General features: G+C 38.8%; 1 protein-coding gene across 1 annotated transcript; it reads right to left on the reverse strand.

Annotated features, from left to right (window-relative positions):
• Positions 1-26608: 26608 nt before the first annotated feature.
• LOC128638098 (cyclin-dependent kinase inhibitor 1B) lies at positions 26609-29417 on the reverse strand. The gene is made up of 3 exons (XM_053689958.1): positions 28823-29417; positions 28235-28360; positions 26609-27304 (listed from the first exon to the last, which is right to left on the reverse strand). The coding sequence occupies exons 1-2, from the start codon at positions 29328-29330 to the stop codon at positions 28242-28244; spliced, it is 627 nt and encodes a 208-aa protein (XP_053545933.1). The 5' UTR covers positions 29331-29417; the 3' UTR covers positions 26609-27304; positions 28235-28241.
• Positions 29418-72089: the final 42672 nt, after the last annotated feature.

Consider the following 72089-nt stretch of genomic DNA (forward strand, 5'->3'; position numbering starts at 1 on the left):
TAAACATTTTAGTTTTTGTTTGTTTAAAGCATTCTTGTAAGGGGAAAAAAAAATGTGTGCGCTGTTTTACCACAATATAAGAGCTAAATGTATGGTTATCATGCACAGCCAAAGAATACACAATATGGGGATAATTGACAGAAGCATGCTTTAAAGAGTAACTGAAAGTACCAGCACAAGCAGTGACTTTGGAGCTTTAAAATTGATCAAGACCACATTTTTAAGACAGTATTGTATATAACAATTAAAACTTTCTTTTAAAGGAAATTTAAATGCAGAAGAGCTGCATAAATACCAACGCATAATAAAAAGACAATGGAATAACACTTATTATAAATTTAAAATGAGCAGTAGATTTTTTCCTTCCATTTCCCTGTGCCTTATATCATGTGACAATCATCAGCCAATCACAGACTTATTTATGTAAACTGGACTGTTTTTAAAAATGCATACTCATGAAAGTTTAATTTTGACTTTAATGTCCCTTTCCAAGTATCTAACAGCATATTTTAATGTCCCTTTAACTTAAAGGGACAGAAAACGCTAAACATTTATATTATGCATGTGAAAGAGCACTATTTAACAATGTTAAAAAATGTATATTAAAGCTGTTTGTATTGATTTTAAAGCTAACAGGAAGTACAACCGGACCTAAAGGACTCATTGTGGACTGTCTGACTACTGCTTTATTTATAGACAGTGATATTCTTTACAAGCAAAAGCAGTACAGAGCCATTAACTTGAAGGGAAAAAAAAGGAAATTTATGCTTACATGATAAATGTATTTCTTTTACGATACGACAAGTCCACGGATTTCATCCTTACTTGTGGGATTTATCCTCCTGCTAACAGGAAGTGGCAAAGAGCACCACAGCAGAGCTGTATATATAGCTCCTCCCTTCCCTCCACCTCCAGTCATTCGACCGAAGTTAGGAAGAGAAAGGAAAAGCCAAAGGTGCAGAGGTGACTGAAGTTTAACAAAAAATAAAAACCTGTCGTAGAAAACAGGGAGGGCCGTGGACTCGTCGTATCATAAAAGAAATAAATTTATCAGGTAAGCATAAATTTCCTTTTCTTTTACAAAGATACGACGAGTCCACGGATTTCATCCTTACTTGGGGGATACAATACCAAAGCTATAGGACACGGATGAAAGGGAGGGACAAGACAGGAACCTAAAGGGAAGGCACCACTGCTTGAAGAACCTTTCTCCCAAAAACAGCCTCAGAAGAAGCAAAAGTATCAAATTTGTAAAATTTGGAAAAAGTGTGAAGAGACGACCAAGTTGCAGCCTTGCAAATCTGTTCAACAGAAGCATTGTTTTTAAATGCCCATGAGGAAGCCACAGCCCTAGTAGAATGAGCCGTAATTCTTTCAGGAGGCTGCTGTCCAGCAGTCTCATACGCCAGACGGATGATACTTTTCAGCCACAAAGAAAGAGAGGTAGCCGTAGCTTTCTGACCCCTACGCTTTCCAGAAAAAACAATGAATAAAGAAGAAGATTGAAGAAATCTTTAGTCACCTGTAAGTAAAACTCCAGGGCACGGACAACGTCCAAGTTATGCAACTTACGCTCCTTCTTAAAAGAAGGGTTAGGACATAATGAAGGAACAACAATTTCCTGATTAATATTCTTGTTAGAAACAACATTAGGAAGGAAACCAGGATTAGTACGTAAAACCACCTTATCAGAATGGAAGATAAGATAAGGCGAGTCACATTGCAATGCCGAAAGCTCAGAAACTCTATGAGCAGAAGAAATAGCAACCAAAAACAAAACATTCAAAGATAACAACTTAATATCTATGGAATGCATGGGTTCAAACGGAACCTCTTGAAGAACATTAAGAACTAAATTCAAACTCCAGGGTGGAGCAATAGGTTTAAACACAGGCTTGATCATGGTCAAAGCCTGACAAAAAGACTGAACATCTGGAACATCTGCCAAACGTTTGTAAAGTAAAATTGACAAAGCAGAGATCTGTCCCTTTAAGGAACTTGCTGATAACCCTTTCTCCAAACCTTCTTGGAGAAAAGACAGAATCCTGGGAATTCTAACTCTATTCCATGAGTAGTTTTTGGATTTGCACCAATAAAGATATTTACGCCATATCTTATGGTAAATCTTTCTAGTAACAGGCTTACGTGCCTGAATCAGAGTATCAATGACCGAATCAGAGAACCCCCGCTTAGATAAAATCAAGCGTTCAATCTCCAAGCAGTCAGCTGCAGAGAAATCAGATTTGGATGTTGGAAAGGACCTTGAATGAGAAGGTCCTGTCTCAGTGGAAGTTTCCACAGAGGCAGAGAGGACATGTCCACTAGATCTCCATACCATGTCCTGCGTGGCCACACAGACGCGATTAGAATTACTGAAGCTCTCTCCTGCTTGATCTGAGCAATCACCCGGGGAAGGAGAGGAAATGGTGGAAACACATAAGCTAGGTTGAATGACCAAAGCACTGCCAAGGCATCTATCAGTTTGGCCTGGGGATCCCTTGACCTGGATCCGTATCTTGGGAGCTTGGCATTCTGTCGAGACGCCATCAGATCCAATTCCAGGCTGCCCCATCGGAGAATCAGAGAGGCAAATACCTCCGGATGGAGTTCCCACTCCCTCGGATGAAAAGTCTGTCTGCTTAAAAAGTCCGCTTCCCAGTTGTCCACTCCTGGGATGTAGATTACTGACAGATAACAAGAGTGGGCCTCTGCCCATCAAATTATCTTGGATACTTCTGTCATCGCTAAGGAACTCCTCGTTCCTCCCTGATGATTGATGTAAGCCACAGTCGTGATGTTGTCCAACTGGAATCAGATGAATTTGGCCGAATCCAACTGAGGCAACGTCTGAAGCGCATTGAATCTCAATTCCAGGATATTGATTGGAAGTAGAGACTCCACCCAAGTCCATACACCCTGAGCCTTCAGGGAATTCCAGACCGCACCCCAGCCTAGAAGACTGGCATCCGTCACTATCACCCACGAGGGTCTGCGGAAACACGTCCCTTGGGACAGATGATCCGGCGACAACCACCAAAGAAGAGAGTCTATGGTCTCCTGGTCCAGATTTATCTGTTATGTAAGATTTACTGTGGCTTTAAGGAACACAACCGCAGATTAAAATGTTAGATTGTTTTCACAGATGTTGTAGATTCCACTATGGTGAGAGGGGAACCTGTTTATCAGTGATATTACTATATTCTTTCGTGCTGTGCAAATTTAGACAGATTATGGTTTAGGAAATGAAATATATTCTACAATTTCATTTGCTTGTGAGAACTATCTCTGGTAACAGCTCATGTGAGAAGCAGTGACAAAGTAGTGACTTATTTTCAGCATATGCTAATAGTTGTGACAAGTATTTACAGTGTTTAATCCTAACCCAGCTTTATAGAGTTCTCGGTAACAGAGGAGTGAATAAAGTACCTTTCTTTAGTCGGGGGAAACCCCTCTTACTTTCAGATGTGGCTGCTGTGTAGATCCTTTTAATTCCTCTCCAGTAAACTTGACCGCTGCAACCGATTAGTTTCTCTGAGTCTGGGCAGCGTTGCAAGTGCTGTATGCGGAAGACCGGATGTGACGTATCGCCAGTCCTAAGCAGATCGTCACGGAGGATTCTGGTGAAAGAAAAAGTTAAATATATATTAAACAGTTCTTGCCAAACTTGATAAATCACGGTTACCTCAAAGTGACAAGCTGAGTAATCCTTTTGGATCTCTTAAAGTACAAAGTAGATATTTGTAGATCGCTAGAGGAAACACTGTAATCCAAATCTCTTCTGAGTGCTGAGCTGAAATAAAGCAGGAAAGTAATCAACAGGCTAGAATACAAAGGCGAGAATCACAGGGCTTGTATTACACCTAACTTAGGCTAGGTTCCAGAATACTGAGCAAGGTGTGTTCTGAGAACAGGTGTTTTAAAGAAGGTGTGACCAATCAGTCTCCATGATGATGTCATCTTAAAGAGGCAGCACAGCTTAACATGCTGCAGAGACAGGAATCCCTGACATGACCCCCCACTCAGGATCGCTGTTCCACAGCGAGAGGACGCAGACGGTCAGGGTATCTGCGATGAAACAAAGATATCAGACGAGGAGCATTCAAGTTGGACATCGGTTCCCAGGAATCCTCGTCCGCCGAATAGTTTTTCCACCTAACCAGATACTGAAAACTCCTGTTGAACAATCTAGAGTCTACAATGGACTCGACTTCATATTCATCCAGAGCAAGTTCGGGGGCCGTAGGTGGTAACAATAACCGGTCATCTCTAGTCCGTATGTAAGGTTTAACCAAGGACACATGTACGGTAGGGTGTATTTTCATGGTTGAAGGTAACTGCAATCTTATGGTATTTTCATTTATAACTCTCTGTACGGGAAAAGGTCCAATGAAGAGCGTAGCTAACTTTTTAGAAGGGATCTGAAGCTTTAGATTCTTGGTGGAAAGCCACACTAAGTCACCTACAGCGTATGTTGGTGGTTTCCTTCTGCGGAGGTCATAGTAGCGTTTCTGTATGTTTTGGGCTGTTAAGATGTTTTCTTTAATAAATCTAAAGTTTTCTTGTAAGGTATTGCATAAGTCATCTACTATTGGTGAATCAGGAGATCCACCCGTTGATAAAGGGAAGTCCGGGTGGTAAGCATAGTTCGCAAAAAATGGAGTGAACTTGGTTGAGGAGTTTTCCGAGTTGTTATATGCATACTTGGCCATTGAGAGATACTTGAGCCAGTCAGTTTGATGATATGAACAATAACATCTGAGGTAATGGTCAAGCCATTGGTTTAATCTTTCAGCTTGACCATTAGTCTCTGGGTGGAAAGCAGTAGTGTATCGGTGGTCCATTTGAGTCAACTCACAAAGTTTAGTCCAGAATTTCGAAGTAAATTGACAACCTCTATCTGTTGTTAAGATGGGAGGTATGCCATGAAGCTTCACTATGTGGTCGATAAAAAGATGGGCTGTTTCAGAGGAATTGGGGACCTTGTGAAAAGGTATAAAATGAGCCATCTTAGATAACAGATCAATGACCACGAATATCGTTGTTTTTTTGTTGGAAACTGGGAGGTCTACTATGAAGTCCATTGAGACATGCTCCCAAGGTCTCTGTGGAACAGGAATGGGCATCAAGAGACCATATGGAGCTTTCCTCTCTGGCTTAGAGGTGACACAAACCTTGCAAGTTTTAATGTAATCTTGTACAGTTCTTTTCATTCCAGGCCACCAGAAACTGCGTTTTATTCGTTCTAAGGTACATTGAACACCTGGATGTCCAGCAAGAGGGGAGTCATGTGTGGTTTGTAACAGTTGTGTTCTCATATGAGAAGGTAAATAAATTTTATTCCCAAAATAATATATCCCGGAAGATTTCTGAAGGTTGGGTTCTGGAGGGAGTGGAACTTCTAAACAGTAATCCTTGAGTTCAGTAAGCATAGGAACTGATAACCCAATGAAAGATTCTGGTGATATGATAGAAGTCCTGGGGAATGAGTTTGCAGGTTTTTCCGGAATGCGAGATAGGGCATCTGCCTTGCCATTTTTCTCTGCAGGCCTGTAAATAATGTTAAGATTGAAACGATCAAAGTAGAGGCTCCACCGTACTTGCCGAGCAGACAAGGTTTTATTCTTTTGAAGGTACTGCAAATTTTTGTGATCGGTGAAGATATTGATGGGTAGTTTGGTGCCTTCTAGGAGGTGGCGCCAATGTTCTAAAGAGCGGCGAATTGCAAGCAACTCCTTATCGCCGATTGCATAATTACGTTCGGCAGCAGTCATGGTCTTGGAGTAAAAAGATATCGGATGTAGGGGTTCTTTTAAGGAACGCTGTTCAGATAGGACCGCTCCAATTGCAAAGTCAGAGGAATCAACTTCCACTGTGTATTGGAGTAGGGGATTAGGGAATTGAAGAATAGGAGCAGTTGTGAACCTGGTTTTCAATAGATTGAATGTGGATATGGCTTCGGAATTCCACTTAAACACTGAGTTGGAGCCAGTTAACCTAGTTAAGGGCTTTACCAGAGAAAATAATTTTTTTATGAATTTTCTATAATAGTTAGAAAAGCCTAGAAACCTCTGTAAGTCCTTCTTTGTTTTTGGTTCTGGCCAATTTTGTACAGAGTCAACTTTTTCAGTCTGCATTTGGATACCTTGGGGAGAAATGTTATACCCAAGGAAAGAGACCTGGTCAGTATGGAATTTACATTTTTCAGGTTTAGCATAAAGTTTATGGACTCTGGAGAGAACCCATCGTACGTGTTTTATGTGTTCATCCTTAGTTCTTGAATAGATGAGAATGTCATCTAAATAGACAACAACACATCCAACAAGTCACGGAACACGTCATTTATGAAGTGTTGGAAGGTGGCAGGGGCGTTACATAGGCCGAACGGCATTACCAGGTACTCGAAAAGACCATACCTGGTCCTAAATGCCGTCAGCCACTCATGACCTTCCTTAATTCGAATAAGGTTGTAAGCCCCTCGTAGATCTAATTTGGAGAAGATGGTTGCTTCAGAGAGTCTTTCGATCATCTCTGGTATGAGAGGTAGTGGGTATCGATTTTTTATCGTGCACTTGTTGAGTTCACGATAGTCAATAATGGGTCTTAAACTAGAGTCTTTGTTACGAACGAAAAATATTCCCGCACCGGCAGGAGAGGTGGAACTTCTGATGAAGCCTTTCCACAAATTCTCTTCCAAATAGGGCTTTAAATGTTCCAGTTCAGGATGGCTTAAGGGATACAAGTGACCAAAAGGTATCCTAGCACCAGGTTGGAGGTCTATGGGGCAATCATAAGCCCTATGGGGAGGAAGATTCTCAGCCTCAATTTTACTAAAGACATCTAAGAAGTCTTTGTACTCATTAGGTAAATCTTCCATATGAGGGTTAGTGTGTAGTAATAAGAGGTCATGGAAACATGTTTCTTTGCAATAATCTGAATTAAATTTTATTTTGAATGGGGACCAAACAATAGTAGGGTTATGGAGTTTTAGCCACTCCAGGCCAAGGACTAAAGTAAAGTGAGGAGAGGGTAAAACATCAAAGGAAATTATTTCTATATGTCCAGATATGACAGTGAATATCGGAACAGTCTCATGAGTAACAGGTCCAGAGGTCATAGGTGAACCATCTATGACTTTGATAGGAATCGGGACTTTCTTTGTTATCAATGGAATCTTTTTGGATAGACAGTAGGCTTCATCTATGTAATTGCCGGAAGCTCCTGAGTCAATTATGGCGTCGTCAATCGTCAGACGGTGTTGATCCAACTGTAGGAAGAGAGATAGAGTACAGTAAGGAGATGTTGCTTTAGGCAGGGAGAGTATTGAGGTGTCTAATAAAAGTGACTTACTTTTTTGTTTTTCAAAAGGACTGGACAGTCTTGTACAGAATGTGAGGCACTTGCACAATACATACATAAATTTTTTATCTTGCGTCGTAATTTCTCCTCAGGACTAAGGGGTCCCCTTAAAAAGCCAATCTCCAAGGCTTCCGGTTGGGGTTTTGGATGGCTATAGGAGCTGGTGACCGTATGTGTGGGGTTAGCCTTAACTTTGGTATCTGAAGTGAAGCGTTCTGCCTTCCTCTCCCGTATGCGACGATCAATCTGTGTGGCAACCCGCATGAAGTCATCCAGAGTTCTAGGTAGCTCTATCCTTGCGAATTCATCCTTTAATGCCTCTGAAAGGCCTAAACGGAACTGATTGCGCAATGCAATAGGACTCCAGAGTGAATCAGATGCATACTGTTTGAAGTCCGTTATATACTCCTCCACAGGCCTTTTGCCTTGTCTGAGGCTCCTCATGGAGGTCTCTGCGGTTAGCTGGATGTCAGTGTCTTGGAACAATTCATCCATAGCAGAGAAGAAATCATTTAGGGAGCCTAGTATTGAGTCATCCGTCTCAAAAAAATGGTCAGCCCAGTTCCTGGGTTCCCCTCTGAGGAATGAAATTGTCGTTAAGACCTTCACTCTCTCAGTGGAGTAAGTGCGCAGTTTCATAGAGAAAAGCAAGTGACATGCGTTTTTGAATTGTCTATAGCCTTTTCGATTCCCTGAAAAGGTATCTGGCAAAGAGACTTGGGGTTCAGCCAATATTTCCAACTGAGTAGATCTAACTGCAATAGAGTCTCTTATGACACTTTTTAAAGAGGTATTCTCTATTTGAAGATCATGATAAATTGAAAACAATCTGTGGTAACTCTGCTGGTTCCATTTTTTTTTTGGGCTCAGTATTATGTTATGTAAGATTTACTGTGGCTTTAAGGAACACAATCGCAGGTTAAAATGTTAGATTGTTTTCACAGATGTTGTAGATTCCACTATGGTGAGAGGGGAACCTGTTTATCAGTGATATTACTATATTCTTTCGTGCTGTGCAAATTTACACAGATTATGGTTTAGGAAATGAAATAAATTCTACGATTTCATTTGCTTGTGAGAACTATCTCTGGTAACAGCTCATGTGAGAAGCAGTGACAAAGTAGTGACTTATTTTCAGCATATGCTTATAGTTGTGACAAGTATTTACAGTGTTTAATCCTAACCCAGCTTTATAGAGTTCTCGGTAACAGAGGAGTGAATAAAGTACCTTTCTTTAGTCGGGGGAAACCCCTCTTACTTTCAGATGTGGCTGCTGTGTAGATCCTTTTAATTCCTCACCAGTAAACTTGACCGCTGCAACCGATTAGTTTCTCTGAGTCTGGGCAGCGTTGCAAGTGCTGTATGCGGAAGACCGGATGTGACGTATCGCCAGTCCTAAGCAGATCGTCACGGAGGATTCCGGTGAAAGAAAAAGTTAAATATATATTAAACAGTTCTTGCCAAACTTGATAAATCACGGTTACCTCAAAGTGACAAGCTGAGTAATCCTTTTGGGTCTCTTAAAGTACAAAGTAGATATTTGTAGATCGCTAGAGGAAACACTGTAATCCAAATCTCTTCTGAGTGCTGAGCTGAAATAAAGCAGGAAAGTAATCAACAGGCTAGAATACAAAGGCGAGAATCACAGGGCTTGTATTACACCTAACTTAGGCTAGGTTCCAGAATACTGAGCAAGGTGTGTTCTGAAAACAGGTGTTTTAAAGAAGGTGTGACCAATCAGTCTCCATGATGATGTCACCTTAAAGAGGCAGCACAGCTTAACATGCTGCAGAGACAGGAATCCCTGACATTATCAGAGGAGATAAATTTGCATTAAAACCCATTCCACTGTCCGAGCATGCACAGTTGCAGTGGTCTGAGATGAAATCGAGCAAACAGAATGATGTCCATTGCCGCCACCATCAATCCAAGTACCTCCATGCACTGAGCCACTGATGGCCGAGGATTGGACTGAAGGGCTTGGCATGTATTTAGAATCTTTGACTTTCTGACCTCCGTCAGAAAAATCTTCATGGATATAGAATCTATCAGAGTTCCCAAGAAGGGGACCTTTGTCTGTGGAATTAGTGAACTCTTTTCTAGATTCACCTTCCATCCGTGCGTTCTCAGAAAGGACAACACAGTGTCTGTATGAGATTTTGTTAGATGATAAGTTGACGCCTGAATCAGAATATTGTCAAGATAAGGCGCCACTGCTATGCCCCGCGGCCTGAGAACCGCCAGAAGGGACCCTAGAACCTTTGTGAAGATCCTGGGTGGTGTGGCCAACCCGAATGGAAGAGCCACGAACTGAAAATGTTTGTCCAGGAAGGTAAACCTTAGATACTGATGATGATCCTTGTGGATAGGAATATGAAGGTATGCATCCTTCAAGTCCACGGTAGTCATATATTGACCCTCCTGGATCATTGGCAAAATTGTTCGAATGGTCTCCATCTTGAAAGATGAGACTCTGAGAAACTTGTTTAGACTCTTGAGATCTAAAATGGGTCTGAATGTTCCCTCTTTTTTCTGAACCATGAAAAGATTTGAGTAAAAACCCCTGCCCCTGTTCCAGTCTTGTAAACGGGATGAATTACTCCCATGGTATAGAGGTCTTTTACACAACGTAAGAACGCCTCTCTTTTTATCTGGTCTACAGACAATCGTGAAAGAAGAAATTTCCCCCTTGGAAGAAAACTTTTGAATTCCAGTTGATACCAGTGGGTCACAATTTCCAGTGCCCAGGGGTCCTGAATATCTCTTGCCCAAGCCTGAGAAAAGAGAGAAAGTCTGCCCCCTACTAGATCCGGTCCCGGATCGGGGGCCGCCCCTTCATGCTGTCTTGGTAGTAGCAGCGGGCTTCTTGGGTTGTTTACCGTTGTTCCAAGCCTGATTGGGTCTCCAGAAGGGCTTGGCCTGAGCAAAATTCCCTTCTGGTTTAGTGGAAGAGGAAGAAGGGACTCCTTTGAAATTCTGAAAGGAACGAAAATTACTCTGTCTCCTCTGTTTGGACGTCTTATCCTGAGGGAGGAGATGACCCTTACCTCCTGTAATGTAAGAAATTATTTCTTTCAATTCCGGCCCAAATAGAGTCTTTCCTTTGAAAGGGATAGCTAAGAGTTTGGATTTAGAAGATACATCCGCAGACCAGGACTTTAACCATAAGGCTCTGCGTGCCACAATGGCCAAACCTGTATTCTTGGCCACCAATTTGGAAATTTGAAAGGCGGCGCCTGTAAGAAAGGAATTGGCCAGCTTAAGGGCCATAATTCTATCCAATATCTCATCCAAAGGAGTCTCAGTCTTAAGAGACTCTTCTAGGGCATCAAACCAAAAGGCAGCCGCAGTTGTGACTGGTACAATGCAGGCCATTGGTCACCCTTGATGAACAAATAGCTTCTTCAGGAGACCCTCCAATTTCTTATCCATAGGGTCCTTGAAAGCACAACTGTCTTCAATAGGAATAGTCGTATGTTTAGCTAGAGTAGAAATAGCCCCCTCCACCTTAGGATTTGTTTGCCAAACATCCCTAACAGTGTCAGGTAAAGGATACATCTTCTTAAATATAGGGGAAGAAGAGAACGGAATACCTGGCCTTTCCTATTCCTTGTTAATAATTTCCGAAATTCTTTTAGGAATCGGAAAAACATCAGCATAAGTAGGGACCTCCAAATATCTGTCCATCTTACACAATTTCTCTGGAGGGACAACAATAGAGTCACAGTCATCTAGGGTTAACAAAACCTCTCACAACAACAGGCGAAGGTGTTCAAGCTTAAATCTGAAAGACAGCACGTCCGAATCTGTCTTGGGAAATGCACTACCTGAGTCAGACAGTTCTCCTTCTGATAAAACCTCCCTACTTCCTCTTTCAGAGTCCTGGGAGGGAAGATCAGAGATCACCATCAAGGCATCAGAATTTGCATGGACTACCTGGGTTTCTATTCTATTACGCTTACCCTGTAGTACAGGCAACTTAGATAACACCTCTGTAAGGGTAGAGGACATAACTGTAGCCATATCCTGTAGAGTGAATGATGCAGACACTGATGAAAAACATGGCGTTGTTTGTGTGGGCGTTATGGGCTGAGACACAAGTTGAGAAGTACCCTGAACCTCATCATCCTGAGAACAATCATTAGTATCATCAGATACAAAAATTTTATCCTTACACTGTAATGCCCTAGATATACATGAGGGACAAAGTGTAACAGGGGGTTCCACAATGGCATGTAAACACATGAGGCATGTACTAGGGTCATCCATTAGAATAAAGTATTGAGTACTGTATCTTTAAGATTCAAAGTACTATAAAACCCTTTTTTTTTTTTTTTTTTTTTTTTTTTTTTTGTTAAACGATTCTTATATTGCACAGGAGAAGTTTCTTAGAGACAAACGTTCCCTCAACACAGAGTATCTATGATTTGGTATCCACAATAATAAGGCATAGGCTATTAAGACACTTATAAAAAATAAAAATGTCTTTCCGATTTTTATTTTCCAAAAACCTCGTCACCCCTGCCGCAGCTCTGCTGCGACTCCTACCTGCACCTGAGACCGGAACAGAAAATTGTCACATACGTATCCGGAAGAGCAGGCTATAGGCATTAGACTATTACGCTACACAAACTGACTGCGCTGTGAAAACGCGTGAAGACTAGCTCTGCCCCCCGTGGGCGTAAAATAATGTGCATCCTCAACCCGGCAACCCCGTATGCACTCTGGAGTAAACAAAACAATATAAAAACTTGTCTATCCGGTTTTCCTATGTACCTTTTACAGAGTGTCTCAACATATAGCCCCCACAAAAGTCCCTGGCGCTTCAAAGGCAAACACGCCTGAATGTCCAGCATGCCCATACACAAATTCCCCAGACACTCCTCTAATAAACTTTATGCAAAGCACTAGGTCTTATGATATTTTGCGTATGTATACCAGCACTTCTAGATCAACATTTCTAGAATGTCTGGTTCTGTCATTGCTGTATTTACATACCATTCCTCAGAAGAAGTAAAATACAGTCCATCTGATTCTGTCTTCTTTCCCCAGAATAAAAGAACTGTCTTACCTGTATGCTGAGTCTTCACAGTGTCAAGAGGTGCCTTTTCATATCCTCCTGAGGTCCTGTGAAGTAGAAAAAAGTCTTAGTTAAGTGTTTCTAAGACTTTGTACAGAAATGCAGCACCCTTCTGGGAGGCACAGTGGAAACAAAAATCCACCAGTTACCACAGTCTAAAAGGCTACTTGAAGCTGCTCTGTAAGAAAATAGTACACATCGGCACCATTTAAAACAAAAAATTCTTAATTGAAGAATCTAAACTAAACACCTCACTTTACCTCTTCCTATCACTAACACAGGCAAAGAGAATGACTAGAGGTGGAGGGAAGGGAGGAGCTATATATACAGCTCTGCTGTGGTGCTCTTTGCCACTTCCTGTTAGCAGGAGGATAAATCCCACAAGTAAGGATGAAATCCATGGACTCGTCGTATCTTTGTAAAAGAAAACTGTAATACATTTTAAGATGGAAATAAATAGTTCAATATCATTTTAAAGGGACACTGAACCGACATGATTTTCTTTCATGATTCAGCATGGAATTTTAAGCAACTTTCTAATTTACTCCTATTATCAATTTTTCTTTGTTCTCTTCCTATCTTTATTGTAAAAGCAGGAATGTAAATCTTAGCAGCCAGCCCATTTTAGGTTCAGCACCACGGACAGCGCTTGCTTATTGGAGGCTTACACATTTACCCATCAATAAGCAAGCATAACCCAGGTTCTCAACCAAAAATGGGCCGGCTCCTATGCATCACATTACTGCTTTTTAAATAAAGATAGCAAGAGAACGAAGAAAAAATTATAATAGTAGTAAATTAGGAAGTTGCTTAAAAGTGCATGCTCTATCTCGATCATGAAAGAAAAAATTTGGGTTTAGTGTCCCTTGGCAGGCTTTACAAGACAAATCTTGCCACAAATCTGTCCCTCAGCATAAATGTGAAACAATGGTAATTTTGCTAACAAAATGATAGCGACTACTGCAGTAATAAGCCTTGATTTCAGTGAACAAGGTACTGGTGCATTTAAAAACAATTTATACTTATCTATTATTTTAATTTATGACAAGACTGCAGAAAAACATGTTTTATATCCCCTAAAGGTATGAAAACAGAGACTTTTCAGTTTTAGGCAAATCAACACAAACTACAGTTCCAATAGTTATGAAATGTGTAATGGAGATATACAGTATCTCACAAAAGTGAGTACACCCCTCACATTTTTGTAAATATTTTATTATATCTTTTCATGTGACAACACCACTGAAATAAATGACACTTTGCTACAATGTAAAGTAGTGAGTGTACAGCCTGTATAACAGTGTAAATTTGCTGTCCCCTCAAAATAACTCAACACACAGCCATTAATGTCTAAACCGTTCGCAACAAAAGTGAGTACACCCCTTAGTGGAAATGTCCAAATTGGCCCAAAGTGTCAATATTTTGTGTAGCCAGGCCACCATTATTTTCCAGCACTGCCTTGAGCCTCTTGGTCATGGAGTTCACCAGAGCTTCACAGGTTGCCACTGGAGTCCTCTTCCACTCCTCCATGATGACATCATGGAGCTGGTGGATGTTAGAGACCTTGTGCTTCCCCCACCTTCTGTTTGAGGATGCTCCACAGATGCTCAATAGGGTTTAGGTCTGGAGACCTGCTTGGCCAGTCCATTACCTTTACCCTTTAGCTTCTTTAGCAAGGCAGTGATCGTCTTGGAGGTGTGTGTTGGTACATTATCATGTTTGAATACTGCCCTGTGGCCCAGTCTCCGAAGGGAGGGGATCATGCTCTGCTTCAGTATGTCACAGTACATGTTGGCATTCATGGTTCCCTCAATGAACTGTAGCTCCCCAGTGCCGGCAGCACTCATGCAGGCCCAGACCATGACACTCCCACCACCATGCTTGACTGAAGGCAAGACACATTTGTCTTTGTACTCCTCACCTGGTTGCCGCCACACACGCTTGACACCACCTGAACCAAATAAGTTTATCTTGGTCTCATCAGGCCACAGGACATGGTTCCAGTAATCCATGTCCTTAGTCTGCTTGTCTTCAGAAAACTGTTTGTGGGCTTTCTTGTGCATTATCTTTAGAAGAGGCTTCCTTCTGGGAAGACAGCCATGCAGACAAATTTGATGCACTGTACGGCGTATGGTCTGAGCACTGACAAGCTGACCCCCCACCCCTTCATCCTCTGCAGCAATGCTGGCAGCACTCATACGTCTATTTTCCAAATACAACCTCTGGATATGATGCTGAGCATGTGCACTCAACTTCTTTGGTCGACCATGGCGAGGCCTGTTCTGAGTGGAACTTGTCCTGTGAAACCGCTGTATGGTCTTGCCCACCATGATGCAGCTCAGTTTCAGGGTCTTAGCAATCTTCTTATAGCCTAGGCCATCTTTATGTAGAGCAACAATTCTTTTTTTAGATCCTCAAAGAGTTCTTTGCCATGAGGTGTCATTTTGAACTTCCAGTGACCAGTATGAGAGAGTGTGAGAGCTATAACACCAAATTTAACACACCTGCTCCCCATTCACACCTGAGACATTGTAACACTAACAAATCACATGACACCGGGGAGGGAAAATGGCTAATTGGGCCCAATTTGGACATTTCCATTTAGGGGTGTACTCACTTTTGTTGCCAATGGTTTAGACATTAATGGCTGTGTGTTGAGTTATTTTGAGGAGACAGCACATTTACACTGTTATACAGGCTGTACACTCACTACTTTACATAGTAGCAAAGTGTCATTTCTTCGGTGTTGTCACATGAAAAGATATAATAAAATATTTACAAAAATGTGAGGGGTGTACTCACTTTTGTGAGATACTGTATCTTTTGAGGTGAAGTTTTAAAGTCCCTGCAGGACTTGATGCTATTAATAACACTTCAGTGTATCCCAACCCAATTTATGTTTTAATACTAATTTAGCATGCGTTGTAGTATGCGGTGCAGGTAAGAGCACTTTGTAAAAAAGACTGTCGGAAACCCCCCCAAAGAAACAGCGTCTTGAATGTGGAGAGCCTGGCTGCAGAGATTAACCCCTAAAGACCGGGCATTTCAGACTAACACTTCCCCAAAAGACCAGAGCATTTTTAGCACTTTTTACATCACTACATTTAAACAGAAATAGAACTTTGTTTTTTTTTTTATTTACCTATCAAAACTATATATATTTTTAGTAGACAACCCAAAGTATTGATCTAGGCCCATTTGGTATATTTCATGCCACCATTTCACCACCAAATGCCATCAAATAAAAAAAAACACGTTAACTTTTTCACAAACTTTAGGTTTCTCACTGAAATTATTTACAAACAGCTTGTGCATTAATGGCACAAATGAATGTAAAAGCTTCTTTGGGATCCCCTTTGTTCAGAAATAGCAGACATATATGGCTTTGCCATTGCTGTTTGGTAATTAGAAAGCCGCTAACTGCAGCTGTGCACCACATTTTTATTATTCCCAGCAGTGAAGGGGTAAATTAGGTAGCTTGTAAGGTTAATTTTAGCTTTAGTGTAATGGTTAGCCTCCCACCTGACGCTTACCACCCCCTGATCCCTCTCTAACAGTTCTCTTCCCTCCCCCATCCCCTACCCCCACTGGTCACCCCCATCTTAGGTAATGATAGACAGTCTGCAAGTATGAAAAATGAAGGCATTTTATTTTTATATTTTCTGCAGTGTAGGATCCCCCCATACCCCTAAACAGCTCTCTAAACCTCCTCCTCTAACTATTAGCCTGCATCTTAGGTACTGGCAGTACCCAGTTATATATCCATTTTCTTTTACTTTAATAATAATAATACAAAAACTCTTTTCTGTAGTGTAGCTGACCCCCCTCATTACCCTACCCCCTCCCCAATCGATTTCCTATCCTCTAATCCTCCTTTCCTCTCCCTACCGCACTTTAAGCATTTTTTTTTCTGTAGCGTAGTGGTCCCACCCGATCTCGCCCCCTCCAGAGATGGGCCGCTCACCCGCCTCCATCCTAACCCTCCCACACCACCAGCGATCAGCACCACTGCTGCACGATGCAAGTCTATTTCTGCACTGCCCCACTCTACTAAAAGTAGCAAGATCGCGGCTGAGAGAGGCCCAGGACAGCAGCGTCGTACAGGGAAAGTATAGAGCCGATGCTGGGAAAGTAAAGAGCAGTCCCAAGAGTCCTTCATGGCCTTACACTATCTAACAGCAGATAGTGGATCTTGTTATCTCTCACACAGCAATGATAAGAAATTGAAAAATTATATTTTCCTTTGTCTTTTTTATCTCAAAGGTCCTTTAAATATGGATCTTATTTGCTTCTACTTTTGAATGTTCAAATGAAACATTTTTACAGTTGAGGGCCAGATTCCGAAGCTCAAGCTGAGGATACATTTCGCCAAACATGGACATATCTGGGTGCTTAAACTTTTCCTCATTTTCCTATGATACTTAAGGAACATTGCATATTTGAGAAAATCAGATTTCTCTTCTCCGTATCTCTCCACTTTGGCACTCCAACTATGGGAACCGGCAAATCAAGAGATATCTTTTCTTGTTCACATCCTAATACAATCTCCTCTACATTCCTTTAAGATCATGAAGGCAATTATTTTGGTACTAAAACTTTGGTTACTAAAACTATCCAAAGCAAAAATGAATTGCATAATTTAACATAAATTGATTAAATGATAATTTGTTCAACAAACATTGAAAAAATTGAATTAGCCAATATTGGCTTACTTTTTAGCAGGATGGTCAGTAAAATCAGTCGGGTAGTGTGCCCATTAAATAGATCCAGGGAAGAACATGTTAGGATATCTTTCCACCCTTTCAGGTGTTTCATATATTTCTTCAAAACCTTTAAAATCAAAGAAACAATGCCAGACATCTGTAGAAGAAAGCAGGAGTGTCAGCTCACATAAAAAGGCAGGTATAATTTTAGTATCAACTCTATCAGAATTACCTTGTCATGTTTAGCCAATATATAACCTAGTGTAGTACATGCTGTCGAAGGAGGGATTTTAAGGTGTAGTAATATGGGTTAGTCAGGTGCCAACTCACTGTTGTTGTCTAGGGATTATTAAAATAATAGACAAGCTTGCTTAATGGGACATTCTACAACTTAGTCCTCTTAAAGTCTTGCTTTCGATTAAGCTGCAAATATCCTCCTGCAACCCTTTCTATATCATGCAGCAGTAACAGTAAAAAAAGTTATTTTAAAATGACTATTGTTTCTGGCCAGTTTGAAATGGCTGCCAAGATCCACCCACTGATGACAGCACGATCTGGGCTTCATCTATGCACTCTGCTGAATAGCATTGACAGTCTATTGAATCCAATTAGTGAGTTTTTTGTAAATAGTGAGGCTTTAATGCAGCCCAGATCATGAGGTCATCAGTGGGCGGAACATGGCAGCCATTTTAAAGTGACCAGAAAAAATATTCTTTTAAAATAACTTTTTTGCTACTACTGCTGCATGATATAGAAAGGGGTGAAAAGGGATATTTGCAGCTTAACCTAAAGAAAGATTTTAAGATGACTAAGGTGTAGACTGTCACTTTTACTGTGAAAACAAAGTGTTTATTTCAGTGAAACAGCAGTACAGGCTGTTTCTTTGAGTTGCACTTATAATCAACCACTTTATACCATTGCTCTTTATCCTATACATGCAACCTTCTCTGGAGTGTCATTGACTTTTAATGTTGTATATTATATTTGTTTGGTCTGATTTATGTTTTTTTGGTGATCAGTATATAATTCTGCACCTAGACTGGAAGAGCCTTTGGCTTGATCATGCTGAATGGAGTTATTATTTTAATAAAATGAATGTTATGATGTTTAATCTGGAAACTGTTTTATGTTATTGTAATTGTTCACCATGGTTCCATGTTTTCCCTATGATATATGTATCCCATGGATCTGCATGTATAGATTTCAAACATGTTGTATTTCACATTACCACTTTACCTGGGGTTATTGTCTAACTCTAATCATAAAAGTATCATTAGAACGATATTAAAGGGACAGTTCACCCAAAAATGTTCTCCCCTTTAAATTCTTCCCAATGATCCATTTTACCTGCTAGAGTGTATAAATTGTTTACAAGTAGCTCCTTTACTCCTATTTCAGCATTTGACATAGCTGATTGAGCCTGTGGTATAGCCACCTATACTGAAAGTTTTGATACTGGAGTCTCAGTTATTGAAAAGCCTAAGTATACACCGCCAGCAGAAGAAGTTACACGCTTAGTGGGCTGCAGGATAGTTAAAGGGACAGTCTAGTCCAAAATAAACTTTCATGATTCAGATAGGGCATATTATTTTAAACAACTTTCTAATTTACCATTATCACCAATTTTGCTTTGTTCTTTTGGTATTCTTAGTTGAAAGCTAAACCTAGGAGGTTCATATGCTAATTTCTTGGACCTTGAAGGCCGCCTCTAAACTGAATGCATTTTGACAGTTTTTCACCACTAGAGGGTGTTAGTTCATGTGAGTCATATAGATAACACTGTGCCCATGCACGTGGAGTTACCTAGCTGTAAGCACTGATTGGCTAAAATGTGAGTCTGTCAAAAGAACTGAAATAAGGGGGCAGTCTGCAGAGGCTTAGGTACAAGGTAATCACAGAGGTAAAAAATCTATTATTATAACTGTGTTAGTTATGCCCAACTGGGAAATGGGTAATAAAGGGATTATCTATCTTTTAAAACAATAAAAAATTCTGGTGTAGACTGCCCCTTTAAGTAATAAAATGATAATTTCTCATACATTTTATACTCTGCAGCTGGTATAACAAGTCATTTAAAATACATTTATGGAAAAACAAATTTACAGTGTACTGTCCCTTTAACTCAACTATGTTCTACCATGCCTGTGAAAGAGCATCAATTTAGCATGTTAACCTTTTCTTCTGAATGATTTAAAATTAAAGGGCCTTTATACACCAATTTCCATATGACTGCATGTAGTAGACACTACTATAAAGAAGAATATGCACAGATACTGATCTAACAATCCAGCATAAAACATTTTCTAAACTTACTAAGAAGCTTCCAAATTTGCACTGTTGATGAGGTTAGGCTGGGACACCCACTGAAAAGGGCAGAGCAAGTAGGAAGAGCAGACCCCCTCCCCTGCATATGAGATGACCCATTACACAAACAGGAGCAAGCAGGAATCTGTAGACTTCAGTCTACATCTGATACTTTGGGGCTTGGTTAAGAGCCTGGAAATCAGCACAATGTAAGCAAAACTATACATTGTTACAAAAATACACCCAGATGGGCTATATAAATGGATCATCTACAAAATATTTATGCAAAGAAAAATCTAGTCTACAATGTCCCTTTAAATGTAAAATAAAAAGAAATGAATGCTTGTGCAAAGCTTACCTCTAGAGACAGATTACTCACTGGCTGATATTAGACATGTGCATGGCGAAAAAATTCGGTTCGGTTCGGATCGATTCAGATTTTTTTTAATTTCGGTTCGGAGCGATTCGAATTCGGAAAAATTTGAATCAATTCGTTTCAGATTTGTTTCGGATTCATTCGGATTCGAATAAATTCGGTTCGGTTTTGTTTCGGATTCATTCGGATTCGAATAAATTCGGCTGGATTCGGTTCAATTCGGTTCGGAAATTCGGAATTTCAGTAAGTGTTAGGTGGGATTAGACTAGTATTATGTACTAAATTCGGCTGGATTCGGTTCGGTTTGGAATTTCGGTGTTAGGTGGGATTAGGCCATCCGAATTTACCGAATAAATCCGAAGTAATTCGGATTTATTCGGTAATTCGGCAGTATTTTAATTCGGAAATTCAGTTCGATTCGAATCGCCTAATTTGCCGAATTTTCCGAATTTCCGAATCGATCCGAAACGAATCGCACATATCTAGCTGATATGGGTACAGCTATATTATTGCAGGGGCACACTTCTACAAGATCAGTTTTATTGAGGATCGAAAGATTTGTTTTAAAATACTATTGGATACTACAAAGAAAATAGCAGCTTTAACAATCTTTTAATAAAAATTTTTACTATAGTGACTATAATTTATTATGTACTGTTTACACTTGTATTATAAAGCAGTGACAGAAAACCAAAGAGTTCAAGGCTGCCCCTTTCTCAACCATCACAATATCTTTACAATCTCAATTCAAAAGAGTTCAAATATGTGAGTGCAGAAGATGGGATTAAAGGGACAGTCTAGGCCAAAAAAAACTTTCATGATTCAGATAGGGCATGTAATTTTAAACAATTTTCCAATTTACTTTTATCACCAATTTTGCTTTGTTCTCTTGGTATTCTTAGTTGAAAGCTTAACCTAGGAGGTTCATATGCTAATTTCATAGACCTTGAAGGCCACCTCTTTTCAGAATGCATTTTAACAGTTTTTCGCCACTAGAGGGTGTTAGTTCATGTATTTCATATAGATAACACTGTGCTCGTGCACGTGAAGTTATCTGGGAGCAGGCACTGATTGGCTAAACCGCAAGTCTGTCAAAAGAACTGAAATAAAGGGGCAGTTTGCAGAGACTTAGATACAAGATAATCACAGAGGTTAAAAGTATATTAATATAACTGTGTTAATTATGCAAAACTGGGGAATGGGTAATAAAGGGATTATCTATCTTTTAAAACAATAACATTTCTGGAGTAGATTGTCCCTTTAAATGGCAAAAGGTAAAAAAAGGAAAAAAAGCACAAAATGTAAGGCTATATTTTGCTGGTTAAAGGATCCTTCCACATGACACATTCAGCCCTGCCACGGACATGTTTTTTTTTTATTTTAGAACAAACTTTTTTAAAAAAGGAAGCAAACTTAATTTAGCTTATCCACCACTGTTCTCTAGCAGTATTTTACTAGATTAGAAGCTGTTTATTAGAATCTTTGAAGACATGCTACAGTTATTTATGTATTTATTTTTGTCATACTGTAAAGAGATTGAAGAAATTTGAATCTAGTTAATAGGAGCACACACTAACACAGTAAATTTCTGTTGGGTTGTTACTTTTGAGCATATTTATGTGTTGCTCCATTACAATGTATCCCCTACAATATGCAGTAAGTTATAAAATTACATCTATTTATCAAATAGAATGGTTTTAAAAGGTTTGTTTTTTTACTCTTTATAATGACCGTTTAATTTAGAAAAAAAATCTTATGACTATATAAACATTATCTGATTGCTGCTTTTTTTAACCCCTTCCTGCTGGGACTCATTTCTCTACATCGGTACAAAGATCCAATGCAAACAAATGAGTAAAAATTTAAATCACGCAATCCTTCATGCAATCGTGTGATTTCAATGATGGGATCGGGTCGGGGGTGCATATGACGCTAGGCACGCCCTCCAGTCCGCGTTCACATATATGAGGCAGCTAAGGTCTCAGGACAGCCAAATGGGTAGAATGTTCCATGCCGCCCTAACGACGCTTAAATCCAGCACCGTTAGGATGACATAGAACATCCCAACAGCGGGTAGGGGTTTATTAAAGGGACATTAAACACTAAAAAAAATGTATAAGCATAGTACTGAAGTTATGCCCAGCCTCAATCTAGTCATGGGTGCTGCCATGTTGAAATCTGTCTTTCACTACATTCCAGTGCTGACCAGTTTGCACATATGCAGCAACTCTCCTTCAGATCCTGCAATAACACCCCTTGGCCATCCAATGCAGAGAGAGCCACTCTGTGGCCCTCTCTGCACCGGACATCGATGGCCGGTATCGTTGGTGGGTGGGAGCCGACTTGGGAGGCGGGTGGGCGGCCATCGATGGGCCAGGTAATGTAGAGGGGGGCGGGATCGGGTGCGGGGCCGATGTGGGCGCGTGCACGGAGCGGGAGCGGGTGGGAACCGCTACACTACAGAAAACAGGCTTTTTGGGGGTTTCTTTTAAAAAAAAAAAAAAATCGAAGGTATCTAGGAGGGGGTGGGGGGTTGGTCTTTGGTGGGGGGGAGCTACACTACAGAAAAGGGGAATTTTTTTAAAAAAGCAACAATTTTATTCTAAACTGGGTACTGGCAGACAGCTGCCAGTACCCAAGATAGCGCCCATTAAGGCAGAGGGGGAGGGTTAGAGAGCTATTTGGTGGGGGATCAATCAGATTGGGGGCTAAGGGGGGGCCCTACACAGCAGCATAGATAAATATGCTTAAAAGAAACCCCCAAAAAGCCTAAATATACCTTTTATTTTAGTACTTAAGATGGCGGGGCCAATTGTGCGGTGGGGATGGAAGAGAGCTGTTTGGGAGGGATCAGGGGGTCTGATGTTTCAGGTGGGAGGTTGAGCTCTACACTAAAGCTAAAATTAACCCTACAAGCTACCTAATTAACCCCTTCACTGCTAGCCATAATACACGTGTGATGCGCAGCGGCATTTAGCGGCCTTCTAAGTACCAAAAAAGCAATGCCAAAGCCATATATGTCTGCCATTTCTGAACAAAGGGGATCCCAGGGAAGCATTTACAACCATTTGTGCCATAATTGCACAAGCTGTTTGTAAATGATTTCAGTGAGAAACCTAAAATTGTGATAAATGTAACGTTTTTTTTATTTGATCGCATTTCGCTTTGAAATGGTGGCATGAAATATACCAAAATGGGCCTAGATCAATACTTGGGGTTGTCTACTACACTACACTAAAGCTAAAATTAGCCCAAAAAGCTCCCTACATGCTGCCTAATTAACCCCTTCACTGCTGGGCATAATACACGTGTGGTGCACAGTGGCATTTAGCAGCCTTCTAATTACCAAAAAGCAACGCCAAAGCCATATATGTCTGCTATTTCTGAACAAAGGGGATCCCAGATAAAAAATTACAACCATTTATGCCATAATTGCACAAGCTGTTTATAAATAATTTCAGTGAGAAACTGAAAGTTTGTGAAAAAGTGAACTATTTTTTGTATTTGATCGCATTTGGCGGTGAAATGGTGGCATGAAATATACCAAAATTGGCCTAGATCAATACTTTGGGATGTCTACTAAAAAAAATATATATACATGTCAATGGATATTCAGGGATTCCTGACATATATCAGTGTTCCAATGTAACTAGCGCTAATTTTGAAAAAAAAAAATGGTTTGGAAATAGCAAAGTGCTACTTGTATTTATGGCCCTATAACTTGGAAAAAAAAGCAAAGAACATGTAAACATTGTGTATTTCTAAACTCAGGACAAAATTTAGAAACTATTTAGCATGGGAGTATTTTGATGGTTGTAGATGTGTAACAGATTTTGGGGGTCAGTTAGAAAAAGTGTGTTTTTTTCCCATTTTTTTCCTCATATTTTATAATTTTTTTATAGTAAATTATAAGATATGATGAAAATAATTGTATCTTTAGAAAGTCCATTTAATGGCGAGAAAAACGGTGTATGTGTGGGTACAGTAAATGAGTAAGAGGAAAATAAATTACAGCTAAACACAAACACCGCAAAAATGTAAAAATAGCCTTGGTCCCAAACGGACAGAAAATGGAAAAGTGCTGCCTGCGGTCATTAAGGGGTTAATGTATTAAAAAAAAGTAAATGTTTAATAATCCTAAATGCCTTTGAAGTGTTGCTGTGTTAGGAACCTGTTTGCATAAAATGTATTCAGCGTTTAGTGTCTCTTTAATAATATAATAAAAGGCTTTAGCAACCACTACTTAATGGTCCTTTAAATACAGGGAAAATTTTACAATTGTTTTCTTATATTTTGTGTTCATTCATAGATGTATATGTTTATCGTTAACATGTCTGCATTATTAAAATATCAGGTGAAGGAAGGTTTGCATGTCTGCTTTTTTGAACACCCCATATAAGTCTAATTTGTTTAATCCATTTTTTCTGACCACAGCACTTATTCCCATTTTCCACTGTCTGATTCAGTGAATTAACTGAAGTCTGTTTCTCTCTATAGCGCAGGTCTGGTCTGTATCATCTGAGCATCTAAAATAAGGCACATTTAATTTGTGCAGCCACCAATCAGCACCCAGCTGCTGAGCCTACCTAGGTAGGCATTTCAGCAAAGTTTATCTAAATAATGAAGCAAATTAGACAATAGAAGTAAAATGCAAAGTTGTTCAAAATCACAAACTCAATCTGAATCATGAACACAAAAAATGGATTTACAGTCCCTTTAAATAAATATATAAATGAAAACGAAGGTACAGGCTGGCAAGACTATGGACTTACAGGGAAAATAGTAAATTGTAATAACTATTTTTAAAATATATATTAATGAAAAAAAAATATCAGGCTTTTTTTTTTTTTTTTTTAAATAATCATGGATTATAGAAATAAAAACAGAAAAAAAAAAAAGGGGGGGGGGGTAAAATACAGCCACACACTCCATGGCTTTATATGTGTTTCATCCATTTAAATAGAATTTTCTAACAAATTAAAACATTTTATTAGAAATTTTCTTTAGATATTACTGTACCTATATGACTGATATTCAGAGTGATAACAGGGTCTTTACCATTTTAAACACTTTGCATCATGTGGAATATTAGATTTAATTACTAAAATGTTGTGAAAATTACTGATTTTGCACCCCAAAAAATTAGTAGGAAAGCTGTTAAATGAACATGTGAAAGGACACAGGTGTTACTTATATGTGACTTGCATCCTAATTACTTTTCCCTGCCCTAATAAACCTTTTTTGTTATCACTCCCACAGACGTTATCTATATAGCCAGCTGGCCTGAAGACCTCTCTGCTTTTACGATCCTTTTGCATGAAGCTGTAAAATTGAATAGCAATGGTGGGATATGTTCAGGGGTAAGGGATAGATAGGAGTGACTGGCTGAAGGATAAGAGGCAGGTTCCAAAAAAAGGATAACACAATAGCTGCCACAGCAAGCCAGCTGTCTGATTGATTTGATCCATTCACAAATGCTACAATTATATGCCCCCCAGCCTATTGAAATACTGACAGTGCAGTCAAAGGGAAGCTAAGCACATATGTGGCTTTACTGAAATGGTGAAGACAAAGCCCTTTAAAAGAACTATGTCTTGATGCAGCCTTTAGAAATTCATTTGCTATATAAATGTTTCCAAATAACAGGACTATATTCCAATGAGACAATTACACTTAATTGTTAAGCCAATGGGCTGAGAAAATGTAAATTAATCTATGTATCTACCTTTTTGTGTTGCAACCACAGATATTCAAACTTAATTTTCATCATATTCCATTATATATAAATTTATAGCTGGGGGGGGGGGAATGCATAAAATGAATAGGCCTTGGCAAAATATTCAGTTACGTGTGGTGGACTTCATAGTTTGTATCTTTGATTCAGCATTAGGAAAGATGACATTTCTGTAATTCACTGATTCTCCACACAAGTTATCAGTGTTTAACAAGGAGAAAGGAAGAAAGAAGCCTAAATTACTTAGGGTATATTTATGTGAGCATACTCTCAGAAACCTCAAAAGATTTTAGGAACACAAATTTTGTAACATGGCTCTATATACAGGTATACCCCACTTTACAGCGCTTCGCTAATACAGCGCTTTGTGGAGCTGAAGTTCAACCTCCAAGGATTTTGAAACCGTGCTGTAATCATCGTGAGATTGCGAGAAAAGTGACAGACACCGTTTTGTTATGCTAAGTTCACTCTGTTTACAGCATTACAGCACAATCTGTGTCTCAGTGCTAGTCTGGCAAATTTTACTACAGTAATTGTCACTATTTTACAGGTACAGTATTTATTGAATACTAATTGAATACTGTGCTATGCTAGTGTTAAACTAAACATAGCATTATTGTACCCTTATATATGTTAGGTCAAACATGTTTTCAAGTTTTTAAACACACTGGCAAGTAAAAAGAAAGCTAAATCTGCCTTGTTTCACTTTAAGGCGGTTTTCACTTTACAGCGGGGCTCCGTATGAGTGGGGTATACCTGTATTCTACTATACTTCTAAGCGGATTATTATTCCACCTTTGTGTAAACTTTTTAGATTGTGAAACCCCAAAAATATTAAATAAAAATCATTGTGTAAATGGTGGCAGTGGCAAATTTAAATAGGAGGATTTAATATCTAGTTACTTTAGAACCTGGAGGGCATTATATAATAAACAGAGGACGACATACACCCAAATTAAAACTACAAATAGGGCCACACTATTATTTGTGTGCTGAGTGTAACAGCTGTATAAGTGACAATGTAAATAAAAGCGAATAAATCTAGTACAACAGAATAAAGGTATAAAAGTCATATTTTACTTTCTCTTGTCATTATAATCTGTACATTTGTTTTGTACAAGTTACAAAAAAAAGACAAACAAAAAAAAACTGTACATGCATAGTTAATGAACACATACTTTTCTCTCCAAAGGAGACACATACATATAAGATTCTTTAAATGGTTTTCAAAGCCAGTATTATGGCTTAACATTGGATATCTCCAATACAGGTTATATAAATATATAACTTATTTTATCTTTATGTTACATTTTTGCTGTACATATATGGTGGCATATTAACAATAGCAGGATAATATATAAACAGTGCAAAAAAAACAAGGATTATACATACAAAAAAATGCTACATACATTTGTACATGTCTATAGGTACAAGCTACAGATCCATTAGATGTTTCCTTAAAACAGAAGGGTGCACCACCCTGCCAGCTCAGCTCCCTCTATATAAAGCATATGATCTGAGCAGGGAATTACTGGAGTAGACTTCCAAATGTAGACTTGGTGGCTTTAAAGCCAGGGCATGTTTGACAAATCCTCATTCCAGATTGTGCGTAGTTCTTTACGCACAAAGCAGTGACCCCAGAATCTCTGCTTTTACAGAACAGTCCTTCTCCAAAACTTTTAGCCTTGACGTATCCTTCACAAGGGGGTATGGAGAGGTTTTTTTAAACCGGATCCTCTAGTCTTACTGACCTGGAAATGGGAAAAAAGGGAAAAGATCAGTAAATGACAGTATTAAGCTATACTTATTCAACCAAGAGTTGTCTACATTTAGAACATTTGGGTATACACAGGCAACTTCCCCAACCTTAATACAAACATACAAAAATGATATTTAAGCTATTAAAAAAAATAAAAATGTATATACACATACACTTGTATAGAATATAACAATTAAAAAAAAAACTCCAATCAAGTGTATTCAGGATCTTTAGATTAGAACAAGCAATTTGTGTATCTTAAATCTACACTTCTCCCCACCATCACTAAAACCTTATATACTATGTAGCCTATGTGTGCATAAAAGACACAATGCTTTAACTTTTAAGCAACAAGCTGTTAAAGAAACAAAATTCTTAGTATGAATTACACTAATGTTTATTTGGTTGTAAGGTAAAATAGCGTCCAGTGTAGTAGTTGGCAGTACTAACAAAGCTCTGTTGTAACACAGCTGACTGGCTCCCCCTTCCCCAGCTACGAGCCACTGCAGACCCTGCCCTTGTTTATGTTCCAGGCAGCCTCTCTCTGGTCCGGGCTCCCATCCCCCACATCTTCCCTTCTACATAACCCCGTTTCCCGCCAGTACATCTTGTTTTGCAACTTTTTTTTATGAAAAAAAAAGAACTTTCCAGGGTGGAGCTTAAACGATTGAGTAACACTCCGTGCAGGAAAAAAACGCATCATGTGCAAGTCGCCAACTCCCACTTTCTACAACCAAAACAACTTCAGAAACACAACCCTGTACTATTTTGTAAATTTTTTTTACTTCTCTATGTGTTCCAACCCACAAACCAGACTGTCCTCGAGTTACACCAATGGTTTTAATCTCATAAAAATACTATATGAACTGTATAGGCATTTTATAAAGTGACACCCCACCCGAATTTAACAGCAAATACTCACCAGAAGTTCACCGGATTTTTTTCCTAGGGGTCTGTTCCAAAGTGCACAGGGGGAAAGTACTCTTTGTGGTGGTGGTGGTGGTGTCACTCTTTGCACAAAGTGTTCTTTTTCTTTTAGGGAAATAGTCTGTAGGGGCAAATAAAATAATCCAAGTTAGAATTAACGAATGTCAACAACATCATCATCATCATACACCTAATGCTAACAAATGTGGGTTTGTTTACCGATCTCTAATGTAAAATTAGAAATAAAAGGTTTTTTTTTATATATATATATATATATATATATATATATATATATATATATATATATATATATATATATATATACACACACACATTCATGCAGAATAAGATTACAAACATCCATCTTGCTGACAAATTCTACATTTTTATAAATAGGGAAAATACTAAGTTACTATGTATATGCAAATCGCAACGTGCAATTAACGAGTTAAATTAATATATAAAAAGTTTCAAGCTCATGATTCAGACTCCAGATGAACAACAATATTTAGCTCGTCTAACTGTACAGACTGATGCAGCTATCTCCATCTTGCCCAAGCTCCGTTATGTGGTGTGAACTTACCGGTGATGGCAGTGGTGGTTTCTCGCTTCCTATGCAGGGAAGTGGTAGTGGCAGATGTTTTGCTTGGCCCTTTAACTCCCTGGCACCGTCTAATGACTTTCTCTGCATTTTCCTTCAAGCTGCACAGGTTGCCCAGTCTGTGCACGGCATCTGCTGGGCTGTCTTCCTTGGCTTCTGCCTGTCTAGCTGTTGACAGCGGTGTAGGCACAGAGATGACAGGGCATAGCCTGCTTTCCCTATAAAAGCTGGGCATCTCCTTGCTCTCTAAGGGCTCCCAGGAGAAGGTGCCCTTCAAAGGTGTGCCAGCCTCAAAATCGAAGTTCCAACGTTGACAGTCGGTTGCCTGAATCTCTTTTAGCTGTCTCTTCAACTCAGACCTAAGCTCATCGTGATCAATGGGTCCAAATAGGCTCCTACACGCTCCCCTACCAGGGCCACTGACAACCAGGGTACTCCTAGGCAACACGGACAGGACATCCTCCTGCATCGCAACGTTAAAAGCTGCCATCACTGTTATTAACCAGACAGTTGTAGTAAAGACCTTTAGCTCAGGATATGTCTGGGCAAGGATTGCTCAAGCTTATATATAAAGGCTATAGGAGCGTAGAGGAAAAACAGTGAGGAGGAGACTTCACTGAAAAGAGGGAGGGGGTTGTCTTCAACTAGAGAAAAACAACGTGACGTGTAGGATTACAAAATGAGGGAGGGGTGGGCTCTGAGGCAAAAAAAAAAAAAAATCTCTTTACCTTTTTACTTTCAAAAATGGAGGTGGAGCTCAGATCAGGTTAATAACAAAAAAAATCAACACCCACAACCCTTCTCTTTTTCCCCCCACTCCCCATTCAGTTTGGGCAGGAGGTGGGACATCTAAACACGGGGATTGTAACGTTACTTTTTGACACTGAAATGGGAGGGTTGCCAGCATCTACTTATAAACTGTAACTGATATTTTACCCCCATTGTGTTGCCTTTTGCCCTTTATTATTCCATCTTCCTGCCTATATCCCAGGGGACCTCATATTATATCCCCAGTAGTATTAATTCCTTTTAACCCATTCTGCAGAGTGTAAAAAGAAGTATATTATTTCTGCCTTCACGTGATACTGATGTTGCAGACAATTGTAAAAAGCAGATGGTGTTCGCTAGTTGTAGTTAATTTTCAATAAAAGAAACAGACAAATGCATGAAGATCTATTGCACAGGTATATAAGACAACACTGTCTGCTTTATCTTCAATGTAACAGATATCTCGTTTTCTGACTCCTGGTAAACAGGGCATTTACTTGAAATGCAACCTCATTAATGATTTCTCTGATTAAGAAACCCAGGATTATAAAACAGTTTTGTCACAACCTTTTCGTAACACTATGATAAAGTCATTCACGTTCCTTTCAGTAGAGCGGAGTTTTACACAGGGCGTTTCATGAGTTACTACAGATGACAGATTATTGTCCTGCTACACTTTTCATTTGGTAGAAGGCAACAAGCAACTACCGGTTACATTATCTATGCAGTAATAATGTTTCTATTTTGGTTGCTAACACCTACAAAGAGAAGGTCATATTCATACATAGTTTCAGATACATACAAGTGTAATCATGTTTCAGTTGTGACATATGCCTATTTATTACCAATGCTAATGTCAAATCATCCTTTGCAGGTTATACTAATACAATTTTAGCTATAGATGTTAAAGGAAACTCTTCCCATTCCCAGTCCCTACAAAGCAAGGTGCATGGACCAACATGCCAGTCCTGTTAAGAGAGATGTCTGGGCAAGTCTCTTCTATTTATTCCAGATGCACAAATTGCGCTTCTCATCGTTCAGATCATTTTATAGTCTACAGGCGGACAGATATATCCAAGCACTGTGCGAACTGCAACCCAGGATTTAGAACATTTATTTTTGCTCTATTATCTCAATCTTCTGACTGAAAATGAATCCAGATACGTTTTCCCTGTCTTTTTTTTTTTAAATTCTATTAAAATGTATTTAAAATATTTCAGTTCTTTTTCAACACATCTATGTTTTTATTACATAGATTTCCATTTATATATACAGTAATCACATTTGTGCATAAACTATATTTTTGCTTAGTTACATATGAATACACCTGTAATTTCTGTTTAGTAACTAATCTTTTACAACATAGTACACACATCAACACATTTTATAAACTCATTGTGATATGGGATTTACAGCAGTAGCTGAAGAGAATTTATGGCTCTAATAATGTTTAATGACTGCAGTAAACCTCAGCACCGTTTGTGCTCCAAACAATTGGCCAAATGATGACTTTGTTTTGTAAATTATATTTTTATACTTTTGCAAGCTATGAGTGTAAGGAAGGCCATGTCCCAGCAGAGGGTCTGCTTTAGCATTTAATGCAAGCGCCCCCTGTATGAGTAGGAGAGGTGCGGCTGGTTCTGTAATTGGAGACAAGAAGAAGGCAGCACGTTCCTACAGCACAGTGCGTGTGCACAGGGAGGAGTGCAGGGAATAAAAGGGTTTAATGAGCTGGAAAGGGGATATCTCGCTAAACAGTGGAATATAAAGGACTGAAAAGGCACATTTGGCAATGTTTCTCAAACAAAAACCATAGCTTGCTCTCTCTCTCTGGCTCACATAGAAATAAAAACACAGCAAAAGGATAAATCTGAAAAGAAATTAACCCCTTTAGCCTATAATTTAGAAGACTTTATTGAGCCAGCATGAGTGTGCTTTAAATCGTGTTGTATGTGAGCCTCCCAGGCTACATTTCCCTATTTATATATCAGACGTTTTTTTTAACCCTTCCACCATTGATTTTTAAACCTAGTGTGTGACTATGACCGGATTGTTAAACCCTAAATTATTGTATTTATGAATGTACCATACAGCAGGAAGGGAAAATGCAGGAGTTCAGTGACCCTCACTGACATCTTACACCCAGCATATTGATGCTTTAAATGGCATTCAAACTGGACTTAGGTGTATATGGGGTTATATCTCATAGGCAGCATTAATAAGAAACAATAGATCAACCAAATGCAAGCAATGTTTATTTGTATTTTTTAAAGACACAATACTCTTATTTTTCTAACATCTATATGAAAGTGTAGCAATTAAACGGTAAAAACAAATATTTTTTTTAATAAAAAGAAGTTTAATTATCAGGAAGCATATATTATGCACATAAACTTGCATTTTTTTTTTTTTATAAAAGCCTATAATGCATTTAACACTATTCTAATTCAGAGGAATTAGAGACAATCTTTCAGTATAATGCCCATTTAATCCAATTCCTAGAAGTAATTTTCAATAGATATGGCTATTTTTTTGTCATTTTTCTCATTGTATAAAGCAATATAAGCGATTTAGTTGAGTTGCATTCTAATCCCTATGATATTTACCAGTGGTACATATACATATTTACTTTTATGATCCTGTAAAGTCATTTTCACTTTTTCTTAAAGAGATACTAAACCCATTTTTTTCCTTTCGTGATTCAGATAGAGCATTTAATTTTAAGCAACTTTCTAATTTACTCCTACTATCAATTTTTCTTCGTTCTCTTGCTATCTTAATTTGAAAAAGAAGGCATCTAAGCTAAGGAGCCAGCCAATTTTTGGTTCAGACCCTGGACAGCACTTGTTTATTGGTGGGTGCATTTAGCCACCAATCAGCAAGCACAACCCAGGCTGTGAACAAAAAATGGACCGGCTTCTAAACTTACATTCCTGCTTTTCAAAAAAAGATAGCAAGATAATAAAGAAAAATTGATAATAGGAGTAAATTAGAAGGTTGCTTAAAACTGCATGCTCTATCTGAATCATGAAATAAAAAATTATAAATATATATATATATATATATATATATATATATATATATATATATATATATATATATATACACACACACACACACATATATACACATACAAAGAAAGGGGTGAATGCCCCAAAACTTCACAACCTAAATAAAGAGTGCTGTGTTTTAAATCCAGGGAGTGCATATTCTTAAGGCATTATATATATATTTCTACAAGTCATTTAATTTTCAACAAAGATCCTGTTATAAACCCCTAAGTATTGACATAAAAATAATATTGTACAATTGTAACTAAAGCTTCTGGCCTACTTTTACAATGTAACCAGTTATGAATTCTGACTATAAAAACAGATACACACATTTTGATTACAAATATTTCCAATGAAATAACCACTTTTAGGTTTATATGAACATTCTTTCCATTTAGTTTGCAGACTAAACTAAATACTATACCTGCGAAAACAATTATATGCCTGGCAAAATCAGCTTCAAAAAGAGAGAAACTTCACACTGTCCTAAATTCATTAAAATAAATGAAACCCAACATTGTTAGTTTTCTTATTTTTTATTATTCAAATAGAGCTTGTGATTTTGAACAACTTTCCAATTTAGTTGTTTTATCCCATTTGCTTCAATCTCTTAGTATCCTTTTCTGAAGGAGCAGCTGGGAGCTATCTGAAGACATCTGGTGAATCAATAAAAAGAGGTATTTTTGAGCAGCCACCAAACAGCAGCTAGCTCCCATTAATGCATTATAGCTCCTGAGCCTATCTAGACATGCTTTTTAACTAAGGAAACCAAAAGAATGAGGCAATTTAGATAAAGGAAGCAAATTGGAAAGTTGTTTAAAACCACATGCTCTCTCTGAATAATGAAAGTAAAATTCTGGGTTTCATGTCCCTTTAACAACCTTTTTATTCTCTAACATGGTCCAATTCTCCAAAGTTCTCTGATTTTGGAATATTATCTAGAAACTTGTCAGTAATGTAAGGTCCCTCAAAGAATTGCAGAAAGACAAATTGTGGATCTGAATGAAATACACCTACAGTATAATATAATTCATTTTGCACAAATTTTCAACATGCTGGAGGGTTTTTGATAAAAGACCCAATAACCTCAACAAGTCCTGTATTCTTTAAAGCCCATTCCCTAAAGAATGGATAGATGTGTGCACTATTCAGAGTAGGCTACTCAAGGGGTGACCATTTTTTTATATGGAGGGCCATTTACAAATGCTGGTGGTTGTGAGCTGCATTATATTATACTTAAATGTTCACTAAGGATAATGCCTCAAAATAACAGATTATAATCAGATTTGTTTTACACATTGCATAGGAAATTACTTACTATACTATACATAATTTATTACTTACTATACATAATTTAACTGTGTATGCTACTCATATTTACAAAATGTAGTAAGTGACAAATTGAGGATTTTAATCTTGTGCTTTTATCTCCACCATAACTCAAATGAGAATTGCAAAATGTAGTACAAATACACGTGTTTTAATGTATTTACAAATACTTAAATGGACCATACAAAACCAGGCCAAAGTTTCGATGCCCGTTATGCCGAAAAACATAGGCAATACAGGAGGCTGTATGGTTTACCTTAAAGGGACATTAAATACTAAATAAATCATTGCTTGAATTATGTATTCAGAGCAAAGATTAGCCTGAGAATAATATGCACATTTATTTAAAAAAAAATTATATTAGTTGTTTAAATATGGGGGGGGGGGGTTACATTAATGTCCATAAAAGCAGTAGCCACAGCCATATTGTAACTTAAAGTTACCTTTCTACTGAGGCCAATTAGGAATGATTGAATGGCTTACTAGAGTTTGCAACCAATGACTGTGTGAATTATAGCTGTGTCCACAATATTCAGAATTAAATTGCATCAAAGGAGAACACAATAAATAATTTAAATATATTGCAAAGTTGTTTTACTACACGTAATCAAACAACACTTGAGGTGTTTAATGTCCCTTTAAGGATAGGCTAGTTATTAATCAGCAGTTTGTTGTTGGTATACAGCAGTGTTTTTCAACCAGTGTGCCGTGGCACACTAGTGTGCCGTGAGAGATCCTCAGGTGTGCAGCGGCAGACTGACAACAGTGCGACATATTTTTTAAATTTTGCTTTTTTATTTATTTATTTATTTTATTCTGGGCCGTTTTTTTATTTTGAGTGAAATGATGACTGAGGGTAACAGCGCAGCGGCAGCTCGCTTCCCCGACCGTGTTCACACTTGGAAGGAACCCCCACCCACCAAAAACACGTATCTAGTGCCAGCTCTACACGCTGCAACACTTCAATCCCCCATGCCTGCTGGCGCAGCTTTGCTCCTCCTCCAGAACAGTTCCAGCCAGCGGGGGGTCCCTCTTTCAAATTTTGAAATATTGGGAGGTATGCGACAGGCACATCAGGCATCATTTACAACCATGACATATTGACATTCATTCACAGACAATCATTATGATTGTGAATGAATGTCAATATGTCATGTATAGTTTGTAGGAGGCATGGCAGCACAGTGTGTGTGTGTGTGTGTATATATATATATATATATATATATGGTGTATTAGGCTACAATGTGTGATTTTGTAAAATTTTGGGATGGTGGTGTGCCGCAGGATTTTTTTAATGTAAAAAAGTGTGCCACAGCAAAAAAAAGGTTGAAAATCACTGGTATACAGAGTGCTATTGATTTTATTACACAAGTGAACAGATTAGTGACAGATGTGCTTCCTAGGCCTACCTAGTTTCTTTTTTATCGCACCCACCTAAAACTATAAAATATGTTTGATTCTTTATATAATTGCCTCAACCAAACACATTTTTTGTGGTGGCCTTTATATTTGTGTAATAATCATAACATATTAATTTGCAATTCTTACATGCATTCCAATATTAATGCACAGAGGGATATATTGTTTACAATAACTCATACTTTATATGTACTTCTGATTATTATTTCACCTGGTTCTACTTATTTTTCTAATACAGTGCAGATAACACTAAAATGAGGCAACTGTTTTATTATTATATAGTGACTGATAATAATGTCTGTATTATAAAATTTACAAGACACTGACACCCACAGGAAAGAATTTTCTTTTATGGGGCTGTGGGTGGGTGTTGGGGTATTCCGTGGGTATAGACAGGTGGAGCTGTGGGGAACCATGGCATATGAGCGCCTATCACAGTTGGGGGGGTCAGCAAATATGCAGAGGGAGACAATGCCCCCCTGGCAATGCCAATTGTTTTAAGGCACTGATAATTTATCAGGGCATTCAGCAACAGTAATTGCATATAACTGCAGAATAAAAGAGTAATGTTTCAAACTTTTGATACATAAAATATTGTTGTTTTTTTCCCTAGAAAACAGAATCAATAACAAAGTAATTATGTTTTGTGGTTTTCACTCAAAACTACAAGCTTTTTTTTAACCTTTTTAATGAAAATATACATTTACATGGTTTACATGAGTAGTGCCGTTTTCTTTCAGAGAATATGTGCCTATGAATTATTCATCATGGTGATTTTTTTAATAAGCATGAAATACAAGTATGGATTGCCATGTTTGAAAGATTTTTGTCTCAACTAAAAGGTTAAGGGACATGAAACCCCAATTTTTTCTTTCATGATTCAGATAGAGTATACAATTTTAAACAACTTTCTAATTTACTTCTAATATCTAATTTGTTTCATTCTATTGGTATCATTTGATGAAGGAGCAGCAATTCACTACTTGTTTCTAACTTTAGACATGAGTGAGCCAATCGGTATATATATATATATATATATATATATGCAGCCACCAATCAGCAGCTAGAACCTAGGTTCTTTGCTGTTCCTGAGCTTGCAAAGATATACCTTTCAGCAAAGGATAACAAGAGAAAGAAGCAAATTAAATAATAGAAGTAAATTGGAAAGTTGATTACAATTGTATTATCTGTCTAAATCATGAAAGAAAAAAGTGGAGTTTCATGACCCTTTAAATAGCAGCGTCAAATGTTTAAAAAAATTACAATCCCATACACTCACACTTCTTGTGAAAACATTTTTAGGATTCTTTAGACTATTTGTATTACTAAACTCTGCAGGCTTTGGTATGCAATGTGGAGCCCATTTACTAAATAATGAGAGATAAGGAAGCTTCCTGACAAGGTGCATAATAACATAAACTGGAGACCCCTGTTCTTTTGGGGTGTTATTGAATCTAGAGCCTTGTAATAGAGTATATAGAGTCACGTTCTCATATCATTATGATATACAGTTATACAAGTAAAAAGATATCACTTAGAATATACACCAGCTCACAATCACATGGCAATAACTGCTTACAACAGCACAGAGTATAGACACAAAACTAGGAAATACGTCTATTGACTGTAGATAAGGGTGGCACTCTCTGTATAGTACAGCTGCAGGAAAAAACATGCACCCTGAAACAATGTGTACCCTTTTAGCCACATGCAGTGCGGTTCTAACTGAATGTAAGACACATTTAAATGTAAGTTTGTATTTAACAGATTTGGTTATTACGTTTGTCTTTAATATGTAAGTAGTCTCAGTATATGATTATGCGCTCTAAAAAAACAAAAACTGGCCTATGTAATAGCATATACCTGTGCTTGCTAATAACATACATTTAAAAGGACATTAAACCCAAACATTTAATCTCATGATTCAGATAGAGAATGCAATTTGAAACAACATTCCAATAGTCTATCTAATTTGCTTCATTCTTTTGATATCCTTTGTTTAAGAAATAGCAATGCACAAGGGTTAGCCAATCTCACACAGCATCTATGTGCTGCGCCAATCAGCAGCTACTGCGCCTATCTGGATATCAAGAGAATGAAGCAAATTAGATTAAAAAAAAAGTAAATTAGAAAGTTGTTTAAAATTGCATGCTCTTTCTAAATCCTGAAAGAAAAATAAATGTGGGTTCCATGTCCCTTTAATAAATCAGTAAACATATACCAAGTATATTATATTTAGAAATGGATCTCTGATCTATTTTAAATGTAATATAAATACCAATGAATGATGGAGGAAAGTTTTCTATTACTCATCCTGATAAAACCTTAAAATTGCTGTCAGCCTTTCCATGACAAACGAAAAAAATACGTTTCTTCACAAAAACATTGTGCTGTTTTCTAATTGGTACAATGTTTTAAATAAGACAGTTTGGTTTACGGAATAGCTAAGATTATACCACTGCTTACTTTCATTTAACCTACTAAATTTGCACTCTTGCTAAATCAATTCAATGCTCTGTGGATCAATTGTAAAGTCCACATTGAACTAAACATTTATATTGATCTATGAGAAAAAATGTATCCAGATTGATTGCGAGATAAAGCTGCAGAACTGGCTTCTCATTTTGGCAGCCGAGGGGCTTAATCGATACACATTGATCTAATCAATCGTTTACTCCAAACTGCTTTACCAAAGCTATTGATCTGTTCCCTCTCCGCCTGTACCTTTTCCCGCTGAACCTGAGGCTTCAGTTCCCGGGACAAATACCCGCCCTGAGAGATCCACTGGCGCCCTAACACCTTCCCTCTGCAACCCACCCGATCACATCAGTGTTTGTATGTTTCTCCTTTATTTACTGCCAGGGAGCTGTTTAATATGAGCGCTAGCATCTTCCCTCTGCAACCCACCCGATCATATCAGTGTTTTTATTTGTATCCTTCATTTACTGCCAGTAAAACGTTTAATAGGAGTGCTACTGCTGTATTATAATAGCAATGATGTTTCGCCATGTCACTATATTCTATTAAATACCTCAGAATGATGCCAATGTTGTGACCGTCACTAGCAGTTTGCTAAAGACGTTACAATTTAAATTCCTCCCGCCATTATTACCACTATGGGTTATTTATATGAAACATACACATTGCTGCTGACAGACGCATAGGTTATTGGAAATGGGAGTGTAACTGAGTAGCTCAGGTGCACCTGACACCATCGTGTGTTAATGAGAGGCAGCTGTTGGCGGGAAGAGGGTTAACGGCACTGTACTAATCCCTCATTAATACCATGCACGCTTGCTACTGATATTCAGATTTCCTGCTGCCACTATCGCCCACCAATCGATCTAATCCCCGGGGCAATACAAGACCAGAACAAACTGTAAACAGTGCTGAGCTGCAGGAGGGAAACTACTGAAAAGCAGAGGGAATGACACAAAGGTCTATGGCCCTCCCGCCCCCTCACAACATCTGTACTCTGCTGACGCGGGAGATCTAAATCTCACTCTGTGACCTCCCAGACCAGGTCACACACACGCTGTGCAAAAGGATGTAAGGGGCATTCACACGTGCTCACTGGCACCCCACAATGGCTCAAGACACAGAGTAACCAGCACATTACTGCTCATTTACCCCTTGCTATGATACAGCTTGCTAAGTACCCAATGTGACCCAGAGGGACATAGGAACTGTGCCACAAGTAGTGATATCTCTGCCATTATGCCACACTGACCCACTCAGCCTTTTACCCTTGTAATGATATAGAGTAGCACCCACTGTGATCCCACTAGGTTAGATAAACTGTACCACACAGAGTAACATCTCTGCCATACTATACCTACTGTGCCACTCAGCCTTATACCCTTGAAATGATATAGAGTAGCACCCACTGTGATCTTACTAGACTAGATAAACTGTACCACACAGTGTGGCATCTCTAACAGGCTGTAAATTCTGGTCCACTCAGGCTTATTCCCTTGTAATGATATAAAGCAGCACCTACTGTGATACCACTAGACTAGATAAACTGTACCACACAGTGTGGCATCTCTGGCAGGCTATAAATACTGGCCCACCCAATGCAACATCCCTATCATGGTAAAGTTACAGTAGTACCCACCCTGACCCTAATAGGATCTAGGACAGTGCTTTCCAAACTGTGTGTCGGGACACACTAGTGTGTCGGCAGCAGTGTGTAGGTGTGTCCCTGCTTCAGCACAAATTTTTTTAAAATTAAATTATTATTTTTTTGGGGGGGAGGGGTTCTGACTTTCCGCCTGCTTGCTACGCATATCACATGGTTGACACGTGATTGATACCTAGGGGTCACAGATCACCTTATCCTATTGCCGCAGCTCAGTGGGAACTGAAACTATTCCAATTGGCGGCTTTGGCGGCACATTGGCTCCTGACTGCACGTGTAGTCTCCTTAATTGGCTCGTGACTGCATGTGTAGTCAGTGAGTGCGACAGCAGTGTGTTTACAGCGCGGGCAGTAGTCAATCAGACTTACCAAGGGCGGCAGCTTAAACGCTGAGCTGAAGTCAGAAGTCGGGGGGGGGGGGGGGCTTGCAGCTTGCTCCCAGAAGTTCATTGATGCTCCTGCTCTTGATATATGGATAGGAAGCGGAAGCTTAAAAATGCTTGCTGATGAAATTCGAGTGTCTTTATCGAATATCCCACCAAATATTCAGAAACTGTGTTCCTTTGTTTCAACCTCATACATCACATTAAAATAGTAAGTAGGTATTGGTGTAGTTATTTTTTAATTCTTGCACATACATACTGTTACTTGTAAATACATTTAGTTATTATATAATTTATGTATGTGTCTGTATCTCTTAAAACAAGTTAGTTTAACCTCCTGTTTGCTGGTACAACTGATTTACTGTGTCACAAAATGATGTAGGGCTAAAAAGTGTGTCACCAAGATGAAAAGTTTGGAAAGCTCTGATCTAGGAAATGAGCAGCCACCCTGAGTGGTTTGTCTGCCAATCTAATGTGCCCCCCAGTGCAACACACCTGCCATGATATAGTTAGAGTTGCTCCCTGTGTAATGCTTCTAGGCTTTAGGAATTGTACAATAATTTGTTGTAGCTATGCCAAATGCAACTACTGTGCAATAGTCTTAACATGAGTACCTATGGTACTTAGCAGACTGCATGGAACTTTGTCATCAAGTGAGACATCTGAACCAGGCAGCCGGCAGGCTATAACTATATACAGCAACACAAGTAACAAAACATATTGTTATATTATAATGTCAAAGCATAGTTAATCTAATGACCTCTTGAAACTCCAAACAAAGAATACTAGTTGCTAAATACAGTTCTGTAAGCACACATTTTAGATCCATTATCCATGACCTGAGATCAGTTATTTCTGTCATATCAACAACATGGTGCATGTATTTTAACGCAATATCAAAGTCCAGAGAAGATTTAGTATAGATTCTCTACAGATGTTCTGTCGAGAATTACAATTCCTCGAATACTCCAATCTGACGTCACTTGTTGTGACGCTTCTATTTTCACAATCTGTTTTTGCCTGTCTTGGGGGGCGCACCGCCGATCCTCTGGCATACACCCCAAGTAAACCTTGGGGAATGAACCCCCCAGGCGGATGCAGAATAGACAGTGAAGATAGGAGATTACAGTGCACATCTGATTGGTTGTGAATCCTGTCACTCACTGAGACACGGACCAATCAGATGTATGGAATCACTGTAAGTGACGTCAGATTGGAGTTTTTGATGAATTGGAGCTCTCGACAGAACACCTGCACTCATGTCCAGTTCATGAAGAGAAGGTCACTGCAGAAAACCCTTACTATCCAAAAGTAAGTTGTGCAGAAGCAATTCTATGTCAACGGTCTTAAATGGACATTACAATTAAAATTGGAATCCACATGGATGTATTTAAGTTTTGAATAGAATCATTTTATAATATACATGCATTAACAAAAATGCTTCTAATAAAAACTAAAGCTGTTTCAAAAGTGTATTTAAGTATGCACCATGCACCGGTATTTTAATCACAGCACAGAGAGACTAAGGTGCTTGTACCTTTTGTAATGGCTCAATTAGTTAATTGCTGACAAGCCCTACTGGCGATTTGAGCAGCTGCAGTATTTAAAATGCTGGTGTACTGGGAATTTCTAGCTATGCATCACATGCATGTGCATTGAAAAATGTTAACACTAAAACAATGATAACTTTTACTAGAAGCATTCTTGCCAATACATGTAAATTGCAAATATGTTTCTATTCATGTGCATTTATATTTTGCCTGGAATGTCCCTTTAATTATTATACAGGGTCAAAAAATAGAAAGCCTAAAATCAAGTTGTAAGATAGCAGCAAGGATTATAATCTTGGTTAAAGGTATGAGAGGTTTTTTAATCTTAGTACATGTAGACCCTACGGGGTAGACATATCAAATGTCTGGCGGATCATGTCTGCCCGACATAGATAAATGCAGAACATTTATCATTGCACAAGCATTTCTGGTGAAATCCTTGTGCAATGCTGCCCCAGCTACCAGGGGGTGTCAATCGTACCGATCATATCCGATCGGGATGATTGTAGTCTGCCACTTCAGAGGTGGCAGATGAGTTAAGGAGCAGCCGTCTTACGACCGCTGCTTCTTAAAGTAATGGTAAATTTTTAACGATTGTTTCATCAAGTTTTATTCTATTAATTCTAAGCTAAATTGCCAATTTTTTTTTTTTGTAAATCTTTTATTCCTATATAAAATAATAATGTATTTTACCTACAGAGCGTTACCGCTCCTTGCTCCACCCCGCCTGTGAGCAAGCTGAACCACCCCTTTCTACGTAATAGCATAGGTATGTAAATCTTGTTCATTCGTTCGCTGTGCGCATTCATCTAATTTTGTATGCAATACATTGTATTCAATGTATTGTATACATTGTGATCATTGCAAGTGCAGCTGTTATCAGAGACAGCTTATAGATAACAAACACTTGCCTTATACAGTATTGCAAGAGACGAACTTGTCAATACAATGTTTCGGATAGCAGTGAATAAAGTTTGGTCATGCGCACAAATAGATGATTTGACTGTCTAAACAAGCAATAGAAGGTGTAGGGCATGCGCATAGGTATTGAGAGGAGTATTTTCTTGGAGGAGTGTCGCCGACTGGCCTGGTCTGTCATTGGACAAAAAAAAAACTTGACCAGGCAAAATCAATGGCGGCCGATGTACGGGAGGAGGATGGGATTGAAAATTTTAACATTATAATCACAAGTATTATAGAATATAGAGCGAATTAGATAAATCAATGAATTAAAGTGACATTATTTTCTACTTTCATATACAAGCGTTATTTCGTAATACGGCTGAGTTTACCATCTCTTTAACTTATGTTTCCGGAGACCAGCAGCATACGCTGCATGATAAATCTACCCCTATGTGACAATAAAGGCAATTTGTTTTCGTTATTAAATTGTTGTTGCATACATTGCTGCTACTTATAATAATATTATTATTAATTATTATTATTACTATTTGTTATTATTTTGAGTGTTGGTGCATGAACCTTCTGCAGTTTGAACTATGTATTTATTGTGAGTGCTGGATTTATAGTTTGTTATAACTAATATTCTATTTAGTGTGGTATCTTTGTCTGGCTAGCTGCATTACACCCAACATATTAGTAACAAGTTATATTTCTGTGCCATTTCACTATTTGTATAGTCTACAGCTTCTCTACCATCCAATGTGATATTGCTATCACACATAGCTTTATTACAAACCTTTCTAGGCTGTATCACCCAGTATGGCATTACTGTCAGGTTAAAACTGTGTGCCATCTTATTCACAAGGCTATAACTGCTGTACCACACATTATGACAGCTTTGTCATGTTAGATGCTGTAACACTTAGTGGAACACAACTACCAGCTTACAGCTGGTTTGCTATATATGATGCTGTTCTGTCCATTGTGAAATCACCGTCAAGCTGTAGCTGCTGGGATACATAATTATACATCTCCACCAGACTGTAAGTTTTGTGCCAGTTATTGTTACATCTCTTCACGGTAAATTGCTGTATGATCCAGTGTGACATTATTACCAGACTATTATTACTGTACAAACCAGCACAACAACATTACTGATAAGAAACAGTTGCTTTACCACAGCTATAGCTAACGTACAACAAGCCTCTATACCACAATTTAACTACTGTACTAACCAGTGATAACACAAATATGTCAGTGTGACTGTCCCGGCCAGTGGGAAATATCATATACTGTACATTAGGGTACCACCAAATGTAGTATTAGTACACCAGGATATAACCACTGTACCATCCAATGTGATATCACTACACCATGCTGTAACCGCCATGTCACCCAATGATAAAGCACTACACAAGACTATAAGTACTATGCCACCCAATATGACTTCACTTGATTTGTCTATGACCATTGTGCCACCTAATGTGATATCACTATGCCGGCTATAAACACTGTGCCATTTAATGTGACTTCAATACACCAGACTGTAACCACTTTGATACATGATGAGACAACCCTACGCCAAATTATAAGCACTCTGCAACCCAAGATGACATTCAGCTATAACCATTGTGGTGACTTAATGTGATATTGCTATGCCAGGCTTACTATACCAAATCTCCACACCAGACTATGATGACCGTGCCACCAAATGTGATATCACTACACCAGGCTATAGCCACTACACCACCCAATATGACATCACTGCAGCACATTTAAATTACTGTTCCATCTGATGCTACATTCCTATACCAGGAAAAACCACTGCACCACCCAAATGTGATGTCACAAAACCAGGCTATTAACACTACCACCCTATGTGACATCATTACACCAAGAGCTGTACCACCTATCATGACATCGTTACACCAGTGTATAACCCCTGCAACTCACAATGTGAGATAACTACTCCAGGCTTTAGCCACTACATCACCCAATATGACATCACAACAGCTGGCTACTTTCATGCCCAATGTGATATCACCGCATCAGACTATGACCACTGTGCCAACTAATGTAACATCACTACACCAGGCTATAATTACTGAGCCACCAGCCTATTTTTAGATGAGAACCTGGGTTATGCTTGCTTATTGGTTTGCTAAATGTAGCCACCAATAAGCAAGCGCTATCCAGGGTGCTGAACCTAAAATGGGCTGGCTCCTAAGCTTTAAATTCCTGCTTTTTAAATAAAAGATAACAAGAAAACGAAGAAAAATTGATGGTAGGAGTAAATTAAAAAGTTGCTTAAAATTGCATGTTCTATCTGAATCATTAAAGAAAAAATTTTATTTAGTGTCCCTTTAATATTGACTTCAAGTTTAGCCGGGTGGTCAGTCAAATCAACTGGGTGCTGTGCCAATTAAATAGGTCTTATATGTGTATAAAGATGTATCTGCAATGCCTCCTGGTGGGGCATCACTATTAGGAAGTATTATACTGCACCTAGCTACAGCTACTGTACCACCCTTTTAATATATCTACCAGGCTATAGATACTGTGCCAAGCAATTTCCATCACCACACCACATGGATTCTATAAACTTTTTATCTAGTGGATCATATTTCACAATCTGCCAATCTTGTGACATCTAGATTCACCATCTGCCAATCTTGTGACAGCTCTCGATTCTAGAGGACCATCTTACACTTATATGAAAGATGCAGCTCATCAAATTAGTGGTCTTGTAAATATTTAAATGCTTTTTGTCAAGATACAGTTTCAGTTCCCACTTCTTTTATCTCTCTATACCTGGTGTATACTGTTACTATTTCAATATGTCCATATTCTGCCATTTTCAGATGGATCATGCAATATCATTATCTGCAGGGTCAGATGATCTGCTGCTCCACCCATTTAAAAGAAAAGATTGTTTTCTTTTAATTTAGGGAGTGGTATAGCTCTATTTGGTACAATGCCACCTTAACTACAATCTATGGACCACATCTAGTCCACCAAGATTTTTTATGTTGCCCGTGGCATTAGTAAGCAGAAAACAGATATTGAAAAATCAGTTCAATGCTGTTGTTTAGCGACACGTTTTTGTTACCTCCCTACCAAGAATTCACTTTTTATTATCATTGGACAACAGACAATATTAGCATTTTAACTAATAACATTATTTGCTGTTTATGAAAGTCAAAAAACAAAAAACAAAAAAAACAACCTTTAAGTATATCTCTAAATGAAAACAATCCTAAATTATATCATACTTATCCCTTTTAGAACTGGCTATAAACATGTAAAAGTGACATAAAAGCCTAAACATGCTCTATTATGTATTTTAAAGGGACAGTTTACTCAAAAATTTTCTCCCCTTTAATTTGTTCCCGATGATACACTTTACCTGCTGGAGTGTATTAAATTGTTTACAAGTAGCTCCTTTACCCTTATTGTGGCATTTGAAATTGTTAATTTAGCATGTGGTATCCCCACCTATTCTGAAAGTTTGTGGCCGCGCGTACCAGCTATAGATAAGCTTTGTAAACACAGCCAGCAGAAGAAATTACACTCCCAGTGTGATAAAGCAGAGAGAAGGTAATAAAATGTTGATTTTCCATTGTTCTCTCAAAGTATTGGTGATTGTTTTAAGGACAGATATAAGATAAAGAAGCAGGTATATGTGCACAATGTGATACAGTAATGAGATCTGATTATACCTACAAGCTCAACCTATTTTATTAGGCTGTGGCTTCAAAGCACAAAATCAGAGCTTTAATATAGAGAAATAAACCTTAAAAAGCTAATTTTCATACATTTTTTACTCTGCAGTTGGTAAAAAAAGCAATTGTAAACACATTAAGGGAAAAACTATTTTACAGTATACTGTCCCTTTAAATAACATGTTTAAGCACTATAGTGTATTTTTTATAATATCTGTTATATTAGTAATAACCCTAGATATATGTAACCCCTTAGATGTTTATTATATTAAAGGGATGACATCTGGGAAGTCATTAAAAGTGGCTTCCCTATGCCACTTGAAGTAATTAAACAGGAATGGGAGCTTTGCACACACAATAGACAATAATGCAAGAAGCTGTTCTGTTGCTGATCATTGGAGGAGCTCATCTGGCAGAAAGAAGGGATTAATGTAGATTTAAAGGACACATAAAAGTTTACTAGAACATAAATGCTGTGAAAGAGTTTCATTGTATCATGATCAATGTATTAAATATTTTAACATTTATTCAAAGTTCTTAAAGTTGATGCTATTTCATGAATGAGACTTCCCTCATAATCTAAGGCAGATGTGCCCAAAAGATAGATCTGTAAGTGCTGACAAGTAGATCATATGACTAGTGATGCACCGAAATGGAAATTCTGGACCAAAACCGAACCCGAAAATCCGGGATGCACTTGGCCGAAAACCGAAGCCAATACTGAAAATGTCTTTTTTTTTCTTTTTCTCAAATTATTTTCAAATATTTTTTTTTTTAGTTGTTTTTTTTGCATAATTAGACTATTTAATGAATGAATCTGAATTGAAAACTTTCAAGCCAATAAAAAAGGCCCACACTTTTATTAAAGTGAATGTAAATTTTGATGCTAAAGTGCCCGGTTTTTAAAAATTCGATTAAATACAGGGGCACTTTAATTCGCCAAAATTTACATTTCACTCGTGTTGTGAAAAAAAAACTTACCTTTTAATCTTGACAGCAGATCCAGCTTCCTCCACCCGTCGCAATGCCTCTTCCCAGGTCTAAAATGAGGAATCTTGCTTCCTCCAATCACGGCATTGAATCAGACACTGATTCCCTGGGGGGGGAAGCCATGATTGGAGGATGACCCATCCATCATTTCTGACATCAGAAATGGCTTGTGACGACCGGAGGAAGCTGGAGCTGCTGTCAAGATTAAAAGGTAAAGTTTTTTTTTTCACAAAAGGAGTGAAATGTAAATTTTGATGAATTAAAGTGCCCCTGTTTTTAATCAAATTCTTAAAAACCCGGGCACTTTAGCATCAAAATTTACATTCACTTTGAAAGTAACACACTAAAATTGGACAAAAATATCTTAAAACAATAATATTCTACACAATAATTTTACCAAGAAAAAGAAACAGGCAAAAAAAATAATAATGCCATTTTCGGCCAAAATGTTTCTGCGACCAAAATTTTGGTGCATCCCTACTTAAAACAATATTTAATACCAATATACTGTATTATTCTTTATTTAGTTATATGTAACAGAATCAGATTTAACAGGTTTTTTTTCTTTTTACCAATTATCCAAATAAAGTATTGTCCTAGAAAACTCATTATATGCAAAACAGTAAGTCAAGCAGCTCTAGGCTAGCATCAAATTTGAAACATGCTACACAATAATTTTACCAAAAATAACAGGCAAAAAAAAATGAAAAACAAAATAGCCAAAAATGCCATTTTTCGGCCAAAACATTTCTGTGGCCGAAATTTCGGTGCATTCCCACATATGACTATTGTGTGATTTCCCATTTCCCTCTCAGCCAGTAGTAATGGTATGGATTCAAGTTAAATGGAATGTAAAATGTATTTTGCACAAGTATGCCCTTCATTACAGTGGTCTCGATTACTAAAAATAGTAATTAAAGGGATATGAAACCCACATTTTTTCTTTCATGATTAAGATAGAGCACGCAATTTTAAGCAACTTTCTAATTTAATCCTAGAATTTTTTTTTTCGTTCTCTTGATATCTTTATTTGAAAAGTAAGAATGTAAGCTTAGAAACCGGCCCATTTTTAGTACAGCACCTGGGTAACACTTGCTGATTGGTGGTTAATTTTGTGCGCAAGCTCAGATTTTTGTATATTTAGCATTACATAAACAGATTACTCTGACAAACTTCACAAAAAGCAGACCCACTGAAGTATTGGCTATTTTTGTTATATAATGTGGTGTATATGTTTCTGTAAGGTCAGAAGAGCGCAAGAGAAGGGAAATGCTCTATCTGAGTCATAAAAGAAAACATTTGGGTTTCATAGCCCTTTTCAAAGGAAATAATTTATCACCTTCAGTCCTGATAGATTTTGTAATGTGGGTTTTGATTTATATTTTGCATAATTTCATTTTAAACTTGTCTACAGGATTTTTATTTATTTATGTTTACAATGTTTTGTAGCCACATAAGCAAGGATTCCTTTGTGCTTAACCCCTTAATGACCACAGCACTTTTCCATTTTCTGTCCGTTTGGGACCAAGGCTATTTTTACATTTTTGCGGTGTTTGTGTTTAGCTGTAATTTTCTTCTTACTCATTTACTTTACCCACACATATTATATACCGTTTTTCTCGCCATTAAATGGACTTTCTAAAAATACCATTATTTTCATCATATCTTATAATTTACTATAAAAAAATGATAAAATATGAGGAAAAATTGAAAAAAACACACTTTTTCTAACTTTGACCCCCAAAATCTGTTACATATCTAAAACCACCAAAAAACACGCATGCTAAATAGTTTCTAAATTTTGTCCTGAGTTTAGAAATACCCAATGTTTACATGTTCTTTGTTTTTTTTGCAAGTTATAGGGCCATAAATACAAGTAGCACTTTGCTATTTCCAAACCATTTTTTTCCAAAATTAGCACTAGTTACATTAGAACACTAATATCTTTCAGGAATCCCTGAATATCCCTTGACATGTATATATTTTTTTTTTAGTAGACATCCCAAAGTATTGATCTAGGCCAATTTTGGTATATTTCATACCACCATTTCACCGCCAAATGCGATCAAATACAAAAAATCGTTCACTTTTTCACAAATTTTTTCACAAACTTTCGATTTCTCACTGAAATTATTTACAAACAACTTGTGCAATTATGGCATAAATGGTTGTAAATTCTTCTCTGGGATCCCCTTTGTTCAGAAATAGCATACATATATGGCTTTGGCGTTGCTTTTTGGTAATTAGAAGGCCGCTAAATGCCACTGCGCACCACAAGTGTATTATGCCCAGCAGTTAAGGGGTTAATTAGGGAGCTTTTAGGGAGCTTGTAGGGTTAATTTTAGCTGTAGTGTAGTAGACAACCCCAAGTATTGATCTAGGCACATTTTGGTATATTTCATGCCCCCATTTCACCGCCAAATGCGATCAAATTAAAAAAAACGTAAACTTTTTCACAATTTTAGGTTTCTCACTGAAATCATTTACAAACAACTTGTGCAATTATGGCACAAATGGTTGTAAATGCTTGTCTGGGATCCCCTTTGTTCAGAAATAGCAGACATATATGACTTTGGCGTTGCTTTCTGGTAATTAGAAGGCCGCTAAATCCTGCTGCGCCTCACACGTGTATTATGGCTAGCAGTGAAGGGGTTAATTAGGGAGTTTGTAGGGAGCTTGCAGGGTTAATTTTAGCTTTAGTGTAGAGCTCAGCCTCCCATCTGACACATCCCACCCCCTGATCCCTCCCAAACAGCTCCCTTCCCTCCCCCACCCCACAATTGTCCCCGCCATCTTAAGTACTGGCAGAAAGTCTGCCAGTACTAAAATAAAAGGGTTTAAAAAAAACAACAACATTTTTTTAGCATATTTACATATGCTACTGTGTAGGATCCCCCCCTTAGCCCCCAACCTCCCTGATCCCCCCCCCCCAAAACCGCTCTCTAACCCTCCCCTCTGCCTTATTGGGGGCCATCTTGGGTACTGGCAGCTGTCTGCCAGTACCCAGTTTGTAATAAAAAGTGCTTTTTTTTGTTTGTTTGTTTTTTTCTGTAGTGTAGCTTCCCCCCCCCCACAGACAAACCCCCACCACCTTGCTGATCGTTGTTTTTATTACATTTTTTTTAATTTTTTTATTTCAGCATTTTCTGTAGTGTAGGGATTCCCACCCGCTCCCTCCCCGTGCACGCGCCCGCCCCCACCCTCCCGTGCAGGCGCGCGCGCCCGTGCGCGCCCCCAGCCACCCCCACCCACGATCCCGCCCCCCTTCACATCACCAGGGCCATCGATGGCCGCCACCCGCCTCCCGGTCCGGCTCCCACCCACCAACGCATTAAGCCACAGATCTCCGGTGCAGAGAGGGCCACAGAGTGGCTCTCTCTGCACCGGATGGCTTAAAAAGGTTATTGCAGGATGCCTCCATATCGAGGCATCACTGCAATAACCGAAAAGCAGCTGGAAGCGAGCAGGATCGCTTCCAGCTGCTTTCCACACTGAGGACGTGCAGGGTACGTTCTCAGGCGTTAACTGCCTTTTTTCTGAGGACGTACCCTGCACGTCCTCAGTCGTTAAGGGGTTAAAGAGACAGGAAAGTCCAAATTAAACTTGCAAGAATCAGATAGAGCATGCCATTGTAATACACATTTAAAATTACTTCTATTTTCAAATGTGCTTTGTTTTCTTGGTATCCATTGTTGAAAATGAATATGCACATATCCTACACAAGTGGGAGCTAGTGGTGATTGGTGCCTACATACTTTTGTCTTTTGTGATTGGCTAGCTAATTGTGTTCAGCTTGCTGCCAGTAGTGCAATGATGTTCCTTCAGCAAAGGATAAAAATAGAATGAATCAAATGTGATAATAAAAGTCAATTTGAAAGTTGTTAAAAATGGTATGTTCTATCCAAATGATGTAATACGAATTTGGGATTTCTTGTCCCTTTAAAGGAATAGTAAACACCTTTTAATTACAAAAGTTTTCTTCAATCTTCTAATAGATTAACATACTAGCAAAATTGTTTTTTAATATTCAAATACCACACACCACTTTCTTTATTTGGAGGCACAAATTTGGAGTCAGGAGATGATAAGGCTTACCACTGCCATTGTAATAATAACATCTCCATTGTTTGCTTCAGCAGAGAAGATAACAAAACAACAAATTAGGGAGATACATGTGGCAAATAGGCTTGTGAATTCTGAAATTCACTCTTTTAGTTTGTAGGACTGGAAAATCTGCAATTTTCAATCCTAAATTATAGGGAAAATGGACAAATCAAATAATGAAATGACTGTATATTGCAAAGTTAAGAAAACATACCAGACAGGAATAGAGTGTATAATAGTAATAATATACATGCTTCTAAATATGTTAAATTTGTATATATACACAGACACAGTATTTATACAGTATATACACACAGACACACACACACACACACACACACATATATATATATATATATATATATATATATATATATATATGTACTGTATGTATAGCAAAAACAGGAACTGCACTCACTGGATTACTAAAAAATATACTTTAATACTGCACTGAGATAAGAGGTGGCCTTTAAGGGCTTAGAAATCAGCCTCTGAGCCTACCTGGGTATAGCTTTGAACAAAGAATACAAAGAGAACAAAGCAAATTTGATGATAAAAGTAAATTGTACAGTTGTTTAAAATTGAACGTATCACAAAGTTTAATTTTTACTTTACTGTCCCTTTAAATTATAGGAGAGTGCCAGGCTGGTATTTTTACCCTGAATATTACTTTATTAATTAGCTGAGCATCCCAAGATGCTGATAAAGGTACAGTATATATATTAGCAAACTTTGGTGTATAATGATGAGAGTTTCTATACACCCTGATAAGTAAACTGCCCTTTATGATGAGTATGCATACTCTGATGAATATGCTGTGCTCTATAATTCTAATGAGTATCTATACACAGATAATGACCACATAGGCACATGCCTATGTATAGACTGGCTGCTATTGCCCCTCCAACACTCGGGCCCTGGTGCCACTGCACCGTCTGCACAACAGGTAGTCTCCTCCTTGAGCAAGAGGTATGACAAGAAAAACATGTAGGCTTAAAATTACATAATACCAAATATAAAAGTACACTTTTAAACATTTTTTTAATACGTACATAAAACATTTTATTTGGGACAATAAAGTTGAACATTATCAGGGCATTCAGTACAGTACACCTGCCCAAGGCACAGTATATGTTGTTCTACAACTAAAACAAATAATGAATTACTGCATTATAACTTCCTTATCTTAATTTCACACCGTAACTCATCAGTTTTGGCAACAAGCCTTTACATTAGCGTCACCCTGCACAGTTTCCAATTGTTTCTGATGTGTACAATAGTCTTTTTCTTATCCTTTGATTTCAGTTTAAATACACTGTTCCTAAGTTACAAGCAACTGACAGCATCATATTACCAGGTATGTTTGCAGAAGTTATATAGGACCAGTATGGTAGAAGGTGTCACTGTGTCCCTAAAAGATTATTGTGTGCTGTTTTTACAAGCTAGTTTATCAATATACAAATTACATTGCTCAATAAAGAATTCATTAAATAAATAAATAAAATAGCTGTGTGCTATTTTCAAAATGAGGAAATAAGTCCTGGTGTGTAATTGACACTTTAGCCTGGTATCATTGAAGTGATATTTTCACACTAAGGAAATGGCTGTTAGCATTAAAGGGACAGTCTACTCCCATAATTTTTATTGTTTAAAAATATAGATAATCCCTTTATCACCCATTCCCCATCCTATATTATAAAAGGCCAAGGGGTCGATCCGATATAAATCGTCGCCCGCAAAAGCCGGCGACGCCAATATTTGCGCGGATTTGGTATCACATATACGGCGTAACCTAGAAGTTACGCCCGTATATTTCTGCCGTCGCCCGCAGTTTTTTGGGCCATAGGCAGGTATACCAAACCCGCGCAGTTTGGTATCCAATATGCAGCGTAAGGACTTACGTGGCGAAAATGGAGAAAACTTACTCCATTTTCACCTCGCCACAAAAAGCAGCCGTAAGAAGCCTTACGCTGACTATTGGAGCCCCGTAACTCCCTAAACTAACTAGAAAATAAACCTAACACCTAACGCATGCGCAATGTCTATCTCCCTGTCAACCGCGATCTGCTAAAATAAACCTAACACCTAACGCATGCGCAATGTCTTTCTCCCTGTCAACCGCGATCCCCCCCCCCGAAATCCCTAATAAAGTTATTACCCCCTAAACCGCCGCTCCCGGACCCCTCCGCCATCTACATAAACTAACCCCCTACTGTGAGCCTCTAAAACCGCCGCCATCTACCTTATCTATCCCCTAATCTGACCCCTTACACCGCCGCCACCTATATAAAAATTATTAACCCCTAATGTAAGCCCCTTACACCGCCGCCATCTCTATTAAAATGATTAACCCCTAATTTAATCTACCTACCCCGCCGCCAGCTATATTATCTATATTAACCCTAAGTATATTATAGTTAATATAGGTATTACATTATATATATTAACTATATTAACCCTAATTATATTAGGGTTAATATAGTTAATATAGTTACTATAGTATTTATATTAACTATATTAACTCTATCTAACCCTAACTAAATTTATATTAAATTAATCTAATTCATTTATAAACTAAAATATTCCTATTTAAATCTAAATACTTACCTATAAAATAAACCCTAAAATAGCTACAATATAATTAATAATTACATTGTAGCTATGTTAGGGTTAATATTTATTTTACAGGTAAATTGTTAATTATTTTAACTAGGTATAATAGATATTAAATAGTTATTAACTATTTAATATCTACCTAGTTAAAATAATTACCCAATTACCTGTAAAATAAATCCTAACCTAAGTTACAAATACACCTACACTATCAATAAATTTAATAAACTACAAACATCTATCTAAAAATACAATTAAATTAACTAAACTAAATTACAAAAAAAAAAACCCACTAAATTACAAAAAATAAAAAAAAGATTACAAGATATTTAAGCTAATTACACCTATTCTAAGCCCCCTAATAAAATAATAAACCCCCAAAATAAAAAAAATTCCCTGCCCTATTCTAAATTCAACAAATTTCAAAGCTCTTTACCTTACCAGCCCTTAAAAGGGCCTTTTGTGGGGCATGCCCCAAAGAATTCAGCTCTTTTGCATACAACAAATACAATACCCCCCCCCCATTACAACCCACCACCCACATACCCCTATTCTAAACCCACCCAAACCCCCCTTAAAAAAGCCTAACACTACCCCCCTGAAGATCTCCCTACCTTGTCTTCACCACACCGGGCCGAACTCCTGATCCGATCCGGGCGATGTCTTCCTCCAAGCGGCAAAGAAGAATTCTTCCTCCGGCGATGTCTTCCTCCAAGCGGCAAAGAAGAATTCTTCCTCCGGCGACGTCTTCCTCCAAGCGGCAGCAAAGTCTTCATTCTTCCGGCGGCATCTTCAATCTTCTTTCTTCGCTCCGCCGCCGCGGAGCATCCATCCCGGCCGACTGCTGAACTTGGAATGAGGTACCTTTAAATGACGTCATCCAAGATGGCGTCCGCCGAATTCCGATTGGCTGATAGGATTCTATCAGCCAATCGGAATTAAGTTAAAAAAATCTGACTGGCTGATTGAATCAGCCAATCAGATTCAATTCAATCCGATTGGCTGATCCAATCAGCCAATCAGATTGAGCTCGCATTCTATTGGCTGATCGGAACAGCCAATAGAATGCGAGCTCAATCTGATTGGCTGATTGGATCAGCCAATCGGATTGAACTTGAATCTGATTGGCTGATTCAATCAGCCAATCAGATTTTTTTAACTTAATTCCGATTGGCTGATAGAATCCTATCAGCCAATCGGAATTCGGCGGACGCCATCTTGGATGACGTCATTTAAAGGTACCTCATTCCAAGTTCAGCAGTCGGCCGGGATGGATGCTCCGCGGCGGCGGAGCGAAGAAAGAAAATTGAAGATGCCGCCGGAAGAATGAAGACTTTGCTGCCGCTTGGAGGAAGACGTCGCCGGAGGAAGAATTCTTCTTTGCCGCTTGGAGGAAGACATCGCCGGAGGAAGAATTCTTCTTTGCCGCTTGGAGGAAGACATCGCCCGGATCGGATCAGGAGTTCGGCCCGGTGTGGTGAAGACAAGGTAGGGAGATCTTCAGGGGGGTAGTGTTAGGCTTTTTTAAGGGGGGTTTGGGTGGGTTTAGAATAGGGGTATGTGGGTGGTGGGTTGTAATGGGGGGGGGTATTGTATTTGTTGTATGCAAAAGAGCTGAATTCTTTGGGGCATGCCCCACAAAAGGCCCTTTTAAGGGCTGGTAAGGTAAAGAGCTTTGAAATTTGTTGAATTTAGAATAGGGCAGGGAATTTTTTTTATTTTGGGGGTTTATTATTTTATTAAGGGGCTTAGAATAGGTGTAATTAGCTTAAATATCTTGTAATCTTTTTTTTATTTTTTGTAATTTAGTGTTTTTTTTTTTTTGTAATTTAGTTTAGTTAATTTAATTGTATTTTTAGATAGATGTTTGTAGTTTATTAAATTTATTGATAGTGTAGGTGTATTTGTAACTTAGGTTAGGATTTATTTTACAGGTAATTGGGTAATTATTTTAACTAGGTAGATATTAAATAGTAAATAACTATTTAATATCTATTATACCTAGTTAAAATAATTAACAATTTACCTGTAAAATAAATATTAACCCTAACATAGCTACAATGTAATTATTAATTATATTGTAGCTATCTTAGGGTTTATTTTATAGGTAAGTATTTAGATTTAAATAGGAATATTTTAGTTTATAAATGAATTAGATTAATTTAATATAAATTTAGTTAGGGTTAGATAGAGTTAATATAGTTAATATAAATACTATAGTAACTATATTAACTATATTAACCCTAATATAATTAGGGTTAATATAGTTAATATATATAATGTAATACCTATATTAACTATAATATACTTAGGGTTAATATAGATAATATAGCTGGCGGCGGGGTAGGTAGATTAAATTAGGGGTTAATCATTTTAATAGAGATGGCGGCGGTGTAAGGGGCTTACATTAGGGGTTAATAATTTTTATATAGGTGGCGGCGGTGTTAGGGGCTCACTTTAGGGGGTTATAGATATAATATAGCTGGCGGCAGGGTAAAGGAGCGGCGGTTTAGGGGTTAATAGCATTTTTATTGTTAGGCTAGTGAGGGGGGATAGCGGATAGAGGGTTAGACAGTGCGGGCTATGTTAGGGAGGCGTGTTAGACAGTGCGGGCTATGTTAGGGAGGCGTGTTAGACAGTGCGGGCTATGTTAGGGAGGCGTGTTAGACAGTGCGGGTGTTTTAGACTTTAGTCAGGTTTTATAGGCGCCGGCAGATTCTAACGTGGTGCAAGTCACTGGCGACGCCAGAAATTTGTACTTACGCAGATTTCTGGACATTGCTGGTTTGTGAGACTTACGGCACGTTAGCATCTGACGGCGACCTATATGGGATGGCTCGAGTTGCGAGCTGAAACTGCGGGCGACGCCGGTTCCCTCGCTTGCGCCGCAAACTGCGATCGATATCGGATCGCGCCCCATGTGTTTGTCTGAAGCCGTCATGCGCACTAGAGACAAACACTTGGCCTTGAGATAGGGAGCGCGAGGTACACAGCATACAAGCAGCTGTGAGATAGGGAGCGCGAGCTACTCAACAGGTGTGAGGTCTGCTGCGTGAGAAGCGGCAACGCGCTCCCCAGACCTCACAGCTGTTTGTGGCCGACGGGAGCATTGCGATAGGGGCGTGACCGGGTGTCGCGAGGGGCGTGGCCGGGCGTCGCGAGGGGCGTGGCCGGCGGGTGTTGCCGCGATGGGGCGTGGCCGGGCGGGGTCCCGCGATGTGAAGACAGAGCCAGAGAGGGAGCAGGAGGGGGGGGGGGGAGACAGACAAAGGGGTGGGAGAGCCAAAGAGAAGGGGGGGAGAGCCAAAGAGAAGGGGGGGGAGAGCCAAAGAGAAGGGGGGGGAGAGCCAAAGAGAAGGGGGGGGGGGAGCCAAAGAGAAGGGGGGGGAGAGCCAAAGAGAAGGGGGGGGAGAGCCAAAGAGAAGGGGGGGGAGAGCCAAAGAGAAGGGGGGGGAGAGCCAAAGAGAAGGGGGGGGAGAGCCAAAGAGAAGGGGGGGGAGAGCCAAAGAGAAGGGGGGGGAGCCAAAGAGAAGGGGGGGGGAGAGAGCCAAAGAGAAGGGGGGGGAGAGAGCCAAAGAGAAGGGGGGGGAGAGAGCCAAAGAGAAGGGGGGGGGAGAGAGCCAAAGAGAAGGGGGGGGAGAGAGCCAAAGAGAAGGGGGGGGAGAGAGCCAAAGAGAAGGGGGGGGAGAGAGCCAAAGAGAAGGGGGGGGGAGAGAGCCAAAGAGAAGGGGGGGAGAGCCAAAGAGAAGGGGGGGAGAGCCAAAGAGAAGGGGGGGGAGAGCCAAAGAGAAGGGGGGGGAGAGCCAAAGAGAAGGGGGGGGAGCCAAAGAGAAGGGGGGGGGAGAGAGCCAAAGAGAAGGGGGGGGAGAGAGCCAAAGAGAAGGGGGGGGAGAGAGCCAAAGAGAAGGGGGGGGAGAGAGCCAAAGAGAAGGGGGGGGAGAGAGCCAAAGAGAAGGGGGGGGAGAGAGCCAAAGAGAAGGGGGGGGAGAGAGCCAAAGAGAAGGGGGGGGGAGAGAGCCAAAGAGAAGGGGGGGAGAGCCAAAGAGAAGGGGGGGAGAGAGAGCCAAAGAGAAGGGGGGGGAGAGAGCCAAAGAGAAGGGGGGGGAGAGCCAAAGAGAAGGGGGGGGAGAGAGCCAAAGAGAAGGGGGGGGAGAGAGCCAAAGAGAAGGGGGGGGAGAGAGCCAAAGAGAAGGGGGGGGGAGAGAGCCAAAGAGAAGGGGGGGGGGAGAGCCAAAGAGAAGGGTGGGGGGGAGCCAAAGAGAAGGGGGGGGGAGAGCCAAAGAGAAGGGGGGGGGAGAGCCAAAGAGAAGGGGGGGGAGAGAGCCAAAGAGAAGGGGGGGGAGAGAGCCAAAGAGAAGGGGGGGAGAGAGCCAAAGAGAAGGGGGGGGAGAGCCAAAGAGAAGGGGGGAGGGAGAGCCAAAGAGAAGGGGGGGAGAGCCAAAGAGAAGGGGGGGGAAGAGCCAAAGAGAAGGGGGATGAGAGCCAAAGAGAAGGGGGGGGAGAGCCAAAGAGAAGGGGGGAGAGCCAAAGAGGGGGGAGAGAGAGAGAGCCAAAGAGGAAAAAGAGCCAAAGAGGGGGTGAGAGAGCCAAAGAGGGGGTGAGAGAGCCAAAGAGGGGGGGGGGGGAGAGCCAAAGAGGGGGGGGTAGAGCCAAAGAGGGGGGGAGTGAGCCAAAGAGGGGGGAGAGAGCCAAAGGGGGGGGAGAGAGCTAAAGGGGGGGAGAGCCAAAGAGGGGGGAGAGAGAGAGTCAAAGAGGAAAGAGAGCCAAAGAGGAGAGCAAAAGAGGGGAGAGAGACAAAGAGGGGGGAGAGAGAGCCAAATGGGGGGGGGGCAGAGCCAAAGAGGGGGGGGCGAGCCAAAGAGGGGGGGGAGAGAGCCAAAGAGGGGGGGAGAGCGCCAAAGAGGGGGGAGAGAACAAAAGAGGGGGGAGAGAGCCAAAGAGGGGGGAGAGAGAGAGCCAAAGAGGAAAGAGAGCAAAAGAGGGGAGAGAGAGCCAAAGAGGGGAGAGAGCCAAAGAGGGGGGAGAGCCAAAGAGGGGGGAGAGAGAGCCAAAGGGGGGGGAGAGCCAAAGGGGGGGAGAGCCAAAGAGGAGAGAGAGCAAAAGAGGGGAGAGAGCCAAAGAGGGGAGAGAGCCAAAGAGGGGGGGGGGGAGAGAGCAAAAGAAAGGAGGGAGAGAGCCAAAGAGGGGAGAGAGAGAGCAAAAGAGGGGAGAGAGAGAGCAAAAGAGGGGAGAGAGAGAACAAAGGAGAGGGGGGAGAGAAAGCAAAAGAGAGGGGGGAGAGAAAGCAAAAGAGAGGGGGGAAGAGAGAGCAAAAGAGAGGGGGGAGAGAGCAAGGGGTGGGACCGCTGTTCTGAAAAAAATGGCCCGTGTACACGGGCTTTAGTACTAGTTTTTTTTATAATCAACACTGTTATTTATTTAAAATGTTCTTTTATTGTAAGGATAATTAAGTTACAACACAATATAATGTCATATTAATTTCATATCAACATATATTCCATGTATTCAAGTCAATACCTATACTACATAAATTTAACAGCTTGTCTTATAGCAGGTATGCCCAACATAAATTTCATATCAACATACATTTCATAAATTCATTTAAATGTCTTAATAAAATAAAATTAACTGTTTGTCTTATAACAAGTGCATAACATAAAATGTCTTATGTGCCTTACTATTTTTCTATTTTCCCCCTACCCCCTCCCAAAAAAAAAAGAAATCGATTACTTCAATCCTCTTCTCCTTGTGTCAACGAAAGGACAAATACTGTATTTCTAAAAGGATATAGTATCTGTTTTTGTTGAGAGTTAGATCAGGACCGAATAAATGTACCCCATTTACTAAAGAATTTATTAATGTCATATTCATTATGCACAGGTGTATCATATTGTTCTATAATTAATTGTTTCATAATAAAATTCTTCCATTCTCTAATTTTAGGTTTTTGTGCATTTTTCCAATTCTTAATCTTAAATATTATGCTCCTGGCTGATAGTATCACCATATCAATCAGTTTCCAATCTAGTCCTGTTTCAGTACTCTTAGTCAAAAACAAAAAATTTTCTAGCACACGATGACTAGATTTTTTCAATGTTTTATTCAACCAAAATTCTATTTTTAACCAAAATTGTCCTGTTATGGTACAGTTCCAGAGCATGTGGAGTAAGTCAGCCGCATGAAGGCTACATTTTGGGCATTTATTAAATTGCGTGTTACCCCAATCATCTGCTTTTTTAGGAGTGTAATATATTCTATACATAAGTTTCAAGTGGACCTCTCTCCAAGTCGCAGATAGCGTGGTTTTATCTACCCTCTTGATACTATCTTTTAAAAACTCTAAATCTACATCTATGTCATTGATAAGAGAGTCCCACTTTCTAGAAAGACCTTCCAAATTGGTCTGGCCGTCTTGGACTTATACCAATCTATACCACAGGGATATAGAGAAGATTCCCTATCTAATCATTTTTATCCAGGTATAAATTTTTCCCATCCCCAGTCATAACTGTTACTCCTAATAAGATCATTTGCATAATGTCTAACCTGTAAACATGCAAAGAAATTTTTATTTTGTAAAGCAAAATCTTGTTTCAACATTTCAAACTATTAACTGTTTTTCCTACAAGGTTTAAAATTTGATGCAGAAAGTTCAATCCTTTTCTACTTCAGTTCTTAAATATAGCCGAATTAGTTCCTCCTGGAAAGGGTAAGTTCCTTTGAATCGATATGTATCTGGAAACTCCACTATTAATATCTAGTTTTAAACATAATTTCTGCCAGCCTGAAATAGGATAGAATATTGTTTTCGTGTTTTTAATTTCTGCGGGTAGCTTCTGCCGTGGGATATGTAAGGTATTTTGGGTTAAGTAGGGAGAGAAAAAGTTTGTCTCCACTTCAGAGATTGTTTAATATACAGATTCCGATAGCCATTCCACTGCTATTCTACTTAAAATTATCCAATTGTAATATTCTAAATGTGGTAGGGAAAGCCCCCATTTATTTCATGTAATTGGCAAGAGTCCATGAGCTAGTGACGTATGGGATATGCAATCCTACCAGGAGGGACAAAGTTTCCCAAACCTCAAAATACCTATAAAAACACCCCTCACCACACTCACAATTCAGTTTTACAAACTTTGCCTCCTAAGGAGGTGGTAAAGTAAGTTTGTGCTTGATTTTTATGATTTCTTCCGTGATAAGCGCTTCTAAGCATTCTAAGCATGTTTGTCAGAGGGATGTGAAGAGAGTATCGCCTGTTTGATTTTATGGTTTTCCTCACAGGAAATCTTTTCAAGGGTTCTCTGTTATCAGTCGTAGGGATTCATCTCCTACCTCCCTTTTCAGACCGACGATATACTCTTATATACCATTACCTCTGCTGATAGTTTTCAGTACTGGTTTGGCTATCTGCTATATGTGGATGGGTGTCTTTCGGTAAGTATGTATCATTATTTTAAGACACTCTCAGCTATGGTTTGGCGCTTTATGTATTAATATAAAGTTTTAAACATAGGTATTTTACTTACATTTGCCATGAGTCGGGTCTATGTGTATTTCCCTTTGCAGTCCAGCAGTTTCATTATGGGAATCATGTTTCGGAAGCTTGTCTTACCTGGGGTATAGTCTTTTTTTCAATTGATTTGTTTTTTTCTTGGAAAGCTTGTGGGCAAATTAGACTCGCAAGGGCGCAAAATGCTGTTATTTATTGCGTCATTCTTGGCGCAATAATTTTTTTGGCCGCGAATGTGCATCTGTCATGACGCAAGTTTGTCATTTCCTGCGTCTTAGTTGACGCTAGGTTGTTTGGCGCAAAATTGTGTCTGTTATGACGCGAGTTGCATCATTTCCGAATGTTTGTTGGTGCCAAATAATTTCTCATCTTCCTTTTGCGTTGTGCATCATACTTGGTGCCAAATTTTTTTTTTATTTTACCTCACTTCCTATATGCTCCTTGCCTTCTTTATGCTCAGAGGGCTATGCTATTTGCTTTTTTTTGCCAAATTTAGCATTTTCATTTTTTCCCATTCTTGAAATTGCTATATGTGGAAATAAGATATTTCTGTTTAATGTTATTTTTCTTTTTCTACATTTTACAAGATGTCTCAATCTGATCTTGTCTCAGAAGCTGCTGTAGGAACCATGCTGCCTGAACACAGTTCTACCAAAGCTAAGTGTATCTGTTGTAAGCTAGTGGAGATCATATCTCCAGCTGTGGTATGTAACAGTTGTCATGATAAGCTTTTAAATGCAGAAAAGGTTTCTATTAGTGCTTGTACAGTAACTGTTGTTCCTTCAACATCTAAAGTACATGATATCCCTGTTGATATGAAAAATTATATTGCTGATGCGATACAGAAGGCTATGGCTGCTATACCACCTTCAAATAAACGTAAAAGGTCTTTTAAAACTTCTCATAATACTGATTAAATTTGTAATGACCGGCAACATACTGATATATCCTCCTCTGATGAGGATCTCTCTGACTCTGAAGATCCTACGTCAGACATTGACACTGATAAATCATCCTATCTTTTTAAGATTGAGTATATTCGTTCTTTGTTAAAGAAGTGTTAATAACTTTCGATATTAAGGAGTCTGGTCCTCTTGATAATAAATCCAGTAAATGTTTAAATTCTGTTTCATAAACCTCCTGTGACTACTCCTGAGGTTTTTCCTGTTCCTGATGCTATTTCTGATGTGATTACTAAGGAATGGTCTAAGCCTGGTACTTCTTTTGTTCCGTCTTCAAGGTTTAAAAAGTTGCATTCTTTGCCAGTGGCTAAATTAGAGTTATGGAAAAATACCGTAAGGTTGATAGGGCTATTTCTACTCTTGCTAAACGTACTACTATTCCTGTGGAAGATAGTACCTCTTTTAAGGATCCTTTAGATAGGAAGATTGAATCTTATCTAAGTAAAGCTTATTTGCAATCTGGCTATATGCTCAGACCTGCCATTTCATGGCTGATATTGCGCCTGCATCAACTTTTTGGTTGGCTAGCTTAGCACAACGTGAAAAAGACTCTGATTTGCATAGCATTGTTCATTTGCTTCAACATGCTAATCATTTTATCTGTGATGCTATTTTTGATATCATCAAGATTAATGTTAACTCTATGTCTTTGGCTATTTTAGCTAGAAGAACTTTATGGCTCAAATCATGGAATGCTGACATGGCATCTAAATCTAGGTTACTATCTCTTTCATTCCAGGGTAATAATTTGTTTGGTTCCCAGTTGGATTCAATTATTTCCATTATTACTGGGGGGAAGGGAGTTTTTTTGCCTCAAGATAAAAAGTCTAAAGGCAAATCTAAAGCTTCTAATCGGTTTTGTTCCTTTCGTCAAAATAGAGAACAGAAAATCACTCCTTCCCCTAAAGACTCTGGCTCCAATTGGAAGCCATCCTCGAGTTGGAATAAATCCAAGCCTTACAAGAAACCAAAGCCAGCCCCCAAGACTGCATGAAGGTGCGGCCCTCGATTCAGTTCTGCTGGTGGGGGGCAGATTGAAATTATTTCAAGATGTTTGGGCAGGTTCCATTCAGAATCATTGGATTCAGAATATTGTCTCCCTGGGGTATTGAATAGGTTTCAGAATAAGACCGCCTGTGAGAAAAAAAATTCTCTCACGCTCCAACAAATCCTGTGAAAGCTCAAGCTTTTCTGGAATGTGTTTCAGATCTAGAGCTTTCAGGAGTGATTGTGCCAGTTCCAATTCTGGAACAGGGTCTGTGTTTTTATTCAAATTTATTCATTGTCCCGAAGAAGGAAAATTCTTTCAGACCAGTTCTGGATCTGAAGTTTTTGAATAATTTTGTAAGAAATCTTTCAAGATGGTCACTATAAGGACTATTCTGCCTTTTGTTCAGCAAGGTCATTACATGTCCTCAATAGACTTACAGGATGCGTATCTTCATATTCTGATTCATCCAGACCATTATCGGTTTCTGAGATTCTCTTTTCTAGACAAGCATTACCAGTTTGTTGCTCTTCTATTTGGCCTAGCAACAGCTCCAAGGGTCTTTTTGAAGGTTCTCGGTGCCCTTCTATCTGTAATCAGAGAGCAGGGTATTGCAGTGTTTCCTTATTTGGAAGATATCTTGGTACTGGCTCAATCTTTTCATTTGGCAGAATCTCACACAAATCAACTTGTGTTGTTTCTTCAAAGACATGGTTGGAGGATCAATTTACTAAAGAGTTCCTTGATTCCTCAGACAAGGGTCACCTTTTTAGGTTTCTAGATAGATTCAGTGTCCATGACTTTGTCTTTAACAGACAAGAGACGAATGAAATTGGTTTCTGCCTGTCGAAACCTTCAGTCTCGATCATTCCCTTCAGTGGCTATGTGCATGGAAGTTTTAGGTCTCATGACTGCAGCATCGGACCGCGATCCCCTTTGCTCATTTTCATATAAGACCTCTGCAGCTTTGCATGCTGAATCAATGGTGCAGGGATTATACTCGGATATCACAGTTGATATACTTAAATCCCAATATTCAACTCTCTCTGTCCTGGTGGTAAGTCCATCATCAGATTATTCAAGCGGCCTCTTTTGTTCATCCTGCCTGGACTGTGATTTCAGCAGGTGCAAGTCTCATAGGTTGAGGAGCTGTCTGGGGGTCTCTGACAGCACAAGGAGTTTGGAATCTTCAAGAGGCGAGGTTACCAATCAATATTTTAGGACTCTGTGCTATTTTCAGGTCTCTTCAGGCTTGGCCGCTATTAAAGAGAGAATTATTCATTCGGTTTCAGACAGACAATATCACAACTGTGGCATGTGTCAATCATCAAGGGGGGATTCACAGTCCTTTAGCGATGAAAGAAGTATCTTGGATACTTTCTTAGACAGAATCCAACTCCTGTCTTTTTTTTTCAATATATTCTTTATTAGTTGAGGCACATTTGAGATAATACAATCATATTTCAGAGACATGATCATCTTAAGACTTGCATTACCTTTTGTTTCCAATTAGAACAAGACATATATATACATATATATATATATATATATATATATATATATATACAAATGGGAAAAAAATTATTCATCATTCTGTTTTCAAATTTGTCTCCCATTATTTATCTATCTTTCTACCCATATGTGCTTCTCCTATTTTTAATTTATATAAAACAAATTCTACGGGAAAAAAAAAAAAAAAGGAACAAAGGGAGAGAAAGAAAGAAAAAAAAAAAAGAACAAAAAAAAAAAAAAAGGAACCCTCCCCTTCACCCCCTCATCGACGCCTCTCCCATCTTGACATAAAGTATAACTCCTTTACCCTAGGGTCTCCAGAATATACGCCTGACCTTAATATTTCAAAATCCCTTTCTCGCTAATACTTCATCAATTAGAGTATTAAACTTCTCTAAACGAAGAGTACCAATTTACTGGAAATATGTCTAATATAGCTAGCTCAGGCAGAATCCAACTCCTGTCTAATTTCTGCAATACATATTCCAGGTGTAGATAATTGGGAAGCGGATTATCTCAGTCGTCAGTCTTTACATCCAGGGGAGTGGTCTCTCCATCCAGATGTATTTTGTCAGATTGTACAGATGTGGGTTCTCCCCAAAATAGATCTGATGGCTTCCCATCTAAACAAGAAGCTTCCCAGGTACCTTTCCAGGTCCAGGGATACTCAGGCGGAGATGGTGGATGCGTTAGCAGTTCCTTGGTTTTACCAACCTGCTTACATTTTTCTGCCTCTAGTTCTTCCAAGGGTGATCTCCAAGATCATATTGGAATAATCGCATGTGTGTCTGACAGCACCAGCATGGCCTCACAGGTTTTGGTATGCGGATCTTGTCCGGATGTCCAGTTGCCAGCCTTGGCCACTTCCTTTAAGGCCAGACCTTCTGTTTCAAGGGCCGTTTTTCCATCAGGATCTCAGATCGCTAAATTTGAAGGTATGGAAATTGAACGTTTAGTACTTAGTCATAGAGGTTTCTCTGACTCAGTAATTAATACTATGTTACATGCTCGTAAGTCTGTTTCAAGGAAGATTTATTATTGGGTTTGGAAAACCTATATTTCATGGTGTTTTTCTCATAATTCTCTTGGCATTCTTTTCAGTATTCCTATAATTTTACAGTTTCTTCAGGATGGTTTGGATAAAGGTTTGTCTGCAAATACCTTGAAGGGACAAATCTCTGCTCTTTCTGTTTTATTTCATAGAAAGATTGCTAAACTTCCTGATATTCACTGTTTTGTTCAGGTTTTGGTTCGTATCAAGCCTGTTGTTAAATCAATTTCTCCTCCTCTGAGTCTTAATTTGGTTTTGAAAGCTTTGCAGGCTCCACCTTTTGAGCCTATGCATTCTTTGGATATTAAACTACTTTCTTGGAAAGTGTTGTTCCTTTTGTCTATCTCTTCAGCTAGAAGAGTTTCTGAATTTTATTATTAGGCCATATTAGGCCATGGTGGCGCCTCTGTTTTTTATTCTTTTTTAGATTCCATACTACAGGTTAGCCATCCTTTGACAGAGTGCAGCCTCAAACATCTGGAAATTGTCATTACCCTGGACTCTTACGGCTAGATTTAGAGTTTTGTCGGTAACGACCCGCGTATCTAACGCTGGCTTTTTTCTGGCCGCACCTTTAAAATAACTCTGGTATTGAGAGTCCACAGAATGGCTGCGTTAGGCTCCAAAAAAGGAGCGTAGAGCATATTTAACGCAACTTCAACTCTTGATACCAGAGTTGCTTACGGACGCGGCCAGCCTCAAAAACGTGCTCGTGCACGATTCCCCCATAGAAAACAATGGGGCTGTTTGAGCTGAAAAAAAAACCTAACACCTGCAAAAAAGCCGCGTTCAGCTCCTAACGCAGCCCCATTGTTGTCTATGGGGAAACACTTCCTACGTCTGCACCTAACACTCTAACATGTACCCTGAGTCTAAACACCCCTAACCCTACACTTATTAACCCCTAATCTGCCGCCCCTGCTATCGCTGACCCCTGCATATTATTATTAACCACTAATCTGCCGCTCCGTAAACCGCCGCTACTTACATTATCCCTATGTACCCCTAATCTGTTGCCCCTAACACCGCCGACCCCTATATTATATTTATTAACCCCTAATCTGCCCCCCACAACGTCGCCTCCACCTGCCTACACTTATTAACCCCTAATCTGCCGAGCGGATCGTACCGCTACTATAATAAAGTTATTAACCCCTAATCCGCCTCACTAACCCTATAATAAATAGTATTAACCCCTAATCTGCCCTCCCTAACATCGCCGACACCTAACTTCAATTATTAACCCTTAATCTGCCGACTGGAGCTCACCGCTATTCTAATAAATGTATTAACCCCTAAAGCTAAGTCTAACCCTAACACTAACACCCCCCTAAATTAAATATAATTTAAATCTAACGAAATTAATTAACTCTTATTAAATAAATTATTCCTATTTAAAGCTAAATACTTACCTGTAAAATAAATCCTAATATAGCTACAATATAAATTATAATTATATTATAGCTATTTTAGGATTAATATTTATTTTACAGGTAACTTTGTATTTATTTTAACCAGGTACAATAGCTATTAAATAGTTAAGAACTATTTAATAGCTAAAATAGTTAAAATAATTACAAATTTACCTGTAAAATAAATCCTAACCTAACCTACAAAAAATAAAAAATAACTAAGTTACAAAAAATAAAAAAATATTTACAAACATTAGAAAAATATTACAACAATTTTAAACTAATTACACCTACTCTAAGCCCCCTAATAAAATAACAAAGCCCCCCAAAATAAAAAAATGCCCTACCCTATTCTAAATTACTAAAGTTCAAAGCTCTTTTACCTTACCAGCCCTGAACAGGGCCCTTTGCGGGGCATGCCCCAAGAAGTTCAGCTCTTTTGCCTGTAAAAAAAAACATACCCCCCCCAACATTACAACCCACCACTCACATACCCCTAATCTAACCCAAACCCCCCTTAAATAAACCTAACACTAAGCCCCTGAAGATCTTCCTACCTTATCTTCACCTAACCAGGTATCACCGATCCGTCCTGGCTCCAAAATCTTCATCCAAGCCCAAGCGGGGGCTAGACATCCATCATCCGACGGCTGAAGAAGTCCAGAAGAGGGTCCAAAGTCTTCATCCTATCCGGGAAGAAGAGTAGATCTGGACCGGCAACCATCTTCTTCAAAGCGGCATCTTCTATCTTCATCCGATGAGGACCGACTCCATCTTGAAGACCTCCATCGCGGATCCATCCTTCTTCTCCGACGACTAGACGACGAATGACGGTTCCTTTAGATGACGTCATCCAAGATGGCGTCCCTCGAATTCCGATTGGCTGATAGGATTCTATCAACCAATCGGAATTAAGGTAGGAATATTCTGATTGGCTGATGGAATCAGCCAATCAGAATCAAGTTCAATCCAATTGGCTGATCCAATCAGCCAATCAGATTGAGCTCGCATTCTATTGGCTGATCGGAACAGCCAATAGAATGCGAGCGCAATCTGCAGGCAAAAGAGCTGAATTTCTTGGGGCATGCCCCGCAAAGGGCCCTGTTCAGGGCTGGTAAGGTGAAAGAGCTTTGAACTTTTGTAATTTAGAATAGGGTAGGGCATTTTTTTATTTTGTGGGGCTTTGTTATTTTATTAGGGTGCTTAGAGTAGGTGTAATTAGTTTAAAATTGTTTTAATATTTTTCTAATGTTTGTAGATATTTTTTTATTTTTTGTAACTTAGTTCTTTTTTATTTTTTGTACTTTAGTTAGTTTATTTAATTGTATTTATTTGTAGATATTGTATTTAATTCATTTATTGATAGTGTAGTGTTAGGTTTAATTGTAGGTAATTGTAGGTATTTTATTTAATTTATTTATTGATAGTGTAGTGTTAGGTTTAATTGTAACTTAGGTTAGGATTTATTTTACAGGTAATTTTGTAATTATTTTAACTATTTTAGCTATTAAATAGTTCTTAACTATTTAATAGCTATTGTACCTGGTTAAAATAAATACAAAGTTACCTGTAAAATAAATATAAATCCTAAAATAGCTATAATATAATTATAATTTATATTGTAGCTATATTAGGATTTATTTTACAGGTAAGTATTTAGCTTTAAATAGGAATAATTTATTTAATAAGAGTTAATTAATTTCGTTAGATTAAAATTATATTTAATTTAGGGGGGTGTAAGTGTTAGGGTTAGACTTAGCTTTAGGGGTTAATACATTTATTAGAATAGCGGTGATCTCCAGTCAGCAGATTAGGGGTTAATGTTTGAAGTTAGGTGTTGGCGATGTTAGGGAGGGCAGATTAGGGGTTAATACTATTTATTATAGGGTTAGTGAGGCGGATTAGGGGTTATTAACTTTATTATAATAGCGGTGCGGTCCGCTCGGCAGATTAGGGGTTAATAAGTGTAGGCAGGTGGAGGCGACGTTGAGGGGGGCAGATTAGGGGTTAATAAATATAATATAGGGGTCGGCGGTGTTAGGGGCAGCAGATTAGGGGTACATAGCTATAATGTAGGTGGCGGCTCTTTGCGGTCGGCAGATTAGGGGTTAATTATTGTAGGTAGCTGGCGGCGATGTTGTGGGGGGCAGGTTAGGGGTTAATAAATATAATATAGGGGTCGGCGGTGTTAGGGGCAGCAGATTAGGGGTACATAAGTATAACGTAGGTGGTGGTCGGCAGATTAGGGGTTAAAAAAATTTAATCGAGTGTCGGCGATGTGGGGGGCCTCGGGTTTAGGGGTACATAGGTAGTTTATGGGTGTTAGTGTACTTTAGAGCACAGTAGTTAAGAGCTTTAGCCCAGAAAGCTCTTAACTACTGACTTTTTTCTACGGCTGGAGTTTTGTCGTTAGAATTCTAACGCTCACTTCAGCCACAACTCTAAATACCGGAGTTAGAAAGATCCCATTGAAAAGATAGGATACGCAATTGACGTAAGGGGATCTGCGGTATGGAAAAGTCGCGGATGAAAAGTGAGCGTTAGACCCTTTTTTGACTGACTCCAAATACCGGCGGTAACCTAAAACCAGCGTTAGGAGCCTCTAACGCTGGTTTTCACGGCTACCGCCAAACTCCAAATCTAGGCCATAGACTTTCACATTATCATTATTTGGTTTTGAATTAATTTTATTATTTTTTCCAATCTATGTTTATATTCTAGTAATATATATATATTACTATTATCATTTTCAGCACTGTGGTTACTTACTTATGTCCACATTTTAGATTTTTTAGGGTTTTATTTATAGTTTTATAATTGTTGCTATTATCATATTTCTAGATTTAGGCCTGTTTTTTTTGTCGAGACATTACAAGCACTACCATATCACCTATTATATTGGAACTGAGGAAGCGCCCCCTAAGGGCGTGGTGTGTCCACTGAGTACACACCACTCTCTCCATACATACTAGAGTTTCTGAATTGTCTGCTCTCTCTTGTGAGTCTCCTTTTCTGATTTTCCATCAGGATAAGGCTGTTTTCCGGACTTCATTTAAATTTCTTCCTAAGGTTGTGAATTCTAACAACATTAGTAGGGAAATTGTTGTTTCGTCCTTGTGTCCTAATCCCAAGAATACTCTTGAAAGATCTCTATATTCTTTGGATGTTGTAAGAGCATTGAAATATGCCAAAGCTACTAAAGATTTCAGGAAGACTTTTAGTCTATTTGTTGTTTTTTCTGGTCATAGGAAAGGTCAGAAAGCCTCTGCCATTTCTTTGGCATCTTGGTTAAAGCTTTTGATTTACAAGGCTTATTTAGAGGCGGGACAGTCTCCGCCTCAGAGAATTACAGCTCATTCTACTAGATCAGTCGTCACTTCTTGGGCTTTTAAGAATGAAGCTTCGGTTGATCAGATTTTCAAAGCAGCAACTTGGTCTTTTTTGCATACATTTACTATATTTAACTATTTTGATGTATTTGCTTCTTCTGAAGCAGTCTTTGGTAGAAAAGTTCTTCAGGCAGCTGTTTCAGTTTGATTCTTCTGCTTATGATTTAAGTTTTTTTCTTGAAATTTATGTGAAATTTCTAAGAAAGATTTATTTTTTTGTAGATTTCATTTTTTCAGCGGAAATAGCTGTTTTTATTTTATCCCTCCCTCTCTAGTGACTCTTCTGAGGTCTTCCACATCTTGGGTATTTCTATCCCATACGTCACTAGCTTATGGACTCTTGACAATTACATGAAAGAAAACATAATTTATGTAAGAACTTACCTGATAAATTCATTTCTTTCATATTGGCAAGAGTCCATGAGGCCCACCTTTTTTATGGTGGTTATGATTTTTGTATAAAAGGCACAATTTTATATCCAGTTACTCTTTTTGTATGATTTTTTACTCCTTATTCTATCACCCCCACTACTTGGCTATTCATTAAACTGAATTGTGGGTGTGGTGAGAGGTGTATTTATGGGCATTTTGAGGTTTGGGAAACTAGCTCATGGACTCTTGCCAATATGAAAGAAATGCATTTATCGGCTAAATGTCTTTTTTTTTTTTAACAATGGAATTGGGATATTTTGCATGAGATTTAATATTTTCAGGAAAATAATCATTTTAAATAAGTTTATTCTGCTTGAGATTGTAATTCATAATTTGGCCCAGAACTTAAAATATTCTTTTATTTTTTTAAGTAACAGAGAATAATTTAAACTGTACCACCTATCTTCCTGCAGAGCGATATGAATTCCTAGGTATTGTATTCCCTCATGGGCTCATTCCCTCATGTTAAAAAGCTTTTTTACATTTAAATTCTTATGTTCATTTATTAACAGCATCTCTGATTTAGCAACATTAACTTTGTAACCAGTTAATAAACTGAAACTGGATATAATTTCCATTATTAATGGGATATTTTCCGCTAGATTAGCACTGCGGAATCTGTTGGCGTTCTACAAATAACCGATAATAATAATAATAGATTGCTTACAAATAATAATAAGTCGTCTGCATATAGAGACACTTTTAATTCATAATTACCCAACCTAATTCCCTGTATTCTTTCCCTAAGGACTATAGCCAGTGGTTGTATTATGATATTGAGTAACAAGGGAGAAAGGGGACAACCCTGACGGGTGCCTCTTTCTAGAATAAGTTTCCTCGAGATTTGGCCATTAATTAAGAGGGCAGTATTAGGATGTTTATATAGATTCTGAATAAACTTAATTATTCTGTAATGAAAACCAAATTGAGATAGCGAGGTAAATAATGATCCCATTTGACCGAATCAAATGCTTTTTCCGCATCAAGGGATATTATAGCTGTGTCGGGCTTTTCAA

The sequence above is a fragment of the Bombina bombina genome, chromosome 8 (genome assembly GCF_027579735.1).
Source record: "Bombina bombina isolate aBomBom1 chromosome 8, aBomBom1.pri, whole genome shotgun sequence".
In the NCBI taxonomy this organism is placed as follows: domain Eukaryota; kingdom Metazoa; phylum Chordata; class Amphibia; order Anura; family Bombinatoridae; genus Bombina; species Bombina bombina.

Excerpts from the sequence above, each read along its gene's own strand:
- LOC128638098 (XM_053689958.1), bottom strand. The coding sequence starts at position 29,330 with ATGGCAGCTTTTAACGTTGCGATGCAGGAGGATGTCCTGTCCGTGTTG. Across the intron at positions 28,361-28,822 it reads AACCACCACTGCCATCACCG|ACTATTTCCCTAAAAGAAAA; the intron begins GTAAGTTCACAC and ends TTGCCCCTACAG.